At 48.4% G+C, this 68,491-nt stretch overlaps 2 protein-coding genes across 5 annotated transcripts; one reads left to right on the forward strand and one right to left on the reverse strand.

Annotated features, from left to right (window-relative positions):
- Window positions 1-25,972: 25,972 nt before the first annotated feature.
- Window positions 25,973-34,441, forward strand: ZNF687 (zinc finger protein 687). Its single transcript, XM_021688018.1, has 9 exons — window positions 25,973-26,068; window positions 29,075-31,197; window positions 31,344-31,522; window positions 31,841-32,017; window positions 32,106-32,268; window positions 32,425-32,757; window positions 32,852-32,964; window positions 33,195-33,336; window positions 33,482-34,441. The coding sequence occupies exons 2-9, from the start codon at window positions 29,092-29,094 to the stop codon at window positions 33,977-33,979; spliced, it is 3,711 nt and encodes a 1,236-aa protein (XP_021543693.1). The 5' UTR covers window positions 25,973-26,068; window positions 29,075-29,091; the 3' UTR covers window positions 33,980-34,441.
- A 412-nt stretch (window positions 34,442-34,853) lies between these two features.
- Window positions 34,854-60,533, reverse strand: PI4KB (phosphatidylinositol 4-kinase beta). 4 transcript variants are annotated; one of them, XM_044914169.1, is made up of 13 exons: window positions 60,195-60,533; window positions 51,971-52,907; window positions 47,400-47,444; window positions 44,792-45,019; window positions 43,477-43,704; window positions 41,820-41,929; window positions 41,207-41,311; window positions 40,865-40,988; window positions 39,829-40,094; window positions 37,183-37,315; window positions 36,816-36,936; window positions 36,100-36,162; window positions 35,165-35,704 (listed from the first exon to the last, which is right to left on the reverse strand). In XM_044914169.1, exons 2-13 carry the CDS (start codon window positions 52,877-52,879, stop codon window positions 35,523-35,525), a joined length of 2,514 nt encoding a protein of 837 aa, XP_044770104.1. In that variant the 5' UTR covers window positions 52,880-52,907; window positions 60,195-60,533; the 3' UTR covers window positions 35,165-35,522. The 4 variants fall into 4 exon arrangements, with proteins under 4 accessions (XP_021543690.1, XP_044770104.1, XP_021543691.1 ...); XM_021688015.1 differs by lacking the exon at window positions 36,100-36,162 and having other exon boundaries at window positions 34,854-35,704; XM_021688016.2 differs by lacking the exons at window positions 36,100-36,162; window positions 47,400-47,444.
- Window positions 60,534-68,491: the final 7,958 nt, after the last annotated feature.

Consider the following 68,491-nt stretch of genomic DNA (forward strand, 5'->3'; position numbering starts at 1 on the left):
TCTTCAAAAATAAATAAAGGTTTTATTTATTTATTTGAGAGACAGAGAGAATTAAGTGGGGGGGGAGGCATAGGGAGAGGGACAAACAGACTCCCTGCTGAGCAGGGGGCCCGACTTGGGGCTTGATCCCAGGACTCTGAGATCATGACGTGAGCCAAAGACAGACGCTTAACCAACTGAGCCACCCAGGTGCCCCTCAAAATTTTTGAGATGGATGAGGATACTAATTTTTTTCTACTGTATATCAAAATTGTATATTGTAATGTGCCAACATTTGAAATATCTGCATTACACATTGAACCAGTTTCCTCCAAATGATCTGTTCGAAAGGCAATAAAAAGCAATGGATCCAAATATACAGATTACAAAGTTTATTGATATGGCTTCAGAGTCTATGTTGCAACTAACGTTTAAGAAACACTATGTGTCGGGATGCCTGGGTGGCTGTTGGTTAAGGGGCTGCCTTTTGCTCAGGTCATGATTCTGGGGTCCTGGGATCAAGTCCTGCATTGGGCTCCTTGCTCAGTGGGGAGCCTGCTTCTCTCTCTGCCTGCCGCTCCCCCTGCGTGTGTTCTGTCTGTCTCTCTCTCTGACAAATATATAAATAAAATCTTAAAAAAAAAAAAGAAACTACTATGTGTCAAGTTTTTATATAGTATAAAAAAAGATCCACAGTTATCTGAAAAAGCTATTGAAATATGTCTTCACTGGGGCACCTGGGTGGCTCAGTCGTTGGGCATCTGCCTTTGGCTCAGATCACGATCCTAGGGTCCTGGAATCTAGGGCTCCCTGCTCCGCGGGAAGCCTGCTTCTCCCTCTCCCACTCCCCCTGCTTGTGTTTCCTCTCTCACTGTGTCTCTCTGTCAAATAAATAAAATCTTTAAAGAAAAAAAAAAGAAATATGTCTTCATTGAACCACTAAATTGTACACCTGAAACAATGCAACACTATATATCAACTAACTGGAATTAAAATAAAAACTAAAACTAAGATATATGCCTCCATTTTTTTCAACAGCATATTTGTGAGACCAGATTTTCTTTATATTCTAATCCAAAACAACATATTGCAACAGGTTGAGACTCCAGTTGTCTTCCTCTATTGAAGAGATTTGCAAAAATGTAGAAATGCACACCCATCTTGTTAAATGTTTGTTTTGGAAAATACAGTTATTATTCTTTTAATAAAAACTAAGGTAAAGGGGTGCCTGGGTGGCTCAGTCGTTAAGCGTCTGCCTTCGGCTCAGGTCATGATCCCAGCGTCCTGAGATCAAGCCCAACATCTGGCTCCCTGCTCAGCGGGAAGCCTGCTTCTCCCTCTCCCACTCCCCCTGCTTGTGTTCCCTCTCTCGCTGTCTCTCTCTCTGTGTCAAACAAATAAATAAAATCTTAAAAATAAATAAATAAAAATAAAAACTAAGGTAGGTTAACATGTAATGTGTTTGTTGTGACTTTAAATGGATTAATATTTATTTTTTTCTATTTTAATTCCTAATATAGTAAATATCTATATATATAATCTACATACACAAAAGTCTTCAGGGAATCTTCAATTTTTAAGAGTGGAAAAAGATCCTGAGACCAAAAAGTTTGAGAACCACTGCTCTACAGCTTGGAAGTGATGGAGCAGAGGACAGTACCCAGAAAGTTTGGCTATAGAGTCCATGCTCTTTTTTTTCCTTTTTTAAGTTGGCTCCATGCCCAATGTGGGGCTGGAACTCATAACCCCAAGATCAAGAGTCACATGCTCTACTGACTAAGCCAGCCAGGAGCCCCTGTAGAGTCCATCTCTTAAATGTTTCATTATACCTATCGTTTCCCTCTTTTTACAATCACTGGCAAGACATAAGAGAAAATGTCGTAGTATTTAATTTGTGGGGGATAGAAATTTGCAGTGCAGTAAAACATGTAAAAATAACTTCACTTCTTTGAAAATAACTTCCTTTATTTTCTTTTACTGTTAGCTTCTTCCTCCTTTGCTTCATCTCTAATGAGCAAAGAACTCAAAATCTATCATTTAAACCACCATCTTGGGCGCCTGGGTGGCTCAGTCAGCTAAGCATCTGCCTTCAGCTCTGGTCCTGGGATCGAGCCCCAAGTTGGGCCCCCTGCTCAGTGGGGAGTCTGCTTCTCCCTCTGCCTCTGCCTCTCCCCCTGCTTGTGCGCTCTCTCTCTCTCTCTCTCAAATAAATTAAATATTTAAAAGAAAAGAAAAATAGGGCGCCTGGGTGGCTCAGTTGGTTAAGCGACTGCCTTCAGCTCAGGTCATGATCCTGGAGTCCCGGGATCGAGTCCCGCATCGGGCTCCCTGCTCGGCGGGGAGTCTGCTTCTCCCTCTCCCACTCCCCGTTTGTGTTCCCTCTCTCGCTGTGTCTTTCTCTGTCAAATAAATAAAAAAAATCTTTAAAAAAAAAAAAAAAAAAAAAAAAAAAAAAAGAAAAGAAAAGAAAAATCAATAGAGTATCTACCAAAGAACAAAAAATGGGAGCCTGGCTGGCTCAGTTGGTAGAACATGAGACTCTTGATCTTGGGGTCATGAGTTCAAGCCCCACATTGGGCATAGAGCTTACTTAAAAAAATAAGTAAATAAATCTTGAAGAGAAAATATAAACAGGGTACCTGGGTGGCTCAGTCGTTAAGCGTCTGCCTTTGGCTCAGGTCATGATCCCGGGGTCCTGGGATCGAGTCCTACACTGAGCTCCCTGTTCTGCAGGAAGCCTGCTTTCCCTCTGCCTCTGCCTCTCTCTCTCTGTCTCTCTGTCTCTCATGAATAAATAAATAAAAACTTAAAAAAAAATAAACAGACTCACAACAGGCTTCTAATCAGCAACAATAGATTAAAAAAACACTGGAATTGTATATGAAGCCTTTTTTTTTTTTTTAAGATTTTATTTATTTGACAGAGAGAGACACAGCGAGAGAGGGAACACAAATAGGGGGAGTGGGAAAGGGAGAAGCAGGCCTCCCCCAGTGCAGGGAGCCCGATGTGGGGCTCAATCCTAGGACCCTAGGATCTTAACCTGAGCCTAAGGCAAACACCTAACGACTGAGCCACCCAGGCGCCCCTGTGTCTGAAGTCTTGAGGGAAGGGTGCCTGGGTGGCTCAGTGTGTTGAGTGACTGGCTCTTGGTTTCGGCTCAGGTTGTGATCTCAGGGTCTTGAGATCAAGCCCTACATTGGGCTCTGCACTCAATGTGGAGTCTGCTTAAGATTCTCTCTCTCCCTCTGCCCCTCCCCCTGCTCTCTCTCTCTTAAATAAATAAATAAAAATCTTTATAAAAAATAAAGCTTTGAGGGAAAATAAATGTCAGTTTTTTAAAGTATATTTTTTCCTCAGATTTTATTTTATACTCCATTGTCATATTTTATTTATTTTTTTTTAAAAGATTTTATTTATTTGAGAGAGAGAAAGAGAGACAGAGAGCACGAGAGGGAAGAGGGTCAGAGGGAGAAGCAGACCCCCCGCTGAGCAGGGAGCCCAATGTGGGACTCGATCCCGGGACTCCAGGATCATGACCTGAGCCGAAGGCAGTCGCTTAACCAACTGAACCACCCAGGTGCCCCTCCATTGTCATATTTTAATCAGTACTTGTGAGGTATTCTTCTATTGAACTTCCTGAGAATGAAATGGAGTTAGAAAATGAATAAACTACAAGGCCATTATCTGATAAGTAAGTATAGAAAAATTAGAGTAATATGACTACTAAGTTAAGACTATAATGATAAAACAACAGAATGAGATATTATTTGAAAGAATGATAGAATCAACAGTACCTCAGAGCTATGAGAGAAAAGTAACTTCCTATCCTGAGAGGATAAATTTAACGCAAAATAAATTATTGTAATTGAAAATACCTTAGAGTAATCCAAGATATGTTTTTCTATTAGATTCCATTAGGACACCTAAAAATCACTGGGGCATTCAGTCAGATGTCACTGCTGGATCTCAGGGACATACTGGTTCAGTACATCTTGGGCAGGGTAATTAATCTGCATTTTAAATCATCATCTCTGGTAAAACTGACATAAGATGTTTCAAAGATCACACTATTTTCATATTATATGAGAGAGGAATGGACAATATGTACACTTTTAATAGATACTTTAATGTACATAGAAACCTCTATGAAATGTTATAATAAATGTAGAATATTTCTGCATTTTTTTAAAAGATTTTATTCATTTATTTGACAGAGAGAGAGACACAGCGAGAGAGGGAACACAAGCAGGGGGAGCGGGAGAGGGAGAAGCAGGCTTCCCGCCGAGCAGGGAGTCCGATGCGGGGCTCGATCCCAGGACCCTGGGACCATGACCCGAGCCGAAGGCAGACGCTTAACGACTGAGTCACCAGGTGCCCCAGTATTTATTTATTCTTTTTAAAAATATTTTATTTATTTATTTGATATATATATAGAGAGAGTATGAATGGGGGGAGGCGCAGAGGGAGAAGCAGACTGCCCACTGAGCCCCAACTCAGGGCTCTATCCCAGGACCCTGAGATCATGACCTGAGCCAAAGGCAGATGCTTAGCTGACAGCTGCCCAGGTACCCATTATTTATTTTTATATGGTTATGACTATGTATATTTTGTTCACAGTTAAGCCAAAGAATTACGATTAAGTTTGTCTCATATAAATTTTTGTTGTTCCTGAAATTTCCAATTGCCTTGGGTTTTTTTGTTTGTTGGTTTTGTTTCATACACTGTCAGAAGTGTACAACCTCTTGGGGAGCCCGGGTGGCTCAGCTGGTTAAGTGTCAGACTCTTGGTTTTTGTTTTTTTTTTTTTTAAAGATTTTATTTATTTATCTGAGACAGAGAGAATGAGAGAGACAGAGAGCACACGAGACGGGGGAGGGTCAGAGGGAGAAGCAGACTCCCCGCCGAGCAGGGAGCCCGACGCGGGACTCGAACCCGGGACTCCAGGATCATGACCTGAGCCGAAGGCAGTCGCCCAACCAACTGAGCCACCCAGGCGCCCAGACTCTTGGTTTTGACTCAGGTCATGATCTCATGGGTCCTGAGGTAGAGCCGGAGGCAAGCCCCTAGCCAGGTGGAGCCCTGAGTGGAGCCCTGCATTGAGCTCCAAGCTCAGCCAGAGAGTCTGCTTGAGGATTCTCTCCCTCTGCCCCTCCCACCACGTGTGTGTGTGTGTGTGTGTGCGCGCGCCTGCTCTCTCTCTCAAATAAATAAATCTTAAAGAAAAAAAAAAGAAGTGTAAAGCTTTCAAGTTGGTCAAACACAGTAGGTAAGCTGTTGATTTCATGTGATGTCAAGCTGGTCTGGTGGCAGGAGGCCTGCTGCAAAGTTGTCCTGGCTCTTCCCTACACTTTCATCCGGGGAATCCCTTTGTTTCTCTTCTGTGTGGATCAACTGTTTATTTCCGGGATACCGTGTTTTGATTTTCCCTGGCTTCATGCTCTGTTTTAGTACTTCATCATCCACTAGCTTCCTGAGGAAGGGAGCACAGAAAGAAAATTTCCTGTCTTTGCATGCCTGGAAACATCTTAGAGGAAGGAGTATAGGATTCTAGATTAAAAATAAGATTCATTTAGAATTTTGAGGGCATTGTCCTCATCATTTTATAGTTTTCAGGAGTATTATTAAATCTATGCAATTCTGTGTATGCAACTGAGTATCCCTTGTATGCAACCTGATTTTCTCTCTCAAAGCCTTTAAACAGTTTTTTTTCTTTTTTGAGAGAGAGAGAGTACGCGCATGAGATGAGCAGGGGGAGGGGCAGAGGAAGAGGGAGGGAGAAAATCTTTATAGGCTTTGCCCCCAGTGATCATGACCCAAGCCAAAATCAAGAGTCTGACACTTAACCAACTGAGCCATCCGGGCGCCCCTCTCTAGAAGCCTTTAAGAGTTTCATTTAATATTTACTATGAAATTTCATAATGAAATACCCTTGGGTGTTTGATTTTCAAGAAAATGTTGTTTCTTTGTTTTTTAAATTTACTCTGTTAGACCCTTTCAATCTGGAAACTCATGTCCTTCAGTTCAGGAACATGTTCTTGAATTATTTCTTTAATAATTTTCCAGTAACTACTCAATTTGTTCTCTTTCCAAAATTCTTATTTTTTTATAATCTTTTTTTTAAAGATTTTATTTATTCATTTGAGAGAGAGAATGAGAGAGAGAGAGCACATGAGAGGGGGGAGGGTCAGAGGGAGAAGCAGACTCCCTGCCGAGCAGGGAGCCCGATGCGGGACTCGATCCCGGGACTCCAGGATCATGACCTGAGCCGAAGGCAGTCGCTTAACCAACTGAGCCACCCAGGCGCCCTCCAAAATTCTTATTTTTAAAAATTTTTTATTTACTTATTTTTGCGAGGGAGAGAGAGAGAGAGCATGAGAAGGGGGAGGGGCAGAGGGAGAAGAAGATTCCCCACTGAGCAGGGAGCCTGATGTGGGACTTGATCCCAGGACCCTGGGATCATGACCTGAGCCGAAGGCAGATGCTTAACTGACTGAGCCACCCAGGCGCCCTCCAAAACTCTTATTAATCAGATATTCTGTCTCCTAGATTAAGCCTCTAATTCTTTTTTTTTTTTTAAGATTTTATTTATTTATTTGAGAGAGGGAGAGAGAGAGAGAGAGCAGGGGGAGTGGGTGGCAGACGGAGAGGGACAAACAGACTCCTGGCTGAGCAGGGATCCCGATTCGGGGCTCAATCCCAGGAGCCTGGGATCCTGACCTGAGCTGAAACCAAGAGTCGGACACTTAACCAACTGCTGAGACACCCAGATACCCCTCTGAAGATATTTTTTTTTTAAAGATTTTATTTATTTATTTGACAGGGAGAGACACAGCGAGAGAGAGAACATAAGCAGGGGGAGTGGGAGAGGGAGAAGCAGGCTTCCTGATGAGCAGGGAGCCCGATGCGGGGCTCGATCCCAGGACGCTGGGATCATGACCTGAGCAGAAGGCAGACGCTTAACGACTGAGCCACCCAGGCGCCCCCCCAACTGAAGATATTAATTGAAGTTTTTTGTAATTGTCTTCTGACCCCTTCATTATCCGTTACCTTCTTGGTTCCTTTTCTTGTCTTTCATGTTTGAGGTTGCCATCAGCTTTCTGTTGATCCTTGACTATCTGTTCTGACTTAAGCTGAGGTCAAAAAGAGAAATGGAAAGCTCATAGAAGGTCCAGAAAAAGTCAGCTGGTGGGTGAGGGAGGGACCAGTCCTTGAGCTCCTGTAAACTTTTTCTCCTGGGTCAATCATTGTCCCCAAAGAGGAATTTTCCAATCCTCCTGACCCTGCTTTCAAAAGACTAAGACCTTCTGATTTTTGAAGTCTTTACAAGTTCTCAGACTCCAATTATCTTACATCATTTTGGATTGCAACTCCACACCTCATGAGTAGAATGGAAAATATTCAAACTTAAGGATTTAAAACCTCACACATACGACTTTCCATTTTTCAAAATCATATCTCTCATTTGCTCCAGTCTTCTCTCTCTTTGTCCTTGTGCTTTTCTGTTTTTTTTTTTTTTAATTTCTTACTCTCATTTTTTTTTTTTTTAAGTAGGCTCCATGCCCAGTGTGGAGCCCAACACGAGGCCTGAACTCAAGACCCCAAGATCAAGACCTGGGCTGAGATCAAGAGTTGGACGCTTAACTGACTGACCCACCCCGGCACGCCTCCTTACTCTCATTTTGATATGGTTTCTGGAGGGAACAGAGATAAATGTGTATGCTCAATTCACCATATTTAACCAGAAGCTTCTTCCTCAAGTCTCAGTTATGTCATTTCTCTAACTCCTAAGGTGGTTGTGAAAATTAAAGATAGTAGTGCATATGTAACAGGATGTTGAAAGAGATTTTTCCTGTTGCCTTGGAATTTGAACTGAGTCCTCAAGAGAGAAGAAGAGCATGTAGGTACTCCACATAGTAAGGAAAGACTACTGGACAGACTAAAGAGAACAACTCCTCCAACATTGATGGTCCTTATCCTCATCTTCATCCTATAGAGGATGAGAAATTTGACGAGGGAATGAAGGTGTGGAGATAGAATAGTTGGGCTATTTTGGAGTACTTTGTTTTTCCCCTTTTCTCATTGTGAGGGAGGTGAGCAGAGGCTATACACCAAGTAAGGAGAGTATCTAGAGACTGGGGGTACTTGCAAGAAACAGAGGTGGGCATCTCACTCCTTGGCTGCATGTTTCTTGGGTGGTAGAGTTATTGTCCCAGTGCTGCCAAAGAGTACAACAGAGCACAAGTTCCAGAAGAACTTGACAAGAGTTTTCTGGCATTTGGGAAATGCATATGAACATAAGGATAAGTATCTGCTGATGGTTTGGTTGGCTGGAGCCAGGACCTGGGATGCCAGTCCTAGGAGGCAGCCTGCACTTCCAGCATTTGGCATGGTAAGAATGTGGGAGCTTCCCATGAACCAAGAAAACATCATGGAAAGTACTTGGGCTTGAACCATCTAGATGGGACCAGATGCCAGAGCCCAATGCCAGGCTCAAACTCACGACCCTGAGATCAAGACCTGAGCTGATCAAGAGTCAGACACCCAACTGAGCACCCAGTTGTCCCTTAAGTTTTTATTTTATTTATTTATTTTTTTAAAGATTTTATTTATTCATTTGACAGAGAGAGAGACAGGGAGAGAGGGAACACAAGCAGGGGGAGTGGGAGAGGGAGAAGCAGGCTTCCCGCCGAGCAGGGAGCCCGATGCGGGGCTCGATCCCAGGACCCTGGGGTCATGACCTGAGCCGAAGGCAGACGCTTAATCCCTAAGTTTTTATTTTAATACCCACTGCTCATCATGACAAGTGCATTCCTTAATTTCCTTCACCTATTTCACCTATTCCCCCACCCCTCTCTCCTCTGGTAACCATCAGTTTTTTCTTTATATTTAAGAGTCTGTTTCTTGGTTTGTCTCTCCCTTTTTTCCCTTTGATCATTTGTTTTGTTTCTTAAATTCCCATATAAGTGAAATCATATAGTATTTGTCATTCTCTGATTGACTTATTTCACTTAGCATTATACTCTCTAACTTCATCCATGTCATTGCAACTGGCAACATTTCATTCTTTTTTATGGCTGAATAATATTCCATTATATATATATCACATCTTTTTTATCCATTCATCCATTGATGGGACACTTGGGCTGCTTCCGTATCTTGGCTATTGTAAATAATGCTGCCGTAAACATCGGGGTGTATGCATCCCTTTGAATTAGTGTTTTTGTATTCTTTGGGTAAATACCCAGTAGTGTGGAGAATGGAGTTTAGATAGGTGACTACTAGACTCTGCAGCAGTACATCCCTTCAGCTACTCAATGTCTCTCATGTGGCTATTTGTGTTCCAGCAACCTATACTGGTTTAAGTAACCTCTGCACCATGTGGGGCTTGAACTCATGACTCCAAGATCAAGAGTCACATACTCTACTAACTGAGCCAGGTGGCCCTAGCAACCTATGAACTAAGACAAATTGTCAACTGCCAATGCACCGTATATACATTGGTGGAATAGGAAAAGTCAATCACAAGCAAAGCTCTCTCTTTTTCAGGACAGCATAGGGAACACCCAGCAGTGGCTGGTCACTGGTCCATAGACCACTGAGTGGCTTGCCTATGTTCTCATCCCTTGAACCTGGATGTACCAGTGTCTGGTTGACCAATGGAGGAGAGCAGAAGTGATGCTTTGTAACCTCTAAGGCCAGGTCCTGAAAGGCAATGCAGCTTTTGACTAGTTTGTTGGAACACTGATGCTGGGACCCTCTAAGTCAGCACTCCAACTGCCTGGAGGCCACCATCTTGTGAGGAAGCCCAAAGTGGCCTACACAGAGAGCCCTTGAGAAGCCCTGAGAATAGAAAAGGGAGTGAGATGCCTCGCTCTTCCAGCTCCAGCTGTGTAACTCCTACCACACAAGCCACCCTGAGCCAGGGTGCCCAGCAAAACCCTTTGGAGGCACAGACGCTGTGGGGATAATAAATGATTGCTATTTTTAAGTTTTGGAGTGATGTGTTTCACAGCAATAGATCTGTAGAACAACAGGGTATATCAAGTCTGGGAGGGACCAAGGACCACGTGCCCTGACGGAAGAATAAGTTCCTTAGTCAGTCTATCTGGCTTACCCTCGCTCTGCCCCTTGGGAAAATCTCCACTGCTCTCCCTGGCCTCTTGCTCTGCCCTCAGGGAAGTTGTTCTTTGTCCACCATCCCTCAGGGCCCATCTGAAGAGACCTCTGTGGGGGATACTCTCTTCAAGGACTACCCAGTTTGGGCAGCCGCCTCTAGAGGGGGCCACTTCTGAGTTGTGGATCCAGGATGTTTTAGTTTATAGCCATAGGCTGTGACAGGCCAGGTGCGGATTTTTGTTTGTTTGTTTTGTTTTTGTTAACATAGTTTCATGAAAGAATTAGTAGGCTTCCGGTCAACTCTTAAACATGAGTTACTGTGGCCAAGATATCATACGAGGCGAGGCTAGAAACTCATATTTTGCATATTGGCCGCTGTGTCCTCCCCCCACTCCCTCCCAGCCTCCCCCACCCCGACCCTGCCAATTGTTGGAGGCCTGAAGGGGAAGATGAACTGTTAGTCGGATCTTTGCTGGGAGTCTTGCACTATAGTCAGGCACAGAACTCTTTTTTTTTTTTAGATCTTATTTGGGATCGCTTCTCGGCCTTTTGGCTAAGATCAAGTGTAGATCTTATTTGGGGCGCCTGGGTGGCTCAGTCGTTAAGCGTCTGCCTTCGGCTCAGGTCATGATCCCAGGGTCCTGGGATCGAGCCCAGCATCGGGCTCCCTGCTCAGCAGGAAGCCTGCTTCTCCCTCTCCCACTCCCCTTGCTTGTGTTCCTGCTCTTGCGATCTCTGTCTCTGTCAAATAAATAAATAAAAAATCTTAAAAAGAAAATCTTATTTATTTATTTGACAGAGAGGGACAGTGAGAGAGAGCGAGAGGGAACACAAGCAGGGGGAGTGGGAGAGGGAGAAGTTCCTGGGATCATGACCCGAGCGGAAGGCAGACACTTAACGGCTGAGCCACCCAGGCACCCCCAGGCACAGAACTCTTAAGCAAAGATGCTTGAAAAGGTTTGGGGCCACAGTGCTATCTCCTGGCGGGTGACTGTTTAGCAGCTGCTATTCTGAACTGCTTCAGTTTGGGATAGAGAAGCCTCCATATAATGAGACTCTCCATCAACTTTTATATTCCTGATTGTGTGTGTGTGTGTGTAGAGAGAGAGAGTGCTTTCCTTAGCCGTGTTATTTTCTTTCTTTTCTTTTTTTATGCTTACAGACTGGTTCAAGCGTAACTTCATGTCTCATGCAGAATTTTGCTAAAAGCAGCACCAACAAACAAGAACATGAAACCCGTTCTCAGTGGCTTTCTAAGGTACAACAATAAGTGGTTTGCAAGTACTAGGGGCTGCTAGCTTTCCAGCCTGCAGTGGAGTGGATCCTCCCTAAACGATTGGCCAACATGCTTCCCCTAAGCAAATGCCACATTTTAGATACTCCACTTCCATCAGTTTGGAACTGCATTTATGTTTGTAACTGAGATTGGAAATAGCAGAGACTTAAACAAACGGAAGTTAATTTTTCTCTCAAGGTAATGAGGTCCGGATGTAGATAGCCCAGGGCCTACATGGTTTCGGGGGTTCCTCAGCTTCCCTGTTTACCACCCTTTTTTTTTTTTTTTAAGATTTTATTTATTTATTTGACAGAGAGAGACACAGCAAGAGAGGGAACACAAGCAGGGGGAGTGGGAGAGGGAGAAGCAGGCTTCCCGAGGAGCAGGGAGCCCGATGCGGGGATTGATCCCAGGACCCTGGGATCATGACCTGAGCCAAAGGCAGTCGCTTAACGACTGAGCCACCCAGGCGCCCCCCCTATTTACCATCCTTAGCCTGTGTTTTCTATCCCCAAGGTGCCTCCAGATCACAAGATCCTTCAGTCATCAAGTCTGCGCTCCAAACAGGAAGAGAAAGTGGGGGAGAAGGGGAAAAGGATCAAAAGGATTAAAGATTAAAGGATTAAAAAAGGATATATGTCAGCTTTCTGCGCCTTCTTTAAGGAACATTTCCGGAAGATCCATCCAGTAAACACCACTCACGTCGTCTTTGTGTTTATATACGTAGAATGTAGTCACATGGTCACAAGTAGCTGTAAGAGGTGGAAAATGTAGTCTTTCAACCAGTTACGTTGCCACCCAAGATAACAGGTTCATGAGCAAACTTTTGGGATTGATGAATATGTTCATCTTCTTGACGGTGGTGATGGTTTTATGCATGTGTACTAAGTTGAAACTTATCAAATTGTACATTTTAAATATGTGCGGCTTATGTATGTCAGGTATACCTTAATAAATTTGTTTAAAATGTTGTATGTGTTCGAGAAAAAAATACGTATTCTCTAGTAATTGGCTGCAGGGTTTTATATAAATTCATTAGGTCAAACCTTCGGTTGTGTTGCTCAAATCTTCTATTTTCTTTTTTTTTTTTTTAATTTTATTTATTTATTTGACAGAGAGAGCAGCAGAGGGAGAGGGAGAAGCAGACTCCCTGCCGAGCAGGGAGCCCGATGTGGGACTCGATCCCAAGACCTTGGGATCATGACCCGAGCTGAAGGCAGATGCTTAACCAACTGAGCCACCCAGGCGTCCCTCAAATCTTCTATATTCTTGATGAAAAACATACACACATGTATATTTTTTCTGTTTTCTGATCCATCAGTTAACTGAGAGATCTATGTTAAGATTTCCCACAACTGTGGTGGATTTATCCATTTCTCTTGGGTGTTCTGTTAATTTTTTCTTGATAAAATTGAAGCTGTATTATTAAAAACATAGGTTTATAATGATCATGTCTTTGTAGTGAATTGGAACTTATATCAACATAGTAGCTCTTTTTACCTGTGGGTGCTTTTGTCATAAATTTTATTTCATTTTATCTGGTATTAATATATCTACACTAGCTTTCTTTTGGTTGTATTTGCCTGGCACATATATATTTTCTATTCTAGTTTTAACCTTCATATTTCTTATGTTTTAGGTATGTATCTTGTAATCAATATATAAACCTGGATATTAATGTTTATTTAGTTTAATAAATAAAAACTGCCTTTTAACTGGAGATTTCACTTTATTTACATTGATTGTGATTGGGATATCATTGGATTCATTTCTAGCAAATGTTTTTTGGTGGTTTTTATCCATCCAGAATTTTCTAAGTCTTTTATTTTTCTCCTTTCTTGTCTTCTTTTGGGCTATTTGAATACCCCTCCATTCCTTTTTTCCTCCCTATCTACTTGGAAATTATATACTCTGCTTCTCTTCTACTAATATTTAAATGAAAATTTTTATTTTATTTTTTATTTTTCTTGTTAAGATTTTATTTATTTTTGAAGATTTTATTTATTTATTTATTTGACAGAGAGAGACACAGCGAGAGAGGGAACACAAGCAGGGGAAGTGGGAGAGGGAGAAGCAGGCTCTCCGCTGAGCAGAGAGCCGGACATGGGGCTCGATCCCAGGACCCCGGGATCATGACCTGAGCGGAAGGCAGACGCTTAATGACTGAGCCACCCAGGCGCCCCAAAGATTTTATTTTTAAGTAATCTCTACACCCAGTGTGGGGCTTGAACTCACAACCCCGAGATCAAGAGTCGTACACTCCACCGACTAAGCCAGCCAGGTACCCCTAAATGAAAAATTTTAACATGAACATTTAATTTAACAATCAAAATTAAAACCTTAGAGTGACTTTAATCAACCCCTCCCAACCAATATGCAATTAAGCTCAAGATTTTAGTTCTGTCTTTTCTAGTTTTAGTTTTGGGTTTTTGAGCTACAATTTGGAGGTAAACAGTACAATACTTGTTATGAACAACACATCCCAGCCCACTCTACCCGTCTCCCCCTACCTAGAAGCAACCACTCTCAACCCCTGTGCAGGGTAGTTTAGCAGTTATCTCCATATCCCTAAATAACATCTTATATGGTGAATACTTGATTTTTTACTTTATAATATTATGCATAGATTTCTAAAATGGAAGATGAGGACTCAGATCTTCCATAGCCTCACCCTCTCTCCCCCACTTCCTCCATATGATTATATAACAACTTTGGTTAAAGGACTATTCAGAATTTTCATTACTTTGACTATGTAAATGTTATTCACAGATGTGTCACGAGGATACTTTTCCTTCCTTGGAGTGTTTTTTGTCTTCTACTTATTACTAACTGACCCTAAACTCTTCTCCAACTGTCTACATTTCCTCTGAAGGCCCTCAGTCAATCTCACCTTCCCACTGAAGTCTTTCCTGGGGGCTCCTGGGCCAAACCTCTCTGACCTCTTTGCCCTCTCCCCTGTGACCCTCCCCCCCCACTCTCCTCCTGCAATTCTCCTTGCTTCTTGCCTGTGTCAGATCCTATTTCCCACAATCCACTGGACTTCATTCTTGGTTTACTCTCTCGCTTTGGTGGACCAAAGCCTCCAGTTTTCTTTGAAAGAGTTGTCCAAGCCCAACCAGCCAACAGCCAGCATGGGCCTTTCGGCCTGTGGCGCAGTGTGGGAATCCACAGACCAAAGGAATCATAGGTATCTCAGCAAACAAAGGAAGCGATACATGGACTACAGGCCTTGGGGCAAGGGTGAAGCTTAGGTGAAATTTATTTTGTATTTTTTAAAAGATTTTCTTTATTTATTTGACAGAGAGAGGGAACACTAGCAGGGGGAGTGGGAGAGGGAGAAACAGGCCTCCTGCTGAGCAGGGAGCCCGATGTGGGGCTCGATCCCAGGACCCCAGGATCATGACCTGAGCTGCAGGCAGACGCTTAACGACTGAGCCACCCAGGTGCCCTGGCTTAGGTGAAATTTAAATGAAGCAGTGTTCTAATAGGCTCAAGGTAAACAGGGATCCATGTAAAGCGGTTAATATCAGGGCTGGACTGAGAAGTAAACATAGATGTGAAATACTATGTCCAGAAACCCTTTATCTGAAGCTCTGCACCTGGGTTGTAAATCAGGACTGCTTCTCTATCTCAAGATGACTTGGAGCCTTCAGGCCAAAGGAGAATGATTCATTCTTACTGATAGGCTTTCAAATAGCAATGTTTCTTATGGCCCATGAGTTTAGAGAACAAAGTTTCTCAGTGAGTGAGAAAGCAGTAGTTACAGAAGGGAGACCTTATGAACTTTATTGCTACATACCTTGGGAGAAAGAGTGTTTTTTGTTAACTTTGCTGGCTTTCTGTGTCTCTTAGCCTCATGAATGGCAGGGCAGGATTTTACCTTCTCTGTCTAAGATTTACGTTCTCTGTGTGTGGGAGACAATATTTTTTTTTTTTTTCTTTCTTAAAGCCTTTACTTTTGAGACATAATGGGGGAGACAATATTTTTGAGCCTTGGCGGGGAGCTGTTAGCTGTAAGGTTCTTTCTAGCATGATCTGGCCAGACATTTTCCTGGGGGAATCCCTGAGGTCAGTATCTTTAAATCAGATTCTTTGAAGCAAGCATATTCCAGTCTCTTTCTTGGAAAGAATGGTTCTAATTGCTAGCATTCTGGGTCCTGAGTTTGGGGAAAGGGCTGGGGCTCTCAGAATTCAGGCTGTAAATGTTCTTTTGGTCCTCTTGTTTTTAGCATCCTATTCCTGCCCTCTCTGGAGACTCCACTTTTCTGCCATGGTGGAGGAGGGAGTCACAGAGTATGCATGGAATGCATCAGGGGAGGGGCGCCTGGGTGGCTCAGCTGGTTGGGCATCTGCCTTCAGCTCCTGTCATGATCCCAGGGTCCTGGGATCGAGCCCCACATTGGGCTCCCTGCTCGGCAGGAAGTCTGCTTCTCCCTCTCCCTTGGCTGCTCCCCCTGCTTGTGCTCTCTCTCTCTGTCAAATAAATAAAATCTTTAAAAAAAAAAAAAAGGAATGCGTCAGGGGACCTGGGTTACAACCCTCCTTAGACAGATTTTCAAATAGTTTCCCTGTTTTTCACCGCATCTTTATCATCCCTGTCAGAAGTGGCTGGTGCTGCTGACTCCTGATAGTCCAGGGCTTCTGCACCTGCAGTCTAACCAACTTGCCTCCCAGCTTTGCCCACTGACTGAGAATTCAGTTTTCCTTGGTCCATGCCGTCAGTTACACACATTCACCTGCTTTCTAGCTTCCCAAATTTCACTTTTCCGTTCTCTTTGTCTTTGTGAGCTTATGTCTTTTTAAAAACGCCTTTATTATCATTCCAGTAGATTTTTGGAAGGAGCAAAAATAAATGAGTGTCTATAATATACCCTCTATGCCCAGAAGTCTGTCTTGCTTTTGAACCACATAAATTAGATATGATTATTATTGTCATATGCAAGCAGTGTTGATTGAGCTTTACCCCCAAGTTTACTAATTTTTTTTTCTCACTGATTTTTTTGCTTCATAGACCTTCTCTCTGGGATAGTTTATACTCTCCCAGAAGGCAATCCTGTAAGAGTTCTTACAGTTAAGATACGCTGGTAGTAAACTCTGTTTCTGTTGGTGTAAAAATGTCTTTATTTCACCCTCATATGTGCCAAAAATGTCTTTATTTCACCCTTGTATGATGAGCTTGGACTTCATCATGCGGGCATTTGAGAGAATGAGGGGTTTTAAGCATCTGAATATGATTAGTTTTGTTTTATAGGAAAACATTCTCAATGGGGGTGGGGCAAGGATAAGGAATCTGTTGCAAACATTAGATATGATGGTGGCTGGAACAAGGGTTGTGATGATGGGCCTGGGGGGTGGACTGGAGAGATATTAAGGAGTTAGAATTGATAGGCCTTTGTCATCACGGGTGATGAGGAAAGAGGAATGAGTGGAAGATGCCTCCCAGGTTTCTGTGTGTGGGTCAGCAGTGCTAACTTTCCCTGAGATGCAGATCCAGGGACAAGAGAATGTTTGGTAGAAAGTGGTGAATTTGGTTCTCATCATGGGGCCTTGGAAGTGTCTGTGGCATTTCTGGGTGGCACTCTGGAACTCAGGTGCGAGTGAGTGGCACACATGCAAAGCTGTCAGGCCAAGGTGATGGATGCTTGTGGATGAGGCACTCAGGGAGACGGTGTGGACTGATGAGGGGATTTTGGGGCCCGCGGCTGTGAGAACTTCCAGCGTCTGAAAGCTGCGTCTACCTGCATGACTGCTGCGGCGTGAGGGGATGAGGCTGAGCAAGCCTGGGTCACACTCTCACACTCAGGGTCATTTCAGCAGCTCACTTTTCCCTCAGGGGGCAACAGTCTAAAATAAACCACAGGAAGGCTTTTCCCTTCTTTGTTACCACAGTCCCACCGGCCCTATAACAAGGTAGCTGCTGGGGCAATTAGACAAATTGAAGCTCCAGGCAACAATATATGCACCAGTAGCACCAGAGACAAGCCCGATGAGTAGTATACACAGTGTGAGGGCTTGACTGGTCTGGGCTCTGTACAAAAAATGAAATCCAATATTAAGAACAAAGGAATTCAATTTATTGAATTAGGTATTTGCAAAGTACTTGGAAGGGCTGCAAGGGAGGGTGCTAGCTCGGCTTCCAGGAATGATTCTCAGAAAATGGCAGAACTAGTCTGCCAGGGAAACTGCTATTTTTGCCACGATTAGGAAGTTGGGAGGCTATCAGGAAGCTACTGGTTACTACCGGAACTATTCATTTCAAGAACACAATACTATTCCATTGCAATTTGGTGGGGGGAAAGGATGGTCTTTTCAGTAAATAGTGAATATCCATATGGGGGAGAATCCCTAAACCACAGTGTATGCAAACATTAATTCACAATAGATCATGAACCTAAATGTGAAAAGTAAAACAAATAAAGCTTTTAGAAAAACGAACAAACAAACAAAACTTCTTGACCTTAACCAGGACACAAAAGCACTAACCATAAATGAAAGGGTTTTTTTAAATTAAATTAAATTTAAAAACAATTTTTTTAAAGATTTTATTTATTTATTTGACAGAGAGAGAGCACAGAGGGAGAGTGAGAGGGAGAAGCAGACTTCCAGCTGAGCAGGGAGGCTGACATGAGGCTTGATCCCAGGCCCTGAGATCACGACCTGAGCCGTAGGCAGATGCTTAATGAACTGAGCCACCCAGGCACCCCAATGAAAGGTTTGATAAATTAGACTTTATTAAAATTAAGAACTTCTTGGATGAGTTTTAAAAACATTCTGCTAAGTGAAAGAGGCCAGACATAAAAGGTCATATATTGTAGGATTCCATTTATGAAATATCCAGATAGGTAAATTCACAGAACAGTACAGATTGCTGGTTTTCAGGGGTTGGGAGGGTGGGGAATGGGAGTGACTACTTAAAGGGTATGGGGTGAAAGGAAAGGATGAAAATGTTTGGAGTTAGACAGATGTGGTTTTACACAACATCGTGGTTATACTAAATGCTGATCAATTGTTCACTTTAAAATGTTAATTTTATGTTATGTGAATTTCAGCACAATAAAAAGAAAGGATTTATGTTTACCAAAAAATAGCATTAAGACAGTGGAAAGGCACCACACAGACTGGGAGAAAATAACTGGAATTAACATACTTGACAAAGCACTTGTGTCCAGAATATATAAAAAACTACAAATTGATGAGCAAAAAACCCGCAGTAAAATCATGGGCAAAGACTTGAACAAGCACTTTACAAAAGATAAGCTATAAATGGCCAATAAGAATAACGAAAAGTTGCTTAATCTCATTTTGCATCAGGGAAATACAAATTAAAACCACAATGAAATACTTCAACATAACCACCAAAATACTTAAAGCTAAAAGGACTGACAATACCAAATGTCGGTGAGGACACTGTACACGTGTACATTGCCTGGAGGAGTATAAACTGGAATATTTAGATACTATCTACTAAAGCTAAACATACACATCCCCCCTATGGCCCAGCTACATACTCAAGAAAAATTAGTGCACCTGTGCATGAAAATACAGGTACAAGAATGTCATAGGAGTTTTATTCAGGATAGCCAAAAACTGGATATAACCAAAATGTCCATTAACAGCAGAATGGATAAATTGTGGGTTTGTCAATAAAATGAAATACTACATAGCAAAAAAACAAACAAACCAAAACTATTGCCACAACATTAGATTTCACAACCAAAATGTTGACAGAAACTAGATACACAAAAATTATATATTGTATGATCTCAATTTATATGATGTTCAAGAACACGCAAAATGAATCAATGGTCATAGAAGCAGATAGTAATCGGGGCACCTGGGTGGCTCAGTCGGTTAAGTGTCCGACTCTTGATTTTGGCTCAGGTCATGATCTCAGGGTCATAAGATCAAGCCCTGCATTGGGCCTGGCACCTGCTTGGGATTCTCTCTCTCCCTCTCCTCTGCCCCTCCTCACCTTCTCTCTACCTTAAAAAAAAAAAAAGAAAAGAAAGAAGCAGAAATAATTATTGTCTGGGAAGGAGCCTTTGGGGAGCTAGTCATGTACATACACACACACACACACACACACACAGCAGTACCTTCTCATTAAACCAGGACCACCTCTCCTTGTTGCAGGCATCTGCTGCTCGCACCCCACCCTGTCCCTCTCTCCTGCACTATTCCTGTCCTAATGTTGATTCCAGTGTCTTGTAAACGAGCCTTCCAACCTCGATCTGCTTCTGAATGCCTATATCCTACCTTCCCTCTCCTCAAACCTCCAGCCCCTCCGTCATCCTCACTCTTGGGGGAATGGTTTTGTTTCTTACACCCCAGCAACAGAAGCAGCTAGAGAGATTTTTACAGCTTCCTTGGCGTGCCCACTTACTCTGCCTTCTCTCCTGTTATTATAGGTGAACAATCCTTGGCCTTCCGCTTGCGAACTAGACCCCACCCCTCATCTTTTTAACCATCTGGCTCCAGGAACTCTCTTCTATCTCTGCTGCAACCCCAGATTTTCGTCAGTACAGGATCTTTCCCCTGAGTGTACTAACATACTGCAATTCCTTCAACTTTTTTTTTTTAAGATTTTATTTATTTGTGAGAGAGAGGGAGAGAGAGCGCGCACGGGGGGAGGGGCAGGCAGACGGACAAGCAGGCTCCCTGCTGAGCAAGGAGCCTGCCGTGGGGCTCCCAGGACCTGGGATCCTGACCTGAGCCCAGGTGTCCCTGCAATTCCTTCATCTTGAAATAGTCCCTTCCTCACCTCTGTTACCCCTCTAGTTACCACCCCATTTCTCTCCTTCCCTCCTTGGAAAGAACTGTCTATAATCACTGTTTCCCACCCACTATCATTCTTTTGAACACACTACATACAAGCTCTTCTGCCCACCAGGCCACCTAATCTGTCTTTATCATGCTCACCCATAATCTCCATTTTGCTTAATCCACTGGTCATTCCCTGGCTTCATCTTATTTGATCTTTCAGTGGCATCTGACAATTTACCATTCTTTTCTCCTCCTCCTTGGAACACTTTCTTAAAAACAAACAAACAGGGCACCTGGGTGGCTCAGTCGGTTAAGCGACTGCCTTTGGCTCAGGTCATGATCCTGGAGTCCTGGGATCGAGTCCCGCATCGGGCTCCCTGCTCCGCGTGGAGTCTGCTTCTCCCTCTGCCCTCTTCCCTCTCATGCTCTCTGTCTCTCAAATAAATAAATAAAATCTTTAAAAAACAAACAAAAAGAAACTTTTTTTTTTTAAAAGATTTTATTTATTTATTTGACAGAGAGAGACATAGCGAGAGAGGGAACACAAGCAGGGGGAGTGGGAGAGGGAGAAGCAGGCTTCCCGCGGAGCGGGGATCCCGACCAGGGGCTTGATCCCAGGGTCCTGGGACTGAGCCCCACATTGGGCTCCCTACGCTTCTCCCTCTTACCCCTGCTTATGCTCTCTCTTGCTATCTGTCTCTCTCAAAGAAATAAATAAAAATCTTAAAAAAAAAAAAAAGACTGCTCCGCCCTCTGTTCCGCCCCTCACCCCTCACAAGTAAATAAATCTTAAAAAAAAAACAAACAAACAGCTACATGCTCCACCTACTGAGTCAGCCAGGCAGGCGCCCCTCTCTTTCTTTTCTTTCCAGTTTTTCTCAGTCCCATTTACTGGTTCCCCTATTGCCCTGACCTTCAAACTCTGGAGTTCCCCATGGTTCAGTCCTTGGACTTTTTCTCTTTTCTATCTTCATGCATTCCCTTGATGATCTCATCCATTCTGACTGGGATTTTAAATACTATCTATAAGCTGATGGCACCCAAATTTATATCTCCACTTGGAAGAGTCATATGACTGACCATGACTGAAATCAAGCTGCTGAACTTGCCCTGGAATGTGCTTCTCCTGGTAGAATTCCCAGCTCAAGAAATGGCAACATCAGGTGTGCCTGGCTGGCTCAGTCAGTAGAGCATGTGACTCTTAGGGTTGTGAGTTCAAGCCCCATGTTGGGTGTGGAGCCTACTTAAAAAAAAAAAAGGCAACATCATTGTACTTCCTCTGGCCTCAAGGTTTTGAATTTCTTTTTCTCATACCCCACATCCGACTTTTTTTTTATTAAAGATTTTATTTATTTATTTGACAGAGAGAGAACACAAGCAGGGGGAGTGGGAGAGGGAGAAGCAGGCTTCCCGAGGAGCAGGGAGCTCGATGCGGGGCTGGAGCCCGATGCGGGGCTCGATCCCAGGACCCTGGGATCATGACCTGAGCCGAAGGCAGCCGCTTAACCGACTGAGCTACCCAGGTGCCCCCCCACATCCAACTTTTTAAAAAAAATGATGTTTTATGGAATGCCTGGGTGGCTCAGTCATTAAGCAGCTGCTTTGGGCTCAGGTCATGATCCCAGGGTCCTGGGATCCAGTCCTGCATCGGGCTCCTTGCTCAGCGGGGAGTCTGCTTCTCCCTCTGCCTGCCTCTCTCTCTCTCTCTCTGACAAATAAATAAAATCTTTTTTTTAAAATAAAATCTTTTTTTAAATGATGTTTTATTTACTCATTTAGATAGATTTTTCTTCTTTAAAATTTTCATTGCAAAAAAATTTTTAATTCCAGTGTAATTAACATACAGTGTTATACTAGTTTCAGGTGTACAATATAGTGATTTGACACTTCCATATATTACTTGGCACTCATCAGGATGAGCGTACTCTTAATCCCCATCACCTATCTCACCCATCCCTCCACCCACCTCCCTTCTGTTAACCATCAGTCTGTTCTCTGTAGTTAAGAGTCTGGTTTTTGGTTTGTCTCCTTTTCCCATCTCTCTGCTCATTTGTTTTGTTTCTTAAATTTCACATATGAGGGAAATCATATGGTATTTTTCTTTCTCTGACTGACTTCATTTTTTTTTTAAGATTTTATTTTTTTGACAGAGAGAGACACAGCGAGAGAGGGAACACAAGCAGGGCGAGTGGCAGAGGGAGAAGCAGGCTTCCCGCGGAGCAGGGAGCCCGATGCGGGGCTCCATCCCAGGACCCTGGGATCATGACCTGAGCCGAAGGCAGACACTTAACGACTGAGCATTATACTCTCTAGATCCATTGATGTCATTGCAAATAGCAAGATTTCATTCTTTTTTATGGCTGAATAATATTCCATTATATGTATATGCCACATCTTCTTTATCCATTCCTCTATCAATGGACACTTAAGTTCCTTCCATAATTTGGCTATTGTAAATAATGCTACAATAAACATAGGGCGCTTATATCCCTTTGAATTAATGTTTTTATATCCTTTGGGTAAATACCCAAAGGTGTGATTACTGGATCATAGGGTAGTTTCCACAGTCATTGCACCAGTCTGCATTCCCACCAACACTGCATGAGCGTTCCTATTTCTCCACATCTGCATGAGGACTTGTTTCTTGTGTTTTTTATTTTAGCCATTCTGACAGGTGTAAGGTGATATCTCATTGTGGTTTTGATTTGCATTTCCCTGCACATCCAACTCCAAAGTAAGTCAGGCCACTATGTCATGTCTCCTTCCTATCTCACTCTGAGAAAACACCAAAGTCCTTCCAATAGCCCCCAAAGCATCCCATGACCTGATCCATTCCTCCCACCCCCTTACCCCTCTGGAACACACTCCCACCTCAAGGTCTAGTATTTACTCTCTTTCTGGAATGGTCTCACAGGTAGCTATGCAGATAGCTGCACGGCTCACTCACTAACTTTCAGCCTTTACTTAAATGCCACCTTCTCAGAAAGGCCTTTACTGTCTGTGCTATCTAAAATTGCAACCCTCCCAGACATCCTGTCCTCCTTCCCTCTTTATTTTTCACATTAAAAACAGGTTAATAGCATAATTCTTAGAGCAGTTTTAGGTTTATGGAAAAATTGAATAGAAATCACAGTTACTGTATACTTCCTTATCCCTAGTTTTCCCTGATTAACATCTTGTACTAGTGTGGTACATTTGTTGCAATTAAAGAACCAATATTGATATATTATTATTAACTAAAGTCCATAGTTTACAGTAGGGCTTTTGACAAATGTATAATGTCATGTATCCACTATGACAGTATCATAGAGAATAGTTTCACTGCCGAAAAATCCACTGTGCTCCACCAATTCATCCCTCCCTCCATCTGAACACTTTGCAACCACTGATCTTTTTATTGCTCCCAGAGTTTTGCTTTTTCCAGAATGTCATATAGTTGGAATCATACAGTATACAGACTTTCCAGTTGGCTTCTTTCACTTAGCAATAGGCATTTAAACTTCCTGCATTTCTTTTCATGGCTTAATAGTCTTGCTTCATTTTTCTCCTGGCAATTATCGATTTTAACATGCTTCTATTTATCTTACTTATTTACCATATTTATTGTTTGTCTTCTCTGTATGTTTCATGAGGACAGATATTCTTGTCGGCTTTGTTCACTGCTGTATCCTCAGTGCCTACAACAGTATTTTACCTATAGACGGTGCTCAAGTATTGGTTTGAATTAAAATATTTCTTAGGTGAGTGAATAGTGCATCTAATTGAAGAACAAACTTCTATTCAGAACTCTCTGGGCAAAAGAATCTGTGAAACACTGTTTAGCTTTCTAGACCCTTAGAATTTCAACTCCACTGCCTCTGACCTTGCTTACTACCTAACCTAACCTGTCTGTGCTAGTTTCCTCCCCAGTAAAATGGAGATAATAATAGTACCTCCCTCATGCGGTTGTGGTAAGGATTATGTAAGTTAATATACATGAAATTCTTATAATAGGTCCCACACACAGTACGTGTGCATCAGTAGTGACTATTATTCCATGCAGGAAGACGCAGAGGAAGTGGGAACGGAATGCCGGTTGGCTATATCCACGCTGTGAGCTGTGTGAGCTGGAGTAACTGCAGGCAAACCTGGAACAAGAAGGCGGCAGACAGGGAGGCACTAATTCCATTTGCCCATCACTTTACAGAGAACCTTACGTTCTAAACGCGTTTATTTTTTTTAATTTAAAAATATTTTTATTTATTTATTTGAGAGAGAGAGCACAAGCGGGGAGGAGGGGCAGAGAGAAAGGGAGAAGCAGGCTCCCCGCTGAGCGGAGAACCCACGCGGGACTCGATCCCAGGACCCTGGGATTACCACCCAAGCTGAAGGCAGACGCTTAACCCACCGAGCCACCCAGGTGCACTAAATGCGTTTAATCCTCACAAAAACAATCATGTCGGTTGGTATTATAATCCCAATTTTATCCATGAGAAAACCGGCTCAGGGAGGTCGAGCGACCTGCCCGATGGAACCATAGATTTCCCAAGATTTCCACCCAGAGGCTCGGATTCACATCTCAATACGGTCGCCATTACTCATGCAAACTCTCAGGGTACGCCGGAGAGTCCTAGATCCAGAGGTCTAGAGGTCCAGTGACCCCTGCGCAGGGTAACAAAACCACTTTTAAAATAACCACATCCCGGGGATGAACGTCTTCGTGCGCCGCAAGCCGCGGAGGTTCGCAGGCCGGTGAGCCTGTGCTCTGCAGGGCACGCGAGGCTTGCATATGTATTCTGAGTACCACCGCAACTTGTTTGCGGAACATCCCCTCCCCTTCCCCCGCCTCCAGGGGGCGTGGCAACAAAGCGCGGGAAAACCGGCTTCGACTCCACCCCCAGCCCGTGCTGGGGGCGGGGAAAAGGAGAGCTCTTAAATGGGAAATGGAAGCGACAGCCGGCTCACACCCCATCCCCGTGCTTAGGAAGCCTACCAGCATACCGCTTTAAGATCCCTTTGGAAATGGCCCAGGCCACGCCAGCACTCTAACGTCATCTCTCCTCCACTTCCGGTCTGCAGGGCTGTCCCGGGCTCCAGGTGCCGGTTCCTTCCACACTCCTAATCCCGCCCCTACTGCACGCCCTCCTGCAGAGGGAGAAGGTACGGGTGACGTCATCGCCCAGGAGCTGGCCCGCGCGAGAACCCCATCCATCCAGACTATATGACGATTTAGACAGTGGGAAAACGGCAAGGAACTGGTCAACCAGATGACGTAATGTTTTGGGTAACGTCCCATTTTGTGACTTCTGCACAGCATGACTGACACTGGGGTTTAGTTTGAGAAAACAAAGCAAAAGGACCTACGCATCCGGGCTTCTCTCAGAGTCGACGAGGTTCTCCTCAAAGTGCCCACCAAATAGAAGCTGAGAGTTCTTTTAATTTGCATAAGTGAACTGCGGGCTTCAAAGATTGCGGCCAATAGGGAGTGAGGGGGCGGAGACGCACCTGGGACAGTCACCGCCTCCAGAGGGAAAGCAGGGGATCAGATTGGCTTCTTTCTAAGCGACAGTAGCGGAAGCCAGTCATTTTTGAGATGCCCAAATGGGGCAGGTGGGCCCGGCGCAACCAATGGGGAGAGGCATTTTCAGAAGGCCTAGGCTCCTTGCCCAATGAGGCTGGGAGGACTGTGAGGGGCTAGTTCCGAGCGGCAGTACTTAGGGCCAACCCAGTGCGGGCCTGGGAGGGGCGCAGTGCTGAACGACGGGGGTGTTGGCCAATGGCGAGTGCGGAAGCGGGCAGCCCAGACCTGGAACGCGGAGGGAGCTGAAGGAGGGGGAGGCTGAACGGGAGAGAAGCAGGAAGTAGCGGCGGCCTCGGGGAGGGCGGCGGCGGTGGCGGTGGCGGTGGGAGCAGGGTAGAGACCGCCGGGTCTCGGCCCGCACTTGGAGCGGAACAAGTAAGCATGCCTGGGGTAATACCCGCCCTTGGCCCCGCCCCCTGGGGGGGCGGGTAAATACCCCCGCCCCTCCCCCACTTGGTCAACTACCCCCTTCTCCGCGCCGCCCCCCTGGGGCGGCTTCTAGGAAGGCCCCGCCGCCGACTCCATCCCTTGAGGCTGATGGGCGAAACTCCCAGCCTGTTGAAAGCACAGCCCCTAGCCGGGTAAACGTGGAGGGAGGGTAGGGGTCCCCAAGTCCTGGCGCCCCGAGCCCAAGAGGCGTCCGAAGCACGGCCCGGTGACTGGTGGCTGCGGGATGTCGCGACCTAAAATGGTGTCCGTGTTCGGGGGCGGGGGCGGGGGAGCTGGGCCAGGCCGGAGCGGAGCCTGCACCCCGACTGGGCGCGGGTCAGCGTCCGGGCCCGGGCCGGACTCAGGCTCGTGCCCCGGGCCGCCGCGCGCCTTCGGATCACTCCTCAGTCTCGAGGGAGCCGCGGGAGTCTGCGGGAGGAGGAGGCTGTGCCGCGCCGGGACGGGAGGGGAGGAGGTGGGAGTTGGGACGGACCCCGGCCGGAGAGCTGCGAGTCACGCAAAGACCGTCCCCTCCCGACTCCTCTCTTTCCACGCGCCTCCCCTACTCCGGTGAAGTCCTGGGCCGGGAGGTGCTGCGCGGCAGCTCCCCAAGGGCCTGGCCTGGCCGGGGCCGGTCCTTCCCTTCTCACGGTGGGAGCGAGAGAAGCGCGGTGCGCCTCAGTTTCCCCAGTGGCTTCTCCTCTGTACACCCCGCCCCCTCCCCGCAACCCCGGACATGCTCGCGGCGCCGGCCCTCGGCAGATGGCAGGGACTTAATTCCGCCCGCTGCCCAGCTTGGCGGCAGCCTAATCACCCCCGGCCGCCGGCCCCTCGCCCTGCTCTGTAGGCCCCGGGCCAGGCAAAGAGCAGTGGAACCCCCTGCCGATCCAGGCCAGTTCACCCTCTTCCTGTTCAGCCCCTTCCTTTGGCTTTTGGGGAAGAACAAGAGGGAAAGGGGGGAGGGCCGGAGCCCAAGAGTCCGGGCACAGCAGCCGCAGAAAGGCCTCGGCCGTGGGGTGGGGGAAGCCTCTTTGGCCTTGAGCTCCCGCTGCTTGGTGGACCGTCGGCTCCTGGCTATCGCATGACCTCTAAGTCACTTGGACGCCAAAGGGGGAGTTGCTTGGGGAGGGCGAGTGGGCAGATGTTTTCTCCTAGTCGCCACTGATCTGTGCTCCACCGGCCCACTTTTCTGAGGGCCGGTGTGGAAGGTAGCTCGGGTTTCTCCTGGTGGGGAGAGAAGCAGGCAGAGGAGGGAGGGCCCTAGCTCTCCATCAGGGCAGAGGCAAAGGGTGGAGGGCTTTGTTTAAATCCAGAGACTGCAGAATTAAGTAGGGGGTGGTGGTGAGGGGAAACTTCCTTTTCTTCCTCTTGTTGGTCCCCTCTTCCTCCACCCTACCTTGGTCCCACCATTGCCAGCTACCACCTGCTGGGACCATCTCCAGTTTCAGTCTAAAGGCTGGCAGGAGGTGAGGGAATTGGCCCTGAGAAATAGCTTGCATCCTGGGCAGAGAATGTGTAGTGACAGAGACTTTTTCAGTTTCTTCTTCCTAGATCTAGAAACACTTGTGGGGAGAAACTGGTGAGGAACAGATCCGGGTCCCCCCCAAGCTTCAGGCTGGCCATGTTGGTTTAGTGCCACATGCGTCTTGTGGGATTTTGTGTGTGTGTGTGTGCACGCGCACACGTGCGCGTGCGCATGCACACTCACTGGGCCAGGTTGGGGTTGGGCAAGACTTCCTGGACTGGTGTTGCCAAGGGAAAATGAAAAGAGTGAGGAGTTTGAATTAGGAGCTCAGAGCAGGAATGACAGGGGTAAGGGGGCTTGGCTTTTCCCCTATGTGGCGGTCGTGCTGGATGTTACCCTGGAGTTTGGCCCTGAGAGAGCAAGATGGGGAGGGAGGGAGAGAGGAGGGGCTGGCCCCGGGAGGGCAGAGGCACTCTGGGGAAGGTAGGTGAGCTAGCGGCAGGTGTTTGTGACAGGAGAGGCCTAGGCTGGGGCCCTTGTGACCAGGCTGCCGTCACGGTTTTCCCCTGTCTTTTGTCTTTGTCTCTTTCTGTTCCTGTGTCTTATTCTGTCCATCTTGGTCTCTTGGGTGATTTCCCTGAGTCCACTTCTCCTTGTTAACCAAGCTAGATCTCCAGGTGCCAGTGGTCTCCCCAAGTCCCTAGACTTGACCCCTGACTCTTGTCTCTGACCCCAGCCCCAGATTCCCAGTGCTTTCTCCTTCCCAGTTCCTCCTTGACCTGACATGTCCTTTTTTGTCCCAGCTGTAATAATAAATCCTATTCTGGGTTCTGACTCTCAGGGTTATGATTCATATTGTGCTCAGAATCACCCTGTGATATATGGGTTACTTGCCTCCCCTTTCAAAAGTAAGGCAGTGGACATCAGGCCATTGATAAAGCTGGAACTAGAATCATTTCTTCATCTTGGCTTAAGTCACTGTCCCTTTGTACACATGGCCTTTCAGATCTCTGTGAACCCCCAGAAGATCCATGAAGAATTATGAATGGATCCCATGCTGCCATGAATGAGCCCTTAGACCCAGAGCGTCCTGTACATCTTCCTCCTTAATAGTGGTATTGATTAATTGATGGGTTTTTTGCTGGGCACAGGAGGGGCCGAGGTGGTTTCAACCAAGATCTTCACTGAACTCCCTCTGTCTCTGTTATCCTTGTCTCTCAGCTGTATTTCTGAAAAGTTCCTTTTCTTCTGCTTTCTCTCAATCTTGGTGTCTTCCCTGGAATGTGCACATAACCTACCTTTCAGTTTTAGGGTTTGGCAAACCAGGTACCTCCACCAGCTCTAGGATTTGCGCTGTGGTAAAAGTGTACCCAAGTCAGACTGTGCATGGTCCCGAGAGGATAAATATGGAGATCCCAAGGGAGGTGGGCCAGGGTTCCTGCCTCCTGAAGGCTAAGTTTCTTGCTCTTTTTTTCTGTTTTCATCAGGTCTGGGACCTGCTGCCATGGGGGACATGAAGACCCCTGATTTTGATGACCTCCTTGCTGCGTTTGACATTCCCGATATTGACGCAAATGAAGCCATCCACTCTGGGCCAGAAGAAAACGAAGGGCCTGGTGGCTCAGGAAAGCCAGAACCCAGTGTAGGAGGTGACTCTGGAGAAGCAACGGCAGCAGCTTCCAGGGATGGCCCCGAGGTTCCAGCCCAGGCCTCTGATCATGGCCTGCCGCCGCCAGACATCTCAGCAGTCAGCGTCATTGTCAAGAACACTGTGTGTCCTGAGCAGCCTGAGTCCCCGGCTGGGAGTTCAGGAGGGGAAGGGGCCCGGGCTGGGGGGGTGACTAAGGAAGGGCCTGTGGGGCCTCGTCTGATGCAGAATGGTTTTGGGGGCCCTGAGTCATCCCTTCCAGGTACACCCCACTCTCCAGCTCCTCCCAGTGGGGCTACCTGGAAAGAAAAAGCCATGGAAGGCAAAGCTCCTTTGGACCTCTTTGCTCATTTTGGGCCTGAGCCAGGGGAGCACCCTGATCCCCTCCCTCCCTCTGCACCTTCCCCGCCTCGGGAAGGGGCCATGACCCCACCTCCTTTCCCCTCTCCCTTTGAGCTGTCCCGGGAGAATGGCCCAGCCTTGCTGCCACCTGGTTCTCCCCCACCGCTGGGGACCATGAAGCAAGACAGCTGCAGCCCCCTTCATCCTCAGGGCCTAGCCGGGCTAGGCTCTGGCTCGAGCCCTGAGGCCACGGGCGTTTCTGCCAGCGCCTCGCCTCCCGGGGTTGCTGGGTTGCCCTTCTTCAAGCAGTCTCCCGGGCATCAGAGCCCTGCTGCCTCCCCCAAAGTGCCCCGCTGTCAGCCCCTGAAGGAAGAAGAGGAGGAGGGGCCGGTGGATAAGCCTTCCCCCGAAAGTCCCCAGAGTCCCTCTAGTGGAGCTGAGGCTGCAGATGAGGACAGCAATGACTCCCCTGCCTCTTCCAGCTCCTCAAGGCCTCTCAAGGTGCGGATCAAGACCATTAAAACATCCTGCGGGAATATCACAAGGACGGTAACCCGGGTCCCCTCAGACCCTGATCCTCCTGCCCCTTTGGCTGAGGGGACCCTCCTGGCTGAGGCTGGCCTCCTGAAGCTGTCCCCTGCAACCTCGACCCCTGAGGGTCCAAAGGTGGTGAGCGTCCAGCTGGGTGACGGCACAAGGCTAAAGGGCACCGTGCTGCCCGTGGCCACCATCCAGAACGCAAGCACCGCCATGCTGATGGCGGCCAGCGTGGCCCGCAAAGCTGTCGTTCTGCCTGGGGGCGCTGCCACCAGCCCTAAGACGCTGGCTAAGAATGTGCTAGGGCTGGTGCCCCAAGCCCTGCCCAAGGTGGAGGGGCGGGCAGGGCTGGGGACCGGGGGGCAGAAGGTGAACGGTGCCTCGGTGGTGATGGTGCAGCCTTCCAAGGCGGCCACCGGGCCAGGTGCAGGGGGTGGCACGGTGATCTCGCGGACCCAGTCCAGCCTGGTGGAGGCCTTCAACAAGATCCTCAACAGCAAGAACCTGCTGCCTGCCTACCGGCCCAACCTGAGCCCACCGGCTGAGGCCGGGCTGGCCCTGCCTCCGACAGGCTACCGCTGCCTCGAGTGTGGGGACGCCTTCTCGCTGGAGAAGAGCCTGGCGCGGCACTATGACCGCCGGAGCATGCGCATCGAGGTCACCTGCAACCACTGCGCACGCCGCCTGGTCTTTTTCAACAAGTGCAGCCTGCTGCTGCACGCCCGAGAGCACAAGGACAAAGGGCTCGTCATGCAGTGCTCACACCTGGTCATGAGGCCCGTCGCCCTGGACCAGATGGTGGGGCAGCCGGACATCACGCCCCTGCTGGCTGTCCCGCCCGCCCTCGGACCTCCAGCCTTGCCTGCCTTGGGCAAGGGTGACGGGGCCATCACTGCCGCCATTACCGCCGTTGCCGCTGAGGCCCCTGTGCTGCCGCTCTCGTCTGAGCCGCCTGCTGCCCCTGCCACCTCGGCCTACACGTGCTTTCGCTGCCTAGAGTGCAAGGAGCAGTGCCGGGACAAGGCTGGCATGGCTGCCCACTTCCAGCAGCTCGGGCCCCCTGCCCCCGGGGCCAGCAGCACTGTGAGTTCCCTTTCGCGGCGCTTCCCGGGGGTAGAGGCCGCCGCCATGAGAGTAGGATCTGGGAAGGTGGTGGGGGCTCGGTCAGGAGAAGTCATGGGGGACAGGCCACTCCTCACCGACTTCCCTTCTTTCCGCCCCCTCGACAGGTGTGCCCAACCTGCCCCATGATGCTCCCCAATCGCTGCAGCTTCAGTGCCCACCAGCGCATGCATAAGAACCGGCCTCCCCATGTCTGCCCGGAGTGTGGGGGCAACTTCCTGCAAGCCAATTTTCAGACCCATCTTCGGGAGGCCTGTCTACATCTGTCTCGCCGTGTGGGCTACAGGTGCCTCCTGCCTCTCCTACCCACAGTCTGGCCACTGCCCCCCACCCCCAGGCCCCCCCAGCACTTTACGGCCTCCTGTGTCCCAGCACCAGCCTTTTAGCTGGCCTGTCAGGGAGCGCCCCATCTCGTGCTGAACCCCTCAGGCTGAGGTCTGTCTGTCCCTGCCCCGCTTCGGCCTCCGCGGGCCTCCTCTCCCCACCTTGCTCGTGCCCCACCGCGGCCGCCGTGGACCTCTGAGTCCAGCAGTTCCCAGGGGTGACCGGGCTGGGGCACGGGCTGGAGACGGCCTGCCTCACCTCCGCGCCCCCTGCTGCCTAGGTGCCCCAGCTGTGCGGTGGTGTTCGGGGGCGTGAACTCCATCAAGTCCCACATCCAGACGTCGCACTGCGAGGTTTTCCACAAGTGCCCCATCTGCCCCATGGCCTTCAAGTCCGCGCCCAGCGCCCATGCCCACCTGTACACCCAGCACCCCAGCTTCCACACGCAGCAGGCCAAGTGAGACCTGGCAGGGAGCGGGGTGGGCCGGAGTGGGATTGGGGCCCCGATGGGCACGGTGTCTGCACTGTCCTCTCCGCCCACACAGGATGATCTACAAGTGCGCCATGTGTGACACGGTCTTCACTCACAAACCCCTCCTCTCCTCACACTTCGACCAGCACCTGCTGCCCCAGCGTGTCAGCGTCTTTAAGTGCCCATCTTGTCCTCTGCTTTTTGCTCAGAAAAGGACCATGCTGGAACATCTTAAGGTAGAGGAGTTGAGGGACAGGGACGGGGCGCTTGGCTGTGGTGACCTGGGGCTAGGGTAACCTAACCCTCAGGAAGTGGGCGTGGGGGAGCAACGAGGCCTCTGGCAAAGCCAGGCCCTCCCCCACGGTGGCCACCCCCTTGTCTCCCTGTCACAGAACACCCATCAGTCCGGGCGCCCGGGGGAGGAGACTGCTGGGAAAGGGGCTGCGGGTGCCCTTATGACCCCCAAGGCTGAACCCGAGGACTTGGCTGTGGCTCGGGGAGGAGCAGCTGCCCCTACTGAGGACTCGTCTTCATCCTCAGAAGAAGAAGAACTACCCAGCTCTCCTGAGCCCCCTCGCCCAACCAAACGGCCCCGACGGGAACTAGGGAACAAAGGCATCAAGGGTGGGGGTGGGGGCCCTGGAGGCTGGACCTGTGGCCTTTGTCACTCCTGGTTTCCTGAGCGAGACGAGTATGTGGCTCACATGAAGAAGGAGCACGGCAAGGTGAGTGGGCCTTCCCCCTGGGACTGGGCTGTGCGGCTGTGCGAAGGGGGTCTTAGAGCCTGGCTCTGAGGTTCCCTACCCTCTGCTCTCCCAGTCAGTGAAAAAGTTTCCCTGTCGCCTGTGTGAGCGCTCCTTCTGTTCCGCCCCCAGCCTGAGGCGCCACGTCAGGGTCAATCACGAGGGTATCAAGCGAGTTTACCCATGCAGGTAACCCTTGCCGCCTCATCCGCAACGTCCCCCCCCAGCTCTCTGAGCAGCAAGTGACCTGCCCACCCCATGCCCCCAGTCCCACTAAGTACCTTCCAACCATGACTCGAGAGTGGACCAAAGGTTGAGACCTCTCTCTGCTCTGGGAACGCCCACCCCCCCCTCAAGCCACAGGCCTTGGTGTTTGGGCTAGTCTCCTGGCACCCACGTGACCCACTCTTCCCCTGCAGGTATTGCACAGAGGGAAAACGCACCTTCAGCAGCCGCCTGATCCTGGAGAAACACGTCCAGGTCCGGCATGGCTTGCCGCTCGGGGCCCAGTCCCCCGGCCGGGGGGGCACCCTGGCTCGGGGCCCCGGAGCCAGAGCCCAGGTAGGCAGAGGCCCAGCCTGCTCTTTCGGGGCGGTGGGACTGGGGAACTGCAGGGTTCTAGGCCCTGGCCTCAGGAAGCTAGGCGGGGGTGGCAGGGTCGGTGTGGGGTGATAGGGAGGCCTAATTTCTTCCCTCGCGTCGCCAGGGGCCGGGACGGAAGCGCCGCCAGTCCTCTGACTCTTGCAGTGAGGAGCCTGACAGCACAACACCTCCAGCCAAGTCCCCCAGGGGCGGGCCCGGCTCGGGAGGCCACGGCCCCCTGCGCTACCGGAGCAGCGGCTCGGTGGAGCAGAGCCTCATGGTGGGCTTGAGGGTGGATGGCGGTGCCCAGCAGTGCCTCGACTGTGGTCTGTGCTTCGCCTCCCCTGGCTCTCTGAGCAGGCACCGCTTCATCAGCCACAAGAAGAAACGGGGTGCGGGGAGCGCCAGTGCCCTGGGCCTGGGTGATGGGGAAGAAGAGGCCCCTCCTCCACTGAGGTCTGACCCAGAGGGCGGAGAGTCTCCCTTGTCGGCTTCTGGAGGCCCACTGACCTGTAAGGTCTGTGGCAAGAGCTGTGACAGCCCGCTCAACCTCAAGACCCATTTCCGCACACACGGCATGGCGTTCATCAGGGCTCGGCAAGGGGGCAGTGGGGACAACTAGGCCCGGGCCTGGACTGACCGGCCTCCCCTCCCTCTTCGGCGGGAGCCTGGGTCACTGCTGCTGTCTTGTCCCTGGGCTAGGGATTTCATTCTAATTCACGTTTTGTCCAGCTCCTCTCCCCCAGCCCCCAAACACAACAGGCTTTTGAGGATATAGTGATTTGCAGTCCCCCCTTTGGGTCTGGCCCTTGGGTCCTAGTAGAGTGGGCCCTCCATTCCTCCTTTCTGAGCCCAACACTAATTATCCTCCTGCTGCAGACCCCGAGTGGGTTGGGGTGGGAGGAGGGACTTTCCTAGGCCTGTTAGTGGGGCCCAGGGAAGGCCCCCCCCCCCCCCCCGCTGGGGCCCTCAGGAAGCTTCTCAACCCTCAAGGGCCTGGCCCTGCCCCTGCACCACCCCTCAGACTCCCTGGCACTTGAGCCCCACCCCCACCCTGCAGTGCCTTTCACTTTTTTTTTACCCAGAAATCCAGGGGGGTTGGTAGGGACGAGTCCTGTCAAGGGGGGCCCAAGGGAGAGGAGGGGACAGGCTCTCAGGAATCCTTTATTCTTGTAGTAATAATAATACTAACAGTGGGGAAATAGGAGGGAGAAAACCAGACCATTAAAACTGCTCGTGGTTTAATCCCCATTCACGCTCCTCTTTTTATGTGACCTGGATGTGGTGGACTTGGCAGGGAGGGGGAGAGAGTCAAAGCTGGGGAGGCCTTTCCCAGGACAAGGACACACTGACCAAGACAGGCAGGGAAAGAGCAGTCTTCCTCCACTCAGTTCTTTGTGATGCCTTTGGCATCCAGGACACACGTCTGCTCATACTCAACTACCCCCCCGCCCCAACCCCTGAAAAAAAAAATTACAATCCAGAAATGACAGAGATGGCTAACTAAGGACTTTATTTCAAACAAAAATTAAAAATAAAAAGTTGAGCGCTATTTCCCTGGGTGTGGGGAAGGGATCAGGCCAAGGAATTCCCTGTGACTAGGCTGATACCCGCATCCACAGGAGGGGTCATGACCCTTCCCCTCCCCACCCCTGGGATGGGGACCCTATGCCAGAGTCCACCCAGCAAGGGGAACTCGGCCTGGGCCAGTCGCTGGGAGGGGACAGAGTTGGGCAGCAGCACGGCCAAAGGCCAACCACAGGATCAAGTCCTAAGTACCAAGAACCTACTCCCCCCCCACCCCCCCTCAGGACCCAGAACAGAGTAAGGATGGCCTGTGGAAAGAACCTCTTGGACCCTGGTGAGAAGAAAGGCCCCAGCGCCCCTCACGTCTGTCACCTCTGTTCTCTGGAGGACTGCGAGTCCTGCAGTCTGTCAGATGGTAACAATGACACCACTAGGGGCAGGGAAGCCCCGGCAAGTCTGGGCCCCACAGCTGGCTCTCCCACCCCCAGCAAGCTCTACAGTTACCACATGATCCTCTGTATTTCTTGCCTTCCATTTCCCGTGGGTGGGGTTTCCTGGTTTGGGGTTTCTCAGGCAAGGGCTCTCCCAGGGAGAGTCCTCTGCATTCCCCACCACTCCGGGGCCTGAGAAGGAGGGTGTCACATGATGCCATTGGTGAGGTACTGGAAGCCGTCATAGAGTTTGGTGGTGATAGACCGCATGCTGCCGTCCACCATCTGCTCCACCAGCAGCTGGAGCTGCTCCTCAGTCATGCTCATGTGGAACCGCTCTTTGAGGTTGCGGATGGTGCTGGAGCCATGGAAGCAAGGAAGCTGAGAACCTGGGGAAAGCGGTGAGGGCACAGGGTCACGGATGGCAAGGGGGGGGGCAGTGGTAACAGCTACAGCAGGAAATACAGAGCCAGGGGTAGCTGAAGCGCCCCTTCCCTCCCATATCAGAGAGCTCCCTGACTGTGGATGCAGTTCTGCCTGGGAAGAGATGGGGGCGTTGGGGGGACCCTGTCTTGAGCCCATCTTCATCCCACACTCTTAAGCCCCTCTAGATGAGGGTGTGAGGATAGAGGGGGAGATGGCCGGCACCACATCGCCCCCAGTACGGGCAGAGGGAGCAGTCTCAGGACCCAGAGGAAGGCTGGGAAGAGGGTCTGGGGAAAAGGCCCTGAGCTGGGCACTTATCTGGTCGCAGGCCTCTGCCTATGCTACGTCTGACACTCACAGATGACCTGGGCCACCGTCATCACGGGGCCAGACGGGGATGCTCCCAAGCAACGGCGACAACCTGTGGGGTGGAGGCAGGGATGGGAAGGAGGAGGAGACTGGCAGCTCAGCCCAAGCGTATGCGGCAGCCTTGAGGAGGGGGATGGAGACTAGGGCCCAGAAGAGCTGGCAGAGGAGAGACTCCAGGTGGCAAGGCAAAGAGGGAATGGCTGGGGGGGGGGGTAGATCAAGAAGAGCAGAGAGGAAATACTTTCCGCTCACCGCGAGGAGCGAGTGTTAGGACAGGGAAGGGGCCTGGGGACAGGGCAGTCAGTGGTCAAGGGCCAACAGGGAGGAAAATGGTGACCGGAAATACCTGAGCTGGCAAAGAGCAGAGCCAGAGGGATGGAAGGAAACAAAAAATCAGGGGGCCAAGGGATGGGGAGACAGGGAGGGACCAGGAGGCTGGAGATGGGGCTCTTCTCTCCCTGAGGATGCCTAAGGGGTAGCTTCTGCAGTCTGTACCCCCCCACCCCCTCCCATCCCTGGGACCCAGCTCCACCAGAAACAATGTCCCAAAGGACAAATGGCACCCTCTGGGAAACCGTGCCCCCAGTCTTGAGGTGGAATCCACTTTTTGGAAGTTCTATGCCCTGGGGCCCCAACATTAAGTGGACCCCTGAAGCACTATGGGCACTGGCCTGTCCCCAAACACACGGCCTCTTCCCAGCCCACCTTGCTGCATGATCTCCACGATCTGCACCACTTTATCCATGTGCTTCCGAGCAGCGATCAGTCCCTGCAGCATCAACATCTTGTAGTAGTTGAACATGTCGCCATCCAGGCCCCCCATCACCTGCGAAGGGAGACTTGTGTGTGCATGGGGGCTCACAAGCCAGCCAGGACTTCCTCCATCAGGGCAAGCATGCCAAACTCCGTGACTTCCCCGCTCTCTTATCGGGCAGGAAGCCTCCCAGGACATCTAGCCTCACCCTGACTCGCTGCCATTTCTGTTCTGTTGGTCCCTAATTTGGGGGGAGCCCACAGCTCCCTCTCCCATGACAGAAAGAACACAGTGAGGCACCTCTCCTTCCTGACTCACGTCCACAAACTCTGTGGTCAGCTTAAAGGCTGACGTCTCAAAGCCCAGGTTTCGGGGTGAGCTGGACAGGATGAAGCCAAAGTCGATGTGGATGATGTGGCCTTCTGCATCCAAAAGGATGTTTCCATTGTGTCTGAGGAGGGGGCAGAGGAGAGAAAGAGGCAGTCGTAAGTCTGACTGAGGCAGGAGCCTCAAGCTGCAACACCCTAGCCATGTGATACCAGGTTAGGGGAGCCTCCTGCCAAGTTTGTTGCTGCCTAGAACTCTGGGCCCAACCTCTTACGACCTAAAGCTAATCAGAGGAAAGAAGGGAAATCAGAAAAGTAAACTGCTGTCAAAGGCTCTGGGGTTCGAAATTGCCATCATGATTTTTTTTGAAATTGCTATTATCAACAACTTAAAAACAGTTTAAGAATATCCCCATTTTCCAAAAATCATTCTTCTAGCACCCAAACTGATCCCAACTGAGTAGAGAAGCTGGAAGCAAGGAAAGGTCTCTGTAGCTCCAGCCAACTGTCTTAGAGGCCAAGCCCTTGGCGCAGTGGGAGGCCTCCAGTCAGAACCTACTTACCTGAGTTTTGTTGGTAATTCCTGTCAGCCCACTGCAGAGCAGAGCCCCACCACAAGAGAGCGGGCTGAGGGGAGTTTAAATGTTAAATACTGTGTCGGGGCTCCGAGGAGCAGAGGAGTAGGTTTTAACCATTCGGTAAGGACACTTATGTAAAAAAATCTCAGGAAGCAATTACTAGGGGCTGGCTAGCTGCAGGAAGAAGAGTTAGAGGGAGATAAATCCCAGGTCTTTGTCATTCCCACATGAATGGCCAGCAGGAGGAACAATTAACATGCTAAGCATGTGAGCCTGGCCCATTCAGCATAACCGACCCCCTCCGTGTCAATAGAGGCTTTGTTAGGCTAAGAGCTCCGGGTCTGAAGCCACCTTCTCTAGGTTTGGTCAGACTGGCCAAAAGAGGGGGATGGAGGGAGAACCAGTCCCACCTCAGTCCTTTCCCCTTGGGGAAAGCATTACAATTTTACCAGCACAGGCACAATCTTGGGAGCGAGAAAGGTTCTAGATGTCCTTGTTCAACCTCTCATTTTACAGGTGAGGAAACAGGCCCGGAGAGGAAAAGTGACTTTCGTGTACAAGGCCCCCAGGCTATTGAGGGGCAGCTTATCTCCTAACTGCTCGAGTCCGCTCCAGCTGCAAGGCAGTTTAGTTCGGGGGCTCATTCTGAAGCAGTGAAGACCTCGTGCACCTGATTCCAGTCTGGGGCCTGTTCACTGTTGCCACTTCTTTCCAGTGGCTGATTCCATTCCTGGCTTCACCACATCCATTCCTTTTTCGAGTTATTAGAAAAGGTTTATCAGCTGCCTGCCCCCTCCCCCACTTTAAAGTCTTCCAAACATACTAGTTTTCTACAGGAAAGCCCAGAGGCCTGACTAGGCCCTGCCTCCCTGCCACCCACCTACTCAATCTGGGGCTCAGCACTAGGCTCCCTGGGCCCTGGGCTCAAAATCCTGCCGCTTCAGGGACAGTCTAAAGCTTGCAACCAAACTCCTTACAAATAGTTACATTTCCCATCAGCCTGCACACGCAGAGCCTCTACCGGGCTCACTTACAGGGCTGTCAGGGTAGAATAAGCAGTGGTCCTGAAAGCTCCCTGACCTTTATTTCCCTCACAAGGAGATGCCTGCCTGACAGGGTTTTCATATAAGAACGGCAAGCACTTAATAGATATTAGATTTCTGATAAGCAGCCCTGTGAGTTAGATCTTCATGTGCTGCCATGTCACTGGGAACCCAACGAGCAGAGGCCATCGCATCTCAGCCTTTTCAGGGCACTGCCCCCTGCCCAGTGAAAGGCACGACTTGTGGGAGCGTTCTGGGTGCTGACCCTGAGTCACTGTCTGGAGACAGTCTTAGAAAGCAAGACCCCAGGCGGCGTAATTATCTGTCCGACATGCTCGCCTATACGTGAAGCCGGACCTCACAAAGGTCCATGTGATATTGGAAGAAATGACTGCTCTCAGCACAAGAGATACTTAAAAGTTTTGAAATTCACATGTTGGAACAAGAAGGAGAGTTCAGCGCTGGGAGTTGCAACTGTACATCCACCACGTTCCTCATACCCATCTTCTCTTTTCTGCTCTTGGTGGCCCCCGCTACCCTCGGGCCAGGCCTCAGGACCTCCTGCTTTATGGAAGACCCAGTTACATCCACCCTCACTCTCTGTGTCCTGGGGGCAGTCACTAAACACAGACTGGATCTTGTCACTCCTCTGCCTGCAAAATAAAGCCCTTCTGACCTGACCTCAGCTTACCTATGAAGCCACTGCCCACCACCCTGCCAGGCAGCACACTGCGCTGTCTCCTCACCTGGAGCATCCTCCCCCCACAGCTTTCTCGGTCCTCACTGCCTTTGTCCCTGAAGACCCTGCTCGCTCAAACCCTTGCTCCTCCCAGAAGTCTTCCACTTCTTTGCCCCTGTACCCAGGCACTAATCAGTCTGCCTTCCTGCTTAATGGCACACGAACAAGTCTCTGCTTAAAACGTGTTGTTCATTCCACTGTTACATCTAGGCCACGGCAGGTGATGAAGAGTGAGAACTCTCAAGAAGGGACAAGGTTAGGATAAGGAGTTCACCCACCTGTCCTTCACTTGCAGTAGGTAGCAGACCAAGCAATAGCCAGCACAACTTTGTACAAAATTGCGCTGCGCACTGAGGAATGCCTCAGTGGTGTAACTGCCATGCTCCTGCAGGAAGTAATCGAGCAAGGAGAGCTGTGACTGCTTCTTCACCTGGTGAATGGACACAGCGTTGACCACTGGTTCAATCATGCCACTGTCAGCAGAAATCACAAGGATCTTGTATGGCTTGATCCACAGGGGCACTCGCTCCTGCTCCCAAATGGACTGTGGGGAGACACAGGGGCATGCAACTATCATCTTTCCAAACCAGGGGAGGAGGCTAAAATCCACCCCCTGTCCCCGGAGCCCAACCTCTGACAGTTCCCATCTTTGTGGCCTTGGATTCTAGGCCATCAAGTGAGTAAAACCCATTGATTCCCCCTGAGGACCAGGAGTTCTGAAAGAAGTCCAGGGCTCGACAAGATACAGGGAAGTATATGAGAAAAGGCGGCGTGTAGGTTGAAAGCCCCAAAAAGGCAGGGAGGATGGGAAACCACACTGACACCTCACAGACACAGAGAATGTGAGCCATTAATCCAAATTCAAATAATAGAAGACAGAAAAGGATTTAGGTCCAGAGAAAGCCTCTTAAGAAAATGACAATATTTATAGAAAGAATAGGATTAACAGGTAAAGTTGCTTGCAGATGACCAATCCAAAGGTTCAGGGGATCGACATCTCAGCACACTGCAAACCAGCTGCCACAGACCAGTTAGGAGACTAAAGGACAAATCCAGCCTCCCGAGTTCAGAGATCACAGCAGGTGCAGGTCACGAACGGGCCACGAGGGGTCGCCGTGGAGCTGTTCCTGTGGCTGTACTTCCTGGGGAAGTACCCTGGGGAAGGAGCACCAGCTTTCGAGGGAGCTGCATCCAGTTTAGACCTGGGCAGGAAGCTGGTCCCCAGCAGAGCTCCCTGTGGAACCACCTGCGTAACAACCTGTGTGCTCACCTCAGCTGGGCTGAGTTCCCCTTCTTCCTCCCCCCCTCTCTTACCTGCAGTTGCTTCAACACCTGGAAGGCCAGGAGCTCCTGCCGAAGGTCATCCCCACACTTGACAATGACCGACAGGAGGCGCCAATTGGGGAGGTGGCCATAGGGGGAGCCCTCTCTGATTCGCCTGTGAAGAAAGAAGCAAAGGGTGTCAAAGGGTTGAGGACAGGAGAGGACAGACATCGCTTCCGCCTGAAGTCCAAACCAAACTCCCACAGGCAAGGACCCGATGCCTGGGAGCCTGATAGTTTGGGAGATTGGCGGACAACACAGATGCCACGGTGAGTACCTGAGGCCACCTCCAAGCTTTGGGAGGGGCCCAGGGACCACAGCCACCCGACTCACCTTACTTTCTCCTGCCAGGGCTCTTTGAGAGCAACTGCAGAAGGGTCTTCCGGGTCTCGTCTGAAGGCTGTGGGGGTGTGAGCCAGCTGCTCCGAGAGCCGCCGTCTAGCAGGAAGAAACTATATCATTTGCTTGGAGGAGTTACCCCAGAGCCTCATGTCCCTGTCTATGCCGGCATTTCCTGCACTCTTTCCTTGATTCTGGGCACACAGAGATAGAAACCTGGGCTGAGAGTTTTGCTAACCTGGTGGTCTGCAATCATGTTGCAATGCAGGTTACCAGGCCCTCCCCATTTCTTGACCAAGACTCTGATTCAGATCAGGTGTGGCTCCAGCATCTGCATTTCCAGCAAGCTCTCCTCCCTCTCCCTTGGTTTTGACACGTGTAGTCCTCAGACCCATTCCAAGAAATGCTGCTCTTAAATGTAACTTCCTTCCATGGTAGCCCAGTAATTTCTCAACCTGTACCTTCACTGCCTCAAGTTTGGCGGCCTCAGGACAACGATGGAGTAAGGAGAGAGAAGAGGGAAAGAGAGGCAGGCTGACAGGAAAGGACAGAGACAGGCAGTGCCTGAGAGGGAGGAAGAACGTGGGGCAGGGTGGTCTGGCCATACCGGATGTCCCCTGCTGCTATGAACACAGGCTCCTTGCTCTCCTGGCTGGTTATGCTGTCCACAGAGAACTGGGAGATGTTGTCACAGCTGTTGGTGTGCACTTCAGGGAGCTGGGAGAGCAGGGGACCACAGGTCAGAAGCGCCAAACACAGGCCTCACTTCTGTCACCTGCTCCTCCAGTCACTCTACACGCTTGCCGCCTCTGCGTCATGATCGCTCCCCCACTTCTGGACTCTGTTCCAGAAAGCCTGCCCTGCTTCCACGCCACCCTCACCGCTTGGACCCCAAATGCCTGGGCACTCACACGGGCCTTACAGCAATGTTTCCCTAAGTGCGAACTACCTCATCAGAATCACCTGGAATGCTGCTAAAATGCAGACTGCCATATCCCGCCATCGATCTGAAGTAGAATTACTGGGAATGGGATCTGGAAGCCTGCATTTTTAACAAGTTGTCCAGAAGACCCCAGAGTGATCAGGTTTGCACATCACCGCCACGACCACCAGAGAAGGCTGGACTTTGGCCCTTTACGAGGAGTTCTCCCTGGCTACAGCTGCATTCTCCCGTAGGGTCCAGAACTAGGCCCCTCTGACCATTTCTTCAGTCTCAGCCATTCAGTCTAATCTCCCCATCTCTCTCAAATACAAAATATTCCACCAGACCCCGACTCCACTCAGCACTTACTGCACACTGCCTTGTTGTATATCCTATAAACAGATTTTTTCCCCTTAAATGTCTGCGTCCAATCTCCTAATTGGACTGTAAGCTCAAGGACAGAGAGTCTGTCTTCACAAAGTGACATCTGGTTGTGTCACAGTCCTACATAAAATGCGGCTCTGGCTCTTCACGAGCCCAGCACAGAGTCCAAGTTTCCTTCCACAGTTGATAGGATCTTTCCTACAATGTGGCTCATGCCAACCTTTCCAGCCTCCTTCTTCACCACTTACACCCACACAGCACATCACAGCCACACATAACGTCCTTCAGTTCCTCAACTGAGCCCAGCTGTCTCGTCCTCCAGTCTGCACATTTGCTATTCCCTCTGCTGGGAATGGTCTGTCCAGTGAGTCCAGTGACCCATCTTTAGGGCCCCGCTGACATATTTCCTCCTCAGGAAATCATATGGGGTGTGCCCAGGCCCAAGTCTGGAGTAAGTCCGACCCCCACCCTCAGGGGCTGCCTAACGCCCCGCTCCCTGCAGCACAACCTGGATCTCACCATACTATAGCTACCTGCTGACTGGTTTTGTTCCCTCTCTTTTTAGGTCATAAACTCCTTGTGGGCAGGGGCCACCTTGTTCACTAGTCCACAGTACTCTAGGCTGGCACAAACAAGGCTCTCCATAAATACTTTTTGAAGGAATGAATGTATGACTTATTATTCTCTACTTCCCTAAGACAACTTTATATAGCAGATGTTCAATAAATATTTTAAGTTTCCCTCCCTTGGGCTTAGAAGTTCATCCTTATACTTAACCTAAATTCCTTCTGCAGGAAAATGAGCTCCACCTGAACAGTCCAGACTAGTGGTGTTCAGGGCTTTCACCCTCATCCCCATGGGCACCTGCCTCAGGGTGTGTGGCCTTGTCTCAAATACAATGAAAGCTCCTGAAGAACGGGTGCTGGGCCCCAGTACCACCTCCAGGGAGCTCCCTCACCTCCACCTGCAGCTCGCCTATGTCATCCACCGACCAGGCCTCATCATCATTGTCATAGTTGGGCACAGTGCTGAAGCTGCCTGCCCGCTGCTCATGGGTGATACCGCATTCGGGCAGGTTCTCCACAGACCGTGTGCTCCGAATTCGGTTCTCGGGTATCCGGGCAGGAACGTTGGTGGTGTCGAAGTTTTCACATTCAAGGACTTCCACATAGATCAGGTAGGGAGCCTGGAGGGGAGGTGTGTGTGTGAGAACAGTATTTCCAACTTCCCTCCACCACCGTCCCCCAAATCTCAACTCTGCTAACACAGTCCTTCCAGCTGCCCACTCCTAGCTCCAACCCTCACCTGTCAGTCCCTTGACACTATGAATGCCATATTCAGGGCAGGAACTTGTCCTGTGAACACGCATTTCAAGAATTTGGGTGAGAGAGTGCACAGGTCTTTAAAATGTTTCAGCTGATGGGCACCTGGGTGGCTCAGTCTGTTAAGCGTCTGCCTTTGGCTCAGGTCATGATCCCAGGGTCCTGGGATCGAGCCCCACATTGGGCTCCCTGCTCTGCAGGATGTCTGTTCTCCCTCTGCCCCTCCTCCCACTCGTTCTCTCAATCTCTCTCTCTCTCTCCAATATATAAATAAATAAAATCTTAAAAATAAAAAATGTTTCAGCTGAGCTCCAACATGTACAGATGATACACTTGGGCAAAACTATCAATTACCACCTTCAGAGAGGCCTAGAAGCCTATCTGGGGGCTTGTCCTAAAGACAGACAGAGACTGGGGAAAAATGAGGCACTGCTCCAAGCAGGGTCCTAATCCTCAACACTTCTGAAAAAGAATCTGAACCATTAGGACTCATTCCAATCAGCAGACAGCTAAGTCTCTCCAACATGAGTCCGGCATCCTTCTCTCCTTCTACCTTCCCACTCTGATCAGAAAAGGTCTTGGAAACAAGAGATTTATTTCTCTACTCCCACTGTCATTGTAGCTGGAAAGCCTAAGGGTTATGGAAGGGCTAGGGAAGAGCTACCAAAGGGCTGGAACGAGACTGGTGAGTAACTCTCTCCCGAGACATGGGAAGGAAGAGGCAAGCTGAAAAGATTAGGCCTTTTTGGTCCAAAAAACAAGGCCCAAGAAGGGGGACAAGAGGGCCCTCAGAATCACAACAGCACTGAGATAAAGTCAAGATTGACACGTGCGCATGAACCGTGGAGGCCAGGATGTTGGTGGGGCATCCCTGAGTGTATACACGGGAACCTGGACAACCATGGGAGAAGAGTCAAATAGGAGGTAGGGTTTGGGTCAGAGCCCACCTACCTTGTCCTTGGAGTTGAGGACAACAGCCTGGGTGTGGGGCACGCGGACCACGTGGTGGTCAAAGCCAGCAGTGGGCAGCCAGACTCGGGCAGGGAGCTTATGGTTGAGCAGGGAGAGCTCTGAGATCAGCCGCTGTGTTTTCTGCTCCTTGGTGGGGAGCGTGGCCAGCCGCTTGCCAATTGCCATCAGGGACTTGATGAATTCTCGCTCAGGAGCCAGTCTGACAGGCTACAGGGGATTGGGTCAAAGTAAAAGACGGTAAATAAACCACAGAAAAAAGTGGCCCACCCACTTAATCACTCCTGGCCACGGATCCCAATGTCTGGAGAACTCTAGGGAAGGAGCTACCTTTCAGCACTGGTGGGAGGTCCCACCACTCCACCCCTGACAGCTTCAGCTGGGAATAGGTAGAAAAGCCAGCACACTCCTCCACAGGCTGATTCTTGAGGGTGAAGGGGGTGTGAACCTGTGTCACTGGGAGGTACCTCTCTTCTCTTGGACCTGAGTTTGTTACGAACTGTCCCAAGGCTTCGAGATGGGTGGAGGGACAACATCAAGAGAGAAGAGCTGCTTATACCTGACACGCTTCACTTATCTCCAGGTCCTTGGGCTGAGTCTCTGCTAAGGGGCTCTGCCAGTGGCCCACAAGGCTAAGGAGGGGCGTTCTGAGTCACTACGTCTCCTTTCAAGGACTTACTCCATTCAAATGACTTTTGTTACCTTTCATAGCATCCCCCTGTCCACCCCACAATCTCTTACAAGGGGTCAGTGCACATGCACGGGATGTGAAGGGGATGAACAGACTTTGCATTAATGAGGGAACAATCAACAGGGACAGAAAAAGCAGATGGAGGGAGGGAGGTGTGGGGATTGGGTGGAGAAAGCAATAGCTCCTTTCTGCCCTTGACAAGGGCCCTGAGGGTCTGTCTCTTTCAGTGATTCCTCCTTAGGTCCTCTTCCCCTACCTCTCAGGGACAGGCTCCCCATATTAACTCCCTGCTGTGAGCCTGGCTCCTCAGGCTGGGCACTTCATCATTCCCAGAAAGGTCCATCTGGGCAGTGAGATGAGGGTGGGGGAAAAGATGGATACAAAGAAGGGCTCTTTTCCCAGCCTAAGTCCTTCTACCATTAGGAGTACTTTATCAAGGTGGCCACTGCCAGCATCCCCATCCCAGCTCCCCTCAGCTAGATAAGAACAATATTTCTTCTTATAGAAACAGTATTTCACTCACCAGGCCTTTCTCTCCCTCTCTGTGGGTCCTGCTTAGTTTCCTGAGAACTGAGAATTTCTACCCTCACTCCCTCACACTGCAAAAAAGAGCTTCTTTTGAAAGCTGGGTAGTACCAGGCCCATCTCTGCATGTGCAAAGAGCCAGGGTTCAAAGGAATAGCTCATCTCTCAGGCTCTGCCCCACTGGGGGCTGGCTCAGGGTCCCATATAATAATGAAACAGGATGTCGGAATCAATCAGGGATGCTCTGGGAGACCGGGTTGAAAAGAGATCAAGACAGGAAGACAGTAGAACTGGGCTTCTGTGGTCCCTGGAAATATCCCAGGGGCCTCATGGAGAAAGCAAAAGAAAGGAAGAGGAAATCTGGAAACTCACTCCTTCATTCATTCTGATCCCCTAATCCATCCAATCAGGTGGCAAATAGTCACTGTTCCAAGGACCCTCCACCCCAACCAATTCAGTCATCTCAGATTAGAAAAGGCAGAATTCCTTCCCATCCTCAAATCAGCATTTGGGTTGGGGGCCCCTACGTTCCTTCAGCATGTTGGAGATGCGACCCCAGGCCTCGAGAGAGGCTCTGCCACATGGGAGGAGATAGGAATCATGATTGAAAGGGGATCAGCACAGAACGGAGAAAACTGATTGGGTAGACAAATCAAAAAGAAAATGTAAAAAAATCATCCAAACTCCCAGAGGGTCCAGCATTTCCTCTCACGTCTCTGCCCAGCAACAAGGTCTGAGACCCTGTGGGACCAGAGGGTCAGGGGTTAGTCCAGAGGGAACAAGAAAGGAGAATGCGGATTAAGGAACCTCCTGGGCAGTGAGCTGGGAAAGGGAAGAACTCAGACCTGGAAGAAAGATGGTTGAAGCTAAAAAAGAAAACCGGCTTTTGGGAGGTAAAACTTTCCTTCAGGCCAAATCCTGTTTGTGTTTGGGGTCTGCTCCCCCAGCACAGGGCCTAGCATTTAGAAGAACCAAATAAATATTTGATGGTCTGATGGCAGAAGCCATAGGGAAAGGGTCCTGGGTGGGAGAAATAGGATCCTGGGGGTTTCTGCCAAGAAGTTCTTGGCTCCAATCCAGGGGTAAATTCTACCTCTCTCCCAGCTGTTTGCTCTAGAGACCCAGGAACTGGGGGCTGAGTCGCACTGCATCCCAGCTGCGTCTGGGAGAAGGATAGAGCACAACGAAGCCTGGGCTCAGGGCACTGGTGACAAAGGGCAGGGGACTCCTCCAGGCTGGGGAGCCCTGGGAGGGAGGGGCTGATCTCCCAGGAAGAAAAGGGATCTTTTAACTCAAGCCTTGGCCTGGGGACGGAGAGGAAATGCGGCCACAGCGGGGGAGCCTGCCACCCAGTCCCAGCCTGGCCCCACTTACGGAACTGAATGAATTATCAATACTCTCGGTGCTGGAGGAGAGCTCCTGGGAAAGGGCCAGAGGGCAAGGGGAGGAGGAGGGGCAGGGAGGGAGGGGAGAGAGACAAAGGCAAAGAATTTAGCTCCAACTTGGATCATAACTGCTTCTCTCATGTATCTCTACCTGGCTGCTTTAATGACAGAAAGTCAACCCAGAAACACCACTTGCCCAAATTCTTGACCCTTGTAGGAGACAATGGAGAGCTGGCTCAGACTGTGAGGTCAGAAGAAGGGCTGAAGAGACAGAAGACCTCGGCTTTTCACTTTGTCCCCTTCTCTCCTTGCCTGCACCAAGCTCTCCCTCTAGGGCAGACCCTACAGCTGGGTGCCTCAGGGCGGTAACTGCACTGCCAAGCTGCCCGCTTTCTCTTCAGCCACTCACATGCTCCTACCCAAACCCTTCTCTGTGGAAACCACCACAAAGGAACTGAATTTAACAAGCTGCATGGCCCCCATACTGGAAAGCCTGCTTTCCTCCAGCTTCTTGCAAATGTCAGGGAGGAAGCAGAAGAGCTAAACTTTCAGTGCCAGGGGTGTCTCCTTTCCAATCAGCCTCATTATCATCCTGGGATGGCCAGTCCCAACCTTGAGCCATGTGATGAAGGACACCCCAGAGCCATGAGCATGACACCTCTGGGCTAGATGCTGCTGGGCATAAAGGATGGATGACTCTCCTCCTATCTACTCAACCTCCGCAGGGTTCCAATCAGGCTATTTCGTGCCACACTCAGTAAATTACAATTTTTGGACCTCAGTTGGGAAGCTGGTCCTAGCTGCATCCACCTGTGAAAGCTGAGCAGCTGAGCAGAAGCTGTCCAGGTCCCAGCCTAGGAGATTTATCTAAATCTCACCCCATGCCTGTGTCTTACTGGTGTCCGTGAGCAAAAACAGGGGAAAGGGCTGGTGGTCAAACTCGCCTTCAGCAGTTCTACTGCAGCTCGTGCACGGGCCCATCCTGGGTTCTGTCCACCAAGGTCTCCCAGGGCAGGGAGAAGGGTGCACAAACATGTAGGAGGGCAGGGGCCTGGACTTAGAGACAAAGTCCTGAGAGCTCCCACAGCAGGAGGACATTAGTTACTGAGCTTCTACTCTGCAATCAGTATTTCAAGCACCTACTTAATTCCATTCCATGGTTTACATTCTCTTCTAGCTGGAGGTCCTATAGTCAGGTCATTCCTTGAAGAATCTGAGGAGAGGGGCACTTGGAGGGAGAAGGCAGGTCAAATACTCTCCCAAGGCAACAACTCCTCTGCTTTGGGTAGAGGTGGACAGAACTGAGGCAGTGAGGATGCCAGAGCCTATTCTGACTTAGGGGTTCAATCTCTATCCATGAGCTGGTTGGGGAAGGAACAGCAGGGAGGGTACCGCTCTGTGAGCAATGCTCCAGCTGATTCTTCCACAGACGGGTCCCGTCTGACTCATTAGTAGCCTTGGGGGAAGGGAGGTATATCATGATCTGTTCCTCTCTCCTACTCTGTAGGCTTGAGTCACTCACACTGAGTCAGCTCCAGGAGAAAAGCTGAGGCCAAGAAGCTGACATCACACCACATCAGGCTGGAAGGCCCACTGGGGCTTCCAGTGTGACATGCAGCAGATTTCTCTGTACAAAGGTTATAGTCCTTAAAAGACAAAGCTGATCTACTACGAGTGTCATTATGTGGGGCAGGGTGTGGGGTGGGGGTGGTACCTAAATCATCTCTGTTCCCTGGGCCCCCACTCTAGGCCAAAATGTTTACCATTTGGTTACTAATGGGAAGAAAGACTACCTGAGCAGAGTCCTCCAATTAGGCTGACAAAAACTGCTTTGAAGTGGCAGGCTTCGGGGGCGGAAATGGTGGGGGCTGGGAGAAATCCATGCTAGAGTCCTTGGCTTATAGTGGAGAATGTGAAAGATCCATCATTAAGAGAAAAGAGAACCCTGTGTGAGATCTGGGCAGAAAAGGACTGTGCAGGGAGACTCCGGGCAGGAAGAGAACTGCACGGGCAGCCGGGGCCTCTTCTCTGTGGCCTCACTTTACCCTCCAGAGCTTCTCTTTAGATAATTATGTGCTTTATTTAGTAAGCTGTAGACTTCCTCCTTACATGCAGGAAACAGCTTCTCAAGAGAGTCACAAACTCCACCAAAAAACTGTTAGAACTGATAAATTCAGTAAAGTTTCAGTATACAAAATTGAGAGTCACATACTAAGCGGACTCTTAGATACTGGAGTCTCCACATTACAAGTTCTTGGAGGGAAGAGCCACACTTTATCCTTCATCCTTCACTGCCTCTGGCAAGGGCTGTGCACGTGGTACAAGCTCATTTGCTGAGTGAATGAATGTTGCATAACGGGGGAGGAGGAGGAGCAGAAGGAGGAAAACCAATTCCCTTGGTATTTGGGGAACAAAAGCCTTGAAAGACGTATCCTCAAATTGCCAAAGGGGTTTAGACAGACCTCTGTGCCAAAGACTCCAATGCTGAGACCCCTAGAGATATTCATATTTATTCTCTCACTCCTGCTTTCACGTTTCCTAAGGTCGCACAGTGGATTCAGGTGTCTCATTCTGCCAGCATCAGATAACCTAGGAATGCCTAGGGATCTGGTATCTCCTTCCTTTCCTGGATCTAATAACCCATGATAAGGAGCCAGGTTGGGAAGAATGGCAGCCAGAGAAGCCACTCCAGAGGATTTAAGCTCTCACAGAATACCTGTGTCTCAGAGTCACCCATAATCCCATCCTGGGAAGGAGTTAGATCCAAGGAAGAGGGACCAAGAACCAGCACAGAGTAGGCCCGAGGCCTCAGCTTTTCTGGTCCTAAGATGACAACTACCAAATGCATATAGAGAAAAGCCATGCCTGACAGGAGGCACAAAGGGGTGCATTTGCAGCTGCTCACACACATACTGCTACAGGCTTGACCCCAAGAGAAGGAGCTCCCAAACCCTTCAGGGCCTTAGTCCCACCAGATGTGGATGATTCTTCTTGTTCTGCAACGACCTCTGTTCATGACTTTGAACTTCCCTGCAAGCTCAACCAGAAAAGAAAATGGTTCATTTTGGTTCTGAGAACCGTTGGGCTCTTCTGCCTGTGCATGGAATTGTGGAAACCTAGATGGCTAGGGCCTAGGCCATTCTTCCCCAAGCAGACTCTGACAGCTGAGGGCCTGGGAATGCAGATGCTGAGAAATAAGCAAGATGGCTCAGCTGAATGATTAAAAGCACCAGCTGTGATCTGAGGCCTAGCTGAGGGACCCTGGGCAAATCACCTCACCTCTCTAAACTTGTCTCTTCAATGGTAAAATAATCCCTGTCTCTTAGGACTGTTGAGGATGAAACGTAAAGTACTTGGCACAATGCTTGGCATCTAATAAGTGCCCAACAAATGTTAGCTCTTTTAGCTTCACTATTATTATCATAACAAAACCCCAAATTTCCAGAAAGCAGGCTCTGTAGTCTCCCTCCGTCCTGCCTTTTCCCTTCCCTAGTCACTCTGATTGAAAGAAGCTGAAAAGAAGTCCCATTGTACCAAAACTGTGGGTGAGTTATGTGCCCCACAGGGGCAGATGCCAGCACCATGGCTATATGCATTTTCCAACAAGTGCAAATTCCTTGCTCTTTTCTCCCTTCTTTCCTAGGCTGGGCTGGCAGCCAGGATGAGAGCTGGGCCAGTGGTGAGTCACAGGGGGGGACTGGGGCATCATTGTCTGGCTGGGACCAGGTCACTGACACTTAGTTGTCCAGTGGCAACTTCCCAAGCTATCTGTCCAGACATGGAATGGAAGGTGGGCATAACCTACTGATGTGCTTATCTCCTCCCTGCTCTGGACACCCCAACTGCTCCTGCAGCCTGCTCTTCTTTCCAGCCTTCAGGTCTCTGACTAGACTCTGGGCATGCCCAAGATTTACTCTACAGCAAGACCACTTCCCTCTTCCCTTCGTGCTTCTCCCAAATGCTAAGACATCCCTTCCCCTGAGGAAAGGCGGGCGCGAGGGCATTCTGCAGATACCTCAGTGATAGGGAATGAATCTTACTCTTAAGTCAACAAAAAGCAGGATCTTTGGAGAGTGGGGCAGAGGGATTATGAGGAGGAGTGACCAGGAGAATGAAGTTAAGGCTCTATTTAATACGCCGCCCCCCAGCACACACACCATCCCTTTTCCTCCCTGATGGCTGCTACTCTGAGAGGTTCTGGTAGATATCCCAGGTCTCAAGTCAGGGTGGGGAGGGTCTCTGTCACAGTTCTCAGTAAGTAAGTAGTTAATGGAATGGCAGTGAAGTTGAGTAAAAACAACTGGACAGAGTCAGGAGTGTCAGCCTTGCTATTAGCTACATGACCTGAGGCAAGTCACTTCTATCTCTCTAGGTCTCTGAGTTCTTTGTAAAATGAGACAGTGGGAATACATGAATTCTAAGGTCTTTTTCCAATCTGACATCCCATGCTTTTATCAGTGAAATGAAACAGAGGGAAGGAGAGAAAAGGACAGAGGAACTATATATCAGACATCCTGTCTCCATGCCATCTTGCCCCACTGCCCCTCCCAGGCATTTTACCTCATCCTCATTTTCCACTTTAGGGTTGCTGGCCGTTCGTTTCAGGTTGCTGCTGAGACTTATGCTGGCGGTAGCATCAGACTTAGAGCGTTGGTGAGTCCTCTTAGAGGGAGACAGCCCCATGTCAGGGGCTGGGCTCAAGGAAGGCAGCTCCCTCTTCCGGTGAGCTGGCTTTAGCTCATCTGAGAGGATCAGCTTCCGGAGCTTGGTCCCACGGGAGTGTCGCTGAGTGGAAATGTGCATGTCTGAAGAGTAGGCCCCAAGCAACAGGGCGCACTGGAGGGAAAAGTTAATGCTCTGGCGGCAGCGATGGACTATGTAGGGCTTGATGGCATCACCCACGTCCTCATCCATGTGGATGTACATGTTAAGCAACTGGGGCAGATAGAAATCCACATCCTCGTTGCGAAAGCAGAAGAGCCGGTTGCCGATGTAGGCTTGTACTCCAGGCTCCTTGGAGTTGTACAGGTATGAAATGGCCATGGAGATGTCAAATAGTTTTGACTCAAATAGCCTCAGCAGCCAGGACTGTTTGGCTGAGTTGTTCTGCCGCCGCCTCCTTGCTCCCTTGGCTGTGCCCGAGGCCACAGTGGCCCCCATTTCATCTTCCTCCTCCCTTATCTGGGCAGGTGGATCGTCCAGGCAACGGATTGCACTGTCCAAAACATCCCCATTGACCAGCTCCAGTTGGGTGTCTGTGCTAGATACAGCCATACCTCCATGCAAGAGCTTGACTTGCTCCAGCACCTCCTGGCAGGCCTTCTGGGCCACCTCACGGTCAATCACTGATAGTTCCCCGACCCCCTCTGTGATGACGCCTAGCAAGGAACCCCCATTATTCCCTGGCGGGCCAGGAGTGGGCTCACAAGTTGGCTTCAGGGGGGCAGGTTCCACCACCATGTCTCCCATGGCCACAGCCAGACTTCGAGCTTCCAAGCTACAGGAGGAAGGAGGGAGAAAGGAACAGAAAGGGAGACACATATACACACTGGTTAGTGGTGCCATCCTCAGGTCTTCCTTTCGTCCACCATGAAACCTTCCCAGGCCCCTCCTCTCTTTTGTCTTCCTGGACTCCTTCAAAATCAGATGAGAAGTCATCTCCCACGAAGCCTTCCCTGACTAGCTCCACTGCTGATCGCCACATTACTCTTCCTTCCTTCTGCACTTAGCTATCAGCTTAGCCTCTGTTCCTACCTTGCATTTGCAAAATGCTGCTTTATACGTTTTGTTTACATAGGTTTACGAATCTTCAGGTAGACTGGGAAGCAATTCTGGTCTTATTTCCTTGTCCCTAACTCTTCACTATCTTGTGTTCTTCTTGTGTCTCCCTTGACACGCCTGCCAATAACCTTTCTCTTTTCCTCTTTAAATTGTATTTCCTTACCATATAACACTCCAGACACAGGTCCTAAGCATCTCACCTCCATTTAGTATCAAAGTCTATTTTTTTTTAAGTTTTATTTATTTATTTATTTTTTTAAAAAAGATTTTATTTATTTGACAGAGAGAGACACAGCGAGAGAGGGAACACAAGCAGGGGGAGTGGGAGAGGGAGAAGCAGGCTCCCCGCAGAGCAGGGAGCCCGATGCGGGGCTCGATCCCAGGACCCTGGGATCATGGCCTGAGCCGAAGGCAGCCGCTCAACCGACTGAGCCACCCAGGCGCCCTTAAGTTTTATTTTTATTTAAGTAATCTCTACACCCAATGTGGGGCTCGATCAAACTCAAGACCCTGAGATCAGGAGTCCCACGCTCTTCCGACTGAACCAGCCTGACACCTCCCAGTATCCAAGTCCTGATATGTTCCTCTAGTCACCTTCCCTTCAGACTCAAAGTTCCCAAGGAATAAGGGCCAGCAAATACCATCCAGGCTTCACTGAGAAGAAAACAGCTCTAAAACAACCATCAACAACCCCGTTGAAGTGTGCCATTTCTCTGCTTGTCTGACTTCATGATATCATTCCCTCTTTCTCTAGTGCCATAGCAGTTAAGTATAGTGGAAAGACTGCTGAACTTGGAGTCAAATGGGGTGAGATTCAAGATCCTGGCTCTGCCATTATGAGATGTGTAAACTTATGCAAACCACATATCTTCTGCGTTTCAGTTTCCTCCACTGCAAAATGGGAAAAACTTATCTACTTCTCACTGTTGCTGTGGGGGAAAACATCATGAGTGTAGAAGGATCTAGCACAGTCCCTGGCACACAGCAGTACTCAATAAATATTGGGTGAATCCTAATCACCTAACAAGTTAGTAAACAGTGTATATGCGTACGAGTGTGTGCGCACACACATATACTGTTTATAAGGAAAGTGAATTAGCATTACATTTGTTGTCTAAGAATCTCCCAAAACATTTATAACAGCCCTCTCCTACCCCAACACTACTTTCTCCATTATCATACACACAGCCCAAGAACTGGAAAGGCTGGGAGAAGGCAAAAAGAATTTAGCTAGAGCTCATGGGTCTATAACATCCAAAGAACAAGGAGGAACAGGAATCACATCACCAAGAGTCCCTCTCTGGAGTGAGAGAACATTGCTGACAAAAGCCACTGCTCTCCTAGGACGATTCTTCCGAGCCCCACCAAATTTGGATCAGAATCGTGTAGAACGGAAGGAAATTTCAAAGCAAGAACTGGGAGAGGCACACTGTGAATGTCAGATCTACCCAACTCCAGAGTCCGACTGTAGTCAACAACGGGCTCAGAGGCCTCTTCACAAAAACACAAGAGCGAGTCTAAGATAAACTCAAGAGCGTGAGCAAGAGGAAGGCAGGATCTACTGTAGAGTGGAAACGCAGGTAGTTTGCAACCATCAGTGACACTGCCTTTGATGCTAGTGAATCTGGGTGCGTATCACTTTGGGTAGGTGAAAGGAGGCTTCCGATACAAATTCTCTATAATCACTCTGGGAAGCCCCATTTTCCACCGCCACCCTTCCGGTGACTCTTCTTGCACCTCTGAAATGTTAAGAATCAGTTACTCTGCTCTGCCCTATACTGTAGAGCCTAGCTCCCTCCCTCCCAGCAGTCACCACTAAGTCTTGCAGGAAGACAGATGGGGAACTCTTCTGTTCTCAGAGATCACCAAAAAAGGCTAGTTTATCTTTCTCCCAACTCTGTCAAACAAGAAGTTCCCATCCCTGAATTTAATTTCTCTGATGCAGTTTGAGCTTGGTACCAGTAAAAATTTGGCAACTCGTTCATCATGCTCTCTCCTAAAATTAGGCAGAGCCCTCTGAGTAGTAGAACCAGCATGGCTGCCTATGTGGATCTGTCTCTACTCGCAACTTTAGGCTACACAGAAATAATAAGCTTTAATCACTCCTTGCCACACCTTTGCAGGGCACTCTGCACCAGAGGGTCATTCTAATTCAACTGAGACCACCACCTTTTAGGTCTGCTGAAAAACTCACATGATAGCCTCAATCATTTTATACAACCAACTTTTATTTTTCCCTCAATCTCTCTATGCTTGGCAAATCTTTCCCCTTCCCTCTACTCCAGAGACTTCCAAGTTATCAAAAGCTCCTAAAATCCACTTTTCAAAACTTCCAAGGGACATGAAGTTCAGACATCCTCCCATATATAGCACCTCAGACCTCACTAGGATACTCAGCAGATGCCTGCCCCAGCTGACCACAGTTGGGATTATTAGTGGCACCAGGAGGGGAGGGAAGGATGCCGTTATTTATTTTTTTTATCCCAGGGCTCAGCGACGAATCCCGCATCACAGTACTCAGGGGACTTTTCCACCAAACAGATCCCCCATCTCAGTCTTTATTCCCCAGGGAACCAGATGGTGTCAAGAGATGCAGGAAAACTGGACTCCTCTCTAGTGGCTCTGCCACTAGAAACTACCAAATTGGAGCTGGACCTCCCTCGCCTCCCTGAGCCTCAAGGATTGCCTGCATCTGAAACAAGTCATCGGGGGAGGAGGTACTGAGTTGCCAATTTAGACAGTAAGAAATAGGAAAGGGATTCTCCAAAACCTAAGTCCTAATACGGTCTTCAACATCAGTTCATTCATTTTCAAAAGCAAAGACAATATAACTTTGGTAAGTAACCATTCTAAAAAAAGTGAAAGGACTAGAAAGCAAAAGAAAAAAGGAAGAGGTCCTATATTCATCACCCGTCGCCTTGTAAGAGAATAGGAAAAAAGAAAAAAATCCAAACCTTTAATATCAAATGGCTCCTATGCTCTCAAGGACATTCAAACAACTGAGGCTCCACATTTCACACTGGGAGCCTAAACTAGCCTTCCAATTAGATGATGAAGGAACTGAAGAGGCCTCCCCCACCCCAGCCTAGCAGCTGGCTTCTAGGCACTGGGTAGGAGTGGAAGAGTGTTAACAACTGATGGGGCTCCACAGCTAATTGTCTGGGCAGTGTAGGGAATCCTCATCTAAGCATCAGGGGGTTGTTCAGGGCTGAGCACAGCAGTGGCTATAGAGGACAAAGAGGGTGTACATGTTTGTATTCTGTATGACCTAGCATTTAAGTAAATGTCTGCAAAAACTCTAGGGGGAGGGGATGTTTAACCTGGCTTCCTGCTTCTCATCACAAGATTCCAGGCAAAGAACCTTCCAACCCCCTACTGATCTTCATTAAAGGATTTCCTGGATTGGTCTCTGCTAGACAGGACAGTAGAAAGCCCCAAATCAATCCCCTCACCCAGTTAATTCCCTTCTTGGGGGACTAGAAAAATATGGATTGGTTCAGGAAAATCCTCATGTTTTTATAGGTTCCTGTATTTTCATGGAACTGTCTTAAGAGCTCATCTGATTTCCAAGCAGGTAGGAAAGCTCAATTTTCCTCCCTTTGAGATGGATCATGTGAGTTGGAAAAAAGGGTAGTGAAGCCACTATCTTCATCCTACAAGGTGGGTAGTTAAGAGACTGTTACAAGTTCATAGAAAAGAAAGGGAAGTTCACATATGTTATTTACAATTACAGAGGCTTCTAATAAATAAAAATGACTATTATATAAACAAGAAGTGTAAATCCTCTAAAGTTCAATGCTCTTTTGTAACAATTAATAAACCAAGAAATAGAGGCACGAGTATTTTATCCAATGCTATGGTGATAACCTTCAAAAATAAACATTGAGATAATTAAGATGTTAACTCTAAAGGAGGAGTGGGAAGAATGGAAAGGGACTGTTGATTTCATCATAAACTCTTTTTTTTTTTTTTTAATTTATTTCACAGAGAGAGACACAGCGAGAGAGGGAACACAAGCAGGGGGAGTGGGAGAGGGAGAAACAGGCTTCCCACTGAGCAGGGAGCCTGATGTGGGGCTCGATCCCAGGACTCTGGGATCATGACCTGAGCTGAAGGCAGACGCTTAACGACTGAGCTACCCAGGAGCCCCTTCATCATAAACTCTTAAGTACCACTGGATTTATTACCAAGTGCATGTTTGCCTTTGATAATAATTTTCTTTTAAAGATTTTATTTTTTTAAGTAATCTCTACACTCAACGTGGGCTTGAACTTACAAGTCAGAGATCAAGAGTTGTGTGCTCCACCAACTAAGCCAGCCAGGCGCCCCACCTTTGATAATAATTTTTAAAAAGAAGCTGCTCTTCCAAAGAGACTCCGCATAACCCTAGGCTGCTTGTTCTGCTGTTGAGAAGTTCCTCCTCATATCCTAAAGTCTAACTCAAACCTTTCGTTAAAAAGGCCTCAGCTCATCTTTCTCCCTTGACCTCAATGGACAAAGTAGAGATTAAGTGCTACTTTTTTTTCTCATAGAAACCCAGGGACGAACAGTGAGTAGGCTCAGACCCTAGCAGGAATCCCGTAAATGTTTCCCCCAAGGCCCCAGTGGGGGATTGGCATCAGGGAAGAGGGCATTCTTGAGCTAGCAGCAGAAAGGCAGGGAAGGCAGTGGTCTCAGGGTAGCTAAGCCAATATTGAATCAGGCTGAGAAGTCTCTGTGCAGGGCCATGGGAGCTGGTATAAGCAGATTCCAGTCAGACAGCCCAAGCCAGCTCTGGGAGCCCCTGCTGAAACAGACAGATGGCAAAGAAAGTAACTTGTGCACTCACCTCTCTCTGAACTGTTCCTCCCTGCTGCAAGCCCCAAATGCGCTTGGACTAGGCCCTCTCTTGTCTCATGCCAATTACTGAAAGGTTCCTCCCAAACTTCTTCCCCAAATCAAAGAAGCTCAATTTGCTGCTTTGAATGGCATTCAGCAAACACGTTCTCATGCAGCGTGGACCCAGCTCTGAGAATGAAGCAGGGAAACTACTCCTAAAAAGGAGGATGAGGAGACTGCACTCTGGCTAACAATGAAGAGGGAGACAAGGAATAAGTGGGAAGAGGAAGCATGATTACTTTCAAAAAGACTTAGAGTTGGAAGAAAAATGCAACTTCACATGCCCTCTTCACTATCACAGGCCAAGAGAGACATGGCATACAAGGGAGCAACTAGTTTCCCAAGTCCCACTTCACTCCAAGTTCTCTTTCCCAGCCATCTTCCTCAAAGGGCTTTCCCACAAACATACTTTTCCATCTACAGAATCTGGAGTTATGGATCAAGTCCAAGAGGAACAGCACAGGTGGTCAGCAACTTCATGTAGTGGAGAAAAAAGGCAAGGCAGACAAAGGAAGCAGGCCTGGAGCTTGTCTTTCAAATGGACTTATTGCCACAGCTGTCGACTAGAAAGACCCAATAGAGAGATCACAATGAAGGAAAACTCTCAGGTCAGCTAAACCACTACTAAGAAATGCCTTTTCTCTGTGAAACCCAGAATGTTTTATAAACAAATAAACCAAATCTAATTTTTCCCCCAACCCACATGTTACAAGTAGCCCATTACTGCACTGATGCCCACAGAGTGGGCCATTCTCCCAAAAAGGTCACTCTAGAGGTCAAGTGAGGAAGTCACATACTAAATCCAAAAGTCCTGATTCTGAATGTCCATGCTCTCTCTAATGTCTCATGTTCCTTTTCTCAGTTACCCCCAAACCCACCCTAGGCCTAAGCCTTACAGAATCAACCAGAACTATTCCAGTAAGCCACAGACAATAAATTGACTCCTTCTGGATCTGGAGGACACTCTAATCAGTGATCCCTTAAGGACAAGCCTAAAATTAAGTAACCCAAAACAAAATTTCTCACAATCTCACAGTTTCCAGGCAGGCCTGTTCATCCCTCCTAGTGGCTGATCCTGGGTAGTCAACAAAGTGTAATCTGATAGGAACTTCTTCAAAACTTACTCCATCCTTCAGAAACACCCTTCTGTCCAGAAAAGCCTGAGTGAGACAGCTGAGGCTCCCCCCACCAACACATTTTCTTCTTAGTTCAAGATTTAGCTGATCCTGAAATAAGTGGTATGTAGAGATAAAGAATGTGACAGAGAACACAGAAAGACCACAGGGAAAACAGAACCAAGGGTCACAAGGATCAGCAAAATCCTTGAAACGAGAGAGAGAGAAGGTGTCAGAGATGGAAATCCTGAATGGGAAGAGGCACTGTTAGATCTTTTCTATAGGAACAAACCTCCAGAGATTGGGGTATTGAGGAGTGGGAAAAGGGAAGCTAAAGAAAGTTACAGGGATCATAAAGCTCTCTAGAGAAGGGTAAGGATTAAGACCAAAGTACAATGCAAATAGTACTTTGGGAATGACGATGAGGGCCTGAGATTTCTTAAGGGGAGGGGAATAGGCAATTCTTGGAAGCCAGGAGCTGGGTGGGTGGCGGTGAGGTAATGGAATCAGAAACAGAGGAATAGAGGGCCACAGGGAAGAGAGAGCTCAGGGAAATGGGAACCCAGTGCTGGGGTTGCACGGAGACATCGGAGGAAAGGGGCAAAAATAGGAAAAGGGGATGAAGGAGGAGGCTGTGGGAAAGGTTTGGGGCGGAACACAGCTGACGAGGAAGGGCAAACAAGAATGGACATTACAAGAGGTACCCTGATGTGGAAAGGGTTCGTGACTTAGGAGAAAATAATTCGGGACAGAGGCAACAGGGATGGGGGGAGGGGCGGGGGGGATCCCCGGACGGAGGGAGGAGCTAAACAGAAGAGGAAGCCAAAAAAGCAGAGGACCCCAGACTTGAAGGGAAAGGGTGAAGGCACCCGGGGTGCAGCTGCCACCCGGAGGGCAGTTCTGTAGTCAAACCCAGGTGTGGGGGCGGGGGGAGGCTGTGCGGGACAGGGTGGGAGAGGGACCCCCCCACGCACAGGGCCAGGGGGACTCCCAGGGTAGGAGTCGCTTACCTCCTGAGGACCCCCGCGGAGGGGGTGCGGGCGGTCGGGGTCGGGCTGCCGACACCGCCGCCTCAGCAGCAGCGGCCGCTCCCGGGTTCCATTGGCCGCCTGCGCTTCCCTGACAGCGGCCGCGGCGGCTGAGCCAGGCCCCGGCTTAGGGGCTGCCCTCGGCGCCGCCTGAGGGGGCCTTCGCACTGCCTCAAGTTCGACCGGGCCGCACAGCCTCCTCGCCTTCCCTCCGCAAAGCAAGACGAAAATAAAAATTCCCAGTAGGGCTCAATTCTTCTTGTGAGTCCCAGCAACCCTTCTTGGGATATGCCTTCCGGCTTCTCCGACGCTCAGGACCCTACCAATCCCATAGCAATCTAAGGAGTCGGGTGAGCTGCCTGGAATATGCCTGCTCAGAAATAGAAAAGGGGGCGGGGAAGACGCATTTGGAAGCTAGGGAGGGAGGAGAGGACGAAGGGAGGAGCCTACGGGTGGGAGGAGGGGCCAATCTTCCGGAGGCTCAGAGGTAGCGTTTGCGAGGCTAGGGAACCGAGAAGGTAGTAAAATTTACTGGATAAGGGACAGGGCCCCCTGGCCTAGAGCAGAGAGAGGCAGGCCGGCAGGCGGTTGTGGGTGCCCTATTAAAGAAAGGAAGTACAGACACATTGGGTACTTCCATAAGTACCTGAACATGCAAATTATATGTAAATGAGTCCGTTTGTGTTAGCAACGGAGTTACCGTAATTGCTATCAGTGGCTTTCCCCCCTCCCCTATTCCACAAGACTCTCTTAGTAAATTAGGCTGTGGAATGGACGCGGGGGGCCCGCGGGGAGTGGAGAAAGAGAAGGGGCGGGCGGGGAGATAGTCACCCTCACCACCCTTTTCCTATTAATCTTTAAGGACGCTGCCAAGATTATGCCCCTTATCGCTTCGGGAATGGCGCGGTCCAACCGCGTCAATCTTCCGCCGTTAGCGGCGCGACTCGAGGCCGTGGTTCTGCCTCCGAGGTCACCACCCTCCTGGGTAGCCTTTGGCCTCCAGCCTCTGGCCGTCGATCCCTCCAGGGAGGGGCTGGACAGGGCCAGGTCGGGAGAGGTGAGTGACCATAACCCCGTCTTCCAAACAAAACCAAACCAAATACAACTAAACAAATAAACAAAAACACGCCCTGCAGCTGGACCTCGGGTTTTGCTTTTGTGTATTTGTCAGTATTACTGATTGGGAACCCGCTCCCTCAGAATCTCTGTCCCAACTCTCATAGGGCCTTACTTAATATTTGTCGTTGAGGATAGATTTCTGAGGCTAGCCCAGATCTTGGATGCCACCTTCCCTGCCACTTAAAGTCTGTTTGATTTGGGAGGACTGGAGTAACCTCTTTGAACCTCAGTTTCTAGGTCTGCAAAATGGACCCAGGAATATTAACACTTTACAGGGTTTTGTGAGGATTGAAAGAGAGTACAGATTACTACGATAGCACTACATTACTATTATTGGGACAATAATATAGGATGATGAAAGAAAAGGGTCACTGCTTCTGTGTTTAATGGGGAGGCAGAACAGAATGATTTTCCAGAATAATCAGGAAATTAAAGAAGAAATTTTAAAAATACATGCATGGAAGCAAATGGGGAGGCAGAATAAAAAGTAGTAGCTTGAAAATACCTATGTAAAACATGCAGTATGTACAAAAGTAACAAATGGGGTACCCAATTGCTGAAGGAATAGAGAGGAATATGTTTAATTAATACAGAAGGCCTAGCCACCAAGTATATGGCAAATGAATGAATGGAAGACCTCTCAAAAATACTGTAAGCCAGGTATTAGAAGAGATATTGGGCAGGATCCAGCAGAACAAAAAAGAGGAGAGAGCATTTTGAAGACTAAAAAATTGTATGTTGAAGAAAAGAAATGGGAATTTGCTTGAATCATGAGGAGAGGGCAAGCTGATAAACTAGGTTAAAGTGGGAGTACAGTAAAGACAGATGAGCAGAGAAAGAAGCCAAGAGTGCCAAAGATAGTTTGAATTTGTCACCGCTGCTCTGGAGGGGGGAATCACCAGTCCACCTGTCAGGTCCTGTAACTCTTGGCCAGCTCCCATTCAGCTGTCAGGCAAGGGTCAAGAGGCAATGATCCTGCTTTAACCTAGAGTTTAAAGTGTCACACATCCCTCCCTTCCAGGGGTAGGATTCCCAAGGGCCTTAAGGCCCCCCCGCCCTTCTTTTTAAGATTTTATTTATTTAGAGACACCTGGATGGCTCAGTTGGTCAAGCATCTACCTTCAGCTCAGGTCATGATCCCAGGGTCCTGGGATCGAATCCTGCATCGGGCTCCCTGTTCAGTGGGGAGCCTGCTTCTCCCCCTGCCTGCCGCTCCCTCTGCTTGTACTCTCTCTCACTCTGACAAATAAAATCTTAAAAAAAAAAAAGATTTTATTTATTTGAGAGAAAGGATGAGTGGGGGGTGGGGCAGTGCAGAGGGAGAAGTAGACTCCCTGCTGAGTGCAGAGCTGGACATGAGGCTAGATCCCAGGACCCCAAGACCATGACCCCAGTGGAAGTCAGATACTTAACGGGCTGAGCCACCCAGGTGCCCCCTTAGGGCCAGTTTTTGGAACATTGTGAAAAGGGATGTGAAAGCCTTACTTTTTATAGTAGGAAGTTTTTTATTTTCCAACAACAAAACAAGATTTCAGGAACATCTCTGCTCAATCTTTAAGTAGGAACTTTTTATAGCCACTGACAGTTATTAAGTCCTTTATTATTTTTTTAGAGGGGAAGGGGGATGTTGGAGGGGCAGAGGGAGAGGGAGAGAAAAAATCTTAAGCAGGCTCCATGCCCAGTGCAGAGCCCTATGCAGACTCGATCTCACAACCCTGAGATCATGACCCGAGCTGAAATCAAGAGTTGGATGCTTAACCTCATGAAGCACCCAGGTGCCCCTATTAAGACCTTTATTAACCAATGAGACCTCCTCCCCTTGCCCTCCCCTCACAAACACAGTATTAAGCAGAAGAGTGTTGAGTTTTCTGTTTATAGCTCTAAGGGCTCAAGTGTGAATTTCTTTGCATCTCTGTATGACTTGGTCTTTCTGACTTTTTCTGGAGATTTATTTATTTATTTATTCATTCACTTATTTATTTATTTATTTGATGCACTCACTCACTCTCTCTCTCTCTCTTTCCACAAGTCTCCAAACCTCTCTGGTCTGAACTCAAGGCAGGGGAGGATTCATCTTTGTATTCTAGCCATATCCTTAGTTTCTACCACATGGAGAAAAAATTATGTTTGTTGATATAGCAACAGATGGAATGCAGAAGCAGATATGAGAATCCAGTCAGGCATTAAAGGGGTTTCCAAAAATGTAAAACAATGCCAACTGTCTTACTGATTTTTTTTTTTTTGGTTTGGGAAAAGTTGTTTTTCATAAATGAATTAATAAATTAAAAATATTAACAAGTAAATATTTGACTAAACTAGTTTTTCTTCTTCCTATTTCCTTTTTCTTTTTTTTAAAGATTTTATTTATTTGACAGAGAGACCACAAGCAGACAGAGAGAGAGGGAGAAGCAGGTTCCCTGCTGAGCAAGGAGCCTAATGTGGGACTCGATCCCAGGACCCTGGGATCATGACCTGGGCCAAAGGCAGCCGCTTAACCGACTGAGCCACCCAGGCGTCCCTCCTTTTCTTTTCTTCTTGATCTCAGTTGTCAAATTATAAAACTGAATGCTATTCTTTGTTTCCTATATTAAATTAAAGCATGACATGATATTCTCTAAAATTCCTCACCACGCTGAACCTATTTTTATTTTATTTTATTTATTTATTTTTTTAAGATTTTATTTATTTATTTGAGAGAGAAAGAATGAGAGACAGCATGAGAGGGAGGAGGATCAGAGGGAGAAGCAGACTCCCTGTTGAGCAGGGAGCCTGATGCGGGACTCGATCCTGGGACTCCAGGATCATGACCTGAGCTGAAGGGAGTCACTTAACCAACTGAGCCACCCAGGCACCCCTGGTGTTTTTTTTTCCAGAGAAAAGATAAAGAAGCCAGCAGTTACTGCCCAAGCCACTACTGTATATGAAAACAAACATTACTTCTTTATTCCTCATTACAATCCTGTGAAAGAGGTATTATACCATTTTATGGAAACTGAGCTTCAGAATGGTCATTTTTTTCAAGGTTTTTTTTATTTCAACCCACAATAAAAAATACATTTTATTCTCATGATCGCTGAAGAACACACAAATGTGTCTTCATTGACATAAAGGTTTCATGAAATAATACCCTAACTATATGCAATGCATTCTGATATTTTCTATTCTGTTTCCCTTTTTGAAAATACTGTTTTGCATCCTGCTAAATCAGTTTCACAACCCATGAATGGGTTGCAATCTGTAGTTTGGAAAACTTTACTAAATAAATGTTCAAAATCATAAGTGGTAAAGCTAGATGTGAACTGAATTCATGCTCTTTCCAGCAAACAAATACCTTCTCATGAACATTTCTTAAAAAATGCATTATATATATGTTGTGCTTAGCTTTATCTCATTGTATGAAGCCAGCAGGACAATCCTAGGCAAAGAAGGGATAGGCCTACTGAGGAAACATAACGTGAGATTAAACATTTAGACAAATATATAATGACATTAGTCCCCCTGTTTAGTATGTGAGTGAATGTGGCATTTGCTTTCATTTCTGAAGAAAGTTGCTTAGTATCCACAAAAATAAACAATAAATTTGGAGCCATAGACTAGACATGTAGAGCTTGTCTTGGTTTAGTAGTAAATTATTATTTCAAGTTTTAGTGAATTATAAATTATCTTCAACTTATGATTGGGCTAAAATGAAAAAATATAATGTTTGGTGGGTGAGGTCATGGGAGTGCAGAGTGGGGTGCTGGGGAGGGAGCAGGAATGGTGGGGAGGAAGCAGTCCTCAAACCTTTACTCCAGTAAACTGAAGATTGCCTAAACGACAATAACTTGTTTCGTTTTAGATTTTAAGTTTTATTTATTTAAGTAATCTCTACACCCAACGTGGGGCTTGAACTCATGACCCCTAGGTCAAGAGTTGCATACTTTTCCAATTGAGCCAGGCTGGGTGGCTCAGTCGTTAAGCGTCTGCCTTCGGCTCAGGTCATGATCCCAGGGTCCTGGGATAGAGCCCCGCATCAGGCTCCCTGCTCAGCGGGAAGCCTGCTTCTCCCTCCCCCACTCCCCCTGCTTCTGTTCCTGTGTCTCTCTCTGTCAAATAAATAAATAAAATCTTTTAAAAATAGGCTACTTAAAAACCCCTGGTGGGGGGGGCAGGTACTGGCTGGCTCAGTCAGAAGAGCATGCGGCTCTTGATCTTGGGGTCATGAGTTCTAGACCCACATTGGGTGTAGAGATTCCTAAAAAAATTAAAAATAAACTTAAAAAAACCCCAAAACACACATAAATCTCAAAATCCTCGCATGGGCTGGTCTCCCAGAATGAACGGATATATCCCCAGGCCCAACCAAGGTAAGGACAGTGTTTCCTTGGATGCTTCCATCTATTCTAACACCAGTGGTTTATTTTTCCATATGCCTATCACTTCTAATGTGTCAGCAGCCCGGTCCAGTCCCTCTTCTCCTCCCACATGGAACCATCTGCCTGGTTGGTTCCTTCTAATTCCAGTTCCTTCATCCTCTAATGGAAACTTCATACCTTTCGTCCATTCATTCAGTAAACAGATAACTATAATAATGGTTGTGTGTTCTTCTAGTTGACTTCTCAGTATTGTTCATACACATCCTTCTGCCTGCCAGGTCTCTATGGGGGGTTGTTCTGCTATGCCTTTAGTCACAGTTCACATCCCCAAACCCCTGCTTTTCCTGGAATGTCTTCCTTTTTCACCTAAGCTCCACATACCTTAAAGGTTTAACTCAAGCATATCTTTTCCATGAAACCTTCCCAAATTATTCAGCCCAAAGTGATCTCTCTGCATTTACAGTTCTTATGCAGAATGAGTGCTATGATTTAACTCTTTTTACCGTATGTCTTATGTTGTTCTGTCCTTGCTTTATGAGTTAGACTTGTCCAGCTAACTCCTACTCACCTCTACTGGAAGTCATCCCACACCCCCGTCTGACTTATATGCTATTCCTCTGGGCCCCCACAGCTCTCTGTGCTTAATGCTAACATAACTGTTGTTGCCACTGTGCTGTGATCATTATTGACTTGAAGTCAGAGCCTAAGTCAACTGCCTTCTAATAAGTTCCTGGCACTTAAAAAACACGAAGGAAGGGCGCCTGGGTGGCTCAGTCGTTAAGCGTCTGCCTTCGGCTCAGGTCATGATCCCAGGGTCCTGGGATCGAGTCCCACATTGGGCTCCCTGCTCGGCAGGAAGCCTGCTTCTCCCTCTCCCACTCCCCCTGCTTGTGTTCCTGCTCTCACTGTCTCTGTCTCTGTCAAATAAATAAATAAAATCTTAAAAAAAAAAAAAAAAAAACCACGAAGGAAAATAGAAAAACTGCAGTAATGCCTATTTCTGGCAGCCTGGATAAGAGAAAAGGCTCTCCCATTAAAATACAAGTAGAGCCTGGATAAATTACAAGAAACAATGTTTAGCACATTGCTGGGCACATTAGAAAGAGAAATCACGAAAGGAAGAAAAAGATAACATTAAGCTGAAACCTGTATGAAAGACGAGCAACAGGCAGCAGGAGCAGCAGGTTTGCCAATATCAGTATCGTGAAAAGAGGCTAAGGCCTGGGCCTAGCCATGGAACTGGAGAAAACCTGGGACTAACAGATTGAACTGAGACTCCTGAGGGGCTAACACAGTTCCAGGTCAGGAGCATCATTTGGATCCTGGCACAAGCAAATGCAAATCCTCTCTGGGGGAAAGTACCCCCAATTTAGGCTCTCTGGATTCCCACAGATTAAGTTTAACAAAATATGAGCCCCAAAACCCCAAATTGAGAATAAACTAGGAAACCAGCTACCACAGGCAAGAGTGAGCAGAAAACAAAACATTCAGATACCGAGAAGTCACAGAAATATAAAATAACAATCCCAACAAATTTGAAAGGTTTAGTATCACAGTACCACATCTCTGAGCACAAATGATTAAGCTGAAAATGGATATCAAAAAGATAAAATTTTAAATATCCAGACATTTGGAAATTCATAAAACTTTTCTAAATAACTCATAAATTTAAAAAAGTCATAAAGGCAATTTAAATATTCTTAGGGCTAAGTTATAATCAAAATACAGCAAAAAAAAATTCAGGGAATATAGAGAAACAGGTCCTTAAAAACTTACAGTAGAAAAGCAGAGCTTGAAAATTAGATCAAATTTAAGATGTTATGGAAAAACATAAAATTAAATCTAAAGAAAGCAGAAGGAAATATTATAGATAATATCCATAATTAATGAAATGGAAAACAATACATAAGTGAGAAGACTGACAAAGCCCGAAGTAGTTGTGCAACATAGACAAGTAAAATAACACACTTCTGGTGCAACTGATGAGGAGGAAATAAGAAGGTAAAAGTACGCAGTAGAAATGAAAAGAAGGACATGACTACCAAGAGCAGAGGCAAAAATAAATAAATAAATAAAATAAAAATTTCATTAAAAAAAAAGGCATGGGGCACCTGGGTGGCTGAGTCGTTAAGCGTCTGCCTTCGGCTCAGGTCATGATCCCAGGGTCCTGGGATCGAGCCCCACATCGGGCTCCCTGCTCATCGGGAAGCCTGCTTCTCCCTCTCCCACTCCCCCTGCTTGTGTTCCCTCTCTCGCTGTGTCTCTCTCTGTCAAAGAAATAAATAAAATCTTTAAAAAAAATAATAAAAAATTTAAAAAGGCATGAAATGCACAAAATCCTAGAAGAACACTTACCCTAAATTGACTCAAAAAGAAATAGAAAGCCCATAGCAGCAATGTCCACAATAGCCAAACTATGGAAAGAGCCAAGATGTCCATCAACAGATGAATGGATAAAGAAGATGTGGTATATATATACAATGGAATATTATACAGCCATCAAAAAACCAAAATCTTACCATTTGCAACTGGAACTAGAGGGTATTACGCTAAGTGAAATAAGTCAATCAGATAAAGAGACAAGTATCATATGATCTCACTGATACAAAGAATTCTTAATCTCAGGAAACAAACTGAGGGTTGCTGGAGTGGTGGTGGGTGGGAGGGATGGGGGGCTGAGTGATGGGCATTGGGGAGGGTATGTGCTATGGTGAGCACTGTGAATTGTGTAAGACTGATGAATCACAGACCTGTACCTCTGAAACAAACAATACCTTATATGTTAAAAAAAAAAAAAAAAGAAGA

Source organism: Neomonachus schauinslandi, chromosome 4, assembly GCF_002201575.2.
Source record: "Neomonachus schauinslandi chromosome 4, ASM220157v2, whole genome shotgun sequence".
Classification (NCBI taxonomy): Eukaryota; Metazoa; Chordata; class Mammalia; order Carnivora; family Phocidae; genus Neomonachus; species Neomonachus schauinslandi.

What these genes read in the sequence shown, in the direction of transcription:
- ZNF687 (XM_021688018.1), top strand. Translation starts at nt 29,092, where the DNA reads ATGGGGGACATGAAGACCCCTGATTTTGATGACCTCCTTGCTGCGTTT. An exon ending in TCTCGCCGTGTGGGCTACAG is followed by an intron (nt 31,523 to 31,840) that starts GTGCCTCCTGCC and finishes CCTGCTGCCTAG; the next exon opens with GTGCCCCAGCTGTGCGGTGG. An exon ending in CCATGCTGGAACATCTTAAG is followed by an intron (nt 32,269 to 32,424) that starts GTAGAGGAGTTG and finishes TCCCTGTCACAG; the next exon opens with AACACCCATCAGTCCGGGCG.
- PI4KB (XM_044914169.1), bottom strand. Translation starts at nt 52,879, where the DNA reads ATGGGAGACATGGTGGTGGAACCTGCCCCCCTGAAGCCAACTTGTGAG. An exon ending in CCCTGGCAGGAGAAAGTAAG is followed by an intron (nt 40,989 to 41,206) that starts GTGAGTCGGGTG and finishes CTTTCTTCACAG; the next exon opens with GCGAATCAGAGAGGGCTCCC. An exon ending in TGACCACAGAGTTTGTGGAC is followed by an intron (nt 36,937 to 37,182) that starts GTGAGTCAGGAA and finishes CTCCCTTCGCAG; the next exon opens with GTGATGGGGGGCCTGGATGG.